Source organism: Triticum aestivum, chromosome 6A (assembly GCF_018294505.1).
Source record: "Triticum aestivum cultivar Chinese Spring chromosome 6A, IWGSC CS RefSeq v2.1, whole genome shotgun sequence".
In the NCBI taxonomy this organism is placed as follows: domain Eukaryota; kingdom Viridiplantae; phylum Streptophyta; class Magnoliopsida; order Poales; family Poaceae; genus Triticum; species Triticum aestivum.
Genome location: NC_057809.1, coordinates 356,239,217 through 356,311,305, shown reverse-complemented (window position 1 = coordinate 356,311,305; position 72,089 = coordinate 356,239,217).

Below are 72,089 nucleotides of genomic sequence, written 5' to 3'. Positions count from 1 at the left end.
AGCATAGTATAATACATAGCGTATAGTATCATATATAGCTCATATTTATTGCCATGCATGACAAAAATTAGCATCGCAGTTAACATGATACGGTATCTACTTATATGTTACTCTAACCCTCTTTATATATATTTAATTCTTTGCCACATCAGCATACTTGCTATTTTCGAGTGCATGGCATCATCGGCTATGATACCACCACTATGGCCAGCCTTATATAGTGGGCAGAATCATATACTATATATATAGTATCATGCATATGATACTAGTGTATGATACTACGTATGTACCTTCATAGTGCATATATAGTATCATAGAGTAGTATATATCATAGATGACCGTATTTATGGCCATGCATGACATAAACTAGTATATCATTTATTATATATATACATATATATGTTACGGTATCTACCTATGTTACTGCTTCTTTGCCACATCATCATATTTTCTATTCACAAGTGCATGATACCGGATATGATACCCCCAGTATGGCCACCCTAATAAGGCTGGTCGTAATATGGGAGTATGAAGCGGTATGATGCGTGCCAACTAGACTTTTTGGATGATGTGGCACACAGATAAATGAGGAAAGAGAGGGTGTGTTATCATATCATGATACCGTATCATATCATGATACCGTATCATATCATGATACCGTATCATATTAAATGTTGTACTACTTTGCGTCATGCATGAAAATTAATAAGACAACCTAAGATACTAATTTATGACACTATGCATGTGCGCATTACGGAGGTATTTCCGATCATATACTAGTACCATGCATATATACTCCTTTCCGGTTTACAGGCTTATCTCAAAATTTTAGTTTTTCCATTTTATAAGGCTCAATCTGGTTGTTCCCCATCACATGTTCAGATTCCAAGGTTTATTAAATCATTGCATGCAAGTATTAAGAGAAAGTTGACCAATGCATGTACTTTATGCATGCATGTATTGCAATTAATACATTGGAAAACATAATTTTTTGAGGCAAACAAAAGCATTAATTGGGTGTTTTTGCAAACTACAAAAAGTATTCCACCACTCACCATCTACCTTGGTTGCTGAGATTTTTGAATTGAGCCCTATAAGGCTGGTTGTAATGGGAAGTATCATATACTAGTATCATGCATATGATATATACTACTGTATGATACTACTTCCGTAATGCATAGTTTCATAAGTTAGCATCTTAGGTTGCCTTATTAATTTTCATGCATCACACAAAGTAGTACAACATTTAATATGACACGGTATCATGATATGATACCACATCCTCTCTTTCCTCATTTAATTGCGTGCCACATCATCCAGAAAGTCTGGTTGGCATGCATGATACCGCTTATGATACTACCATTACAACCAGCCTAAACCGGAAAGGAGGGAGTATGAGACTAGCCACAATGGAGAGTAACATACACTAGCAACATACACATATCCCTAGACAATGTTACTACCTTCATAGTGGGTAGTAACATAAGTGTAGTGTCATGCCAAGCTTCAGTTATTAGGTTATAGATTCATATTGCATTGGGACATGTGATATTACAGTAACTAGCTAAGTTACTTAAACTATATCTCTCCTCATTAACTTATTGCCACATAAGCAAGTTTGCTGAGTTGGAGTCGATGTTACTGCTGAAGTTACTCCCACTACGGCTAGTCTGATACTAGCTAGTCTATGATATACAAGCCACCTCACTAAGAGCATGGTTAATAATACAGCTAAGGGTCGGCTATAAGAAGTTGCCACGTCATATATAGCCGACCTCTTAGCAGGCTTGTACAATAATAAGTTTTAAATACATACTAGTTTATCAATAGTTGGACCACCTTACATCTTCACAAAATGTCTTGGGTCTCATGTTGCCACTGGCTCTATTAACCAAGAGCCCGCTTGTATCCTCTCTCCTCTTCTCTTTCCTCCAACTAATAAGCACATATATATATTATTCTATTCCTTATAGCCTGCTTAGACTACCCACAGTGGGAGTAACATAGGTAGTAACATCACACGTATCTAGATAAAATAGATGATGTGGCAAGCAATAAATGAAGAAAGAGAGGAAAGTGGTAACATAGCTATTTACTAGTAGTATGAGTAACATCACACATCTCAAGGCAAGATGAGTCTATATCCTAATAAATGAAGTGTTGCATGTTACTACACATATGTTACTCCCCACTATAGAGGTAGTAACATAGACTAGTAACATTCTATGTTACTACCCATTGTGGATAGTCTTATGTCACTCTATTGAACTTGCTCTAATGCATAGTTTCATATAGTAGCTAGTATCACATGTAGTACTTTACTTATATTGTCATGCATGACACATAATAGCATAGCATTTCTTATGATACGGTTTCATGATATGATACTTAACCCTCTCTTTCTTCATTTAATTCTATGACAGCTCATCAAAATTGCCTAGTTGGCATGCATGATACTAGCTATGATACTGATACGTCTCCAATGTATCTATAATTTTTGATTATTCCATGCTATTATATTATCTGTTTTGGATGTTAATGGGCTTCATTTTACACTTTTATATTATTTTTGGGACTAACCTACTAACCCAAGGCCCAATGCAAATTGATGTTTTTTGCCTATTTCAGTGTTTCGTAGAAAAGGAATCCAAACGGAATGAAACCTTTGGGAACGTGATTTTTGGAACAAACGTGATCCAGAGGACTTGGAGTGGACGTCAAGAAACAAACGAGGAGTCCACGAGGCAGGGGGCGCGTTTACCCCCTAGGCGCGCCCTCCCCCCTCATGGGCCCCTCGTGGCTCAACCGACCTACTTCTTCCTCCTATATATACACATATACCCTGAAAACATCCAGGAGCACCACGAAACCCTATTTCCACTGCCGCAACCTTCTTTACCCAAGAGATCCCATCTTGGGGCCTTTTCCGGAGCTCCACCGAAGGGGGCATCGATCACGGAGAGCCTCTACATCAACTCCATGGCCTCTCTGATGATGTGTGAGTAGTTTACTTCAGACCTTCGGGTCCATAGTTATTAGCTAGATGGCTTCTTCTCTCTCTTCGGATCTCAATACAAAGTTCTCCTCGATCTTCTTGGAGATATATTCGATGTAACTCTTTTTGCGGTGTGTTTGTTGAGATCCGATGAATTGTGGGTTTATGATCAAGTCTATCTATGAACAATATTTGATTCTTCTCTGAAATCTTTTATGTATGATTGGTTATCTTTGCAAGTCTCTTCGAATTATCAGTTTGGTTTGGCCTACTAGATTGATCTTTCTTGCAATGGGAGAAGTGCTTAGCTTTGGGTTCAATCTTGCGGTGCTCAATCCCAATGACATAAAGGGAAACGACACGTATTGTATTGTTGCCATCGAGGATAAAAAGATGGGGTTTATATCATATTGCTTGAGTTTATCCCTCTACATCATGTCATCTTACCTAATATGTTACTCTGTTCTTATGAACTTAATACTCTAGATGCATGCTGGATAGCGATCGATGTGTGGAGTAATGGTAGTAGATGCAGGCAGGAGTCGGTCTACTTGTCACGGATGTGATGCCTATATACATGATAATGCCTAGATATTCTCATAATTATTTGCTTTTCTATCAATTGCTCGACAGTAATTCGTTCACCCACCGTAATACTTATGCTATCTTGAGAGAAGCCACTAGTGAAACCTATGGCCCCGGGTCTATTCTCCATTATATTCATCCACCGTTAACAAGCTATTTATATTACCTTCTATTTTGCAATCTTTAGTTTTAATCTATATCATAAAAATACCAAAAATATTATCTTATCATCTCTATCAGATCTCACTCTTGTAAGTGACCGTGAAGGGATTGACAACCCCTTTATCGCGTTGGTTGGGAGGTTCTTATTTGTTTATGTAGGTACGAGGGACTTGCGTGTGGCCTCCTACTGGATTGATACCTTGGTTATCAAGAACTGAGGGAAATATTTACGCTACTTTGCTGCATCACCCTTTCCTCTTCAAGGGAAAACCAACACAGTGCTCAATAGGTAGCGAGAAGGATTTTTGGCGCCGTTGCCGGGGAGTCTATGCACAAGTCAAGACATACCAAGTACCCATCACAAACTCTTATCTCTCGCATTACATTATTTGTCATTTGCCTCTCATTTGCCTCTCCCCCACTTCACCCTTGCCATTTTATTCGCACTTCTTCTGTTCGTCTTTTCGTTTGCTTTGATGTCTTACTTGGCTCGTTTGCTCGTTTGGTTGGAATAGTTGTTTATTTATTGCTAAATAGAGAACCTAAGATCTATGGATCCTCATCCGCTTGCTAATCTTTTTAATAGATCCAATTATGATGAACCAATTTCTAGTGAGTTTTGTGCACTAGATTATCTTTATGAAGTTTTGCTTGAAATTCGTGAATCTGAAAATTGCGATGAAGTACTTTATGAAGTGATTCACGATAGATATTTGAATAAAAAGCATGATTGCAATGATGATACTATAAATTCTGTTAATTTCAATTATGCTTATAGTATGCAAAACCCTAAACTTGGGGATGCTAGTTTTTCTATGTCGACTACTTGTTGCAATGATCATGATTGGGGTGATTCTTCTTATTATCTTGAAAATTTATTTAAGCCCCATGATGAATATGAGATTGATAATAGTGCTTGCAATAATATTGAAAGTGGGTTTGGAAGAGTGTTGACTTTAGATTCCACATATTTAGAGAATGTTCAATCTTATGATTTTTTTGATAAAAGTGGGCTTGGAGAGGTCATGACTTTAGTTAATGTTAATCCCACTATTTTGGAAGAGTGTCAACTTTGCATGCATGTAGATCATGTAGATAAAATTTTATGTGAGAGCTACATTGTTGAATTTGATTATGATCCCACATGTAATTATTATGAGAGAGGAAAATATGGTTGTAGAAATCTTCATCTTACTAAATTACCTCTCGTCATGTTGAGACTGCTATTGTCTCTTTCTTCTTCTTTGCATATGCTTATTTTTGCTTGCTATGATAATTTGTTTTCTTATAGAATTCCTATGCATAGGAATTATGTTAGACTTAGATGTGTTTGTCACATGATTTATGATGCTCCTTTTGCACTTCAATTCTTGTCTTTCATGTGAGCATCATTAAAATTATCAATGCCTAGCTAAAAGGCTTTAAAGAAAAGCGCTTGTTGGGAGACAACCCAATTTATTTCCTTTCTGTTTTTGAATGAATAATTCATCTAGCCTCTGTTTAAATGTGTTTTATGCTTTTAATTAGTGTTTGTGCCAAGTAGAACCTTTGGGAAGGCTTGGGGGAAAGTCTTTGCGATCTTGCTGTAAAAAACAGAAACTTTAGCACTCACGATATTTGCTGCGATTTTTTACTGGAGAGTGATATTTAGTTAATTCTTTTTGCAGATGATTAATACATAAATTCCTCACGTACAGAAATTTATGTTAGAATTTGTGGGGTTCCAGAAGTATTCTAAACCTACTGATTACTACAGACTGTTCTGTTTTGACAGATTCTGTTTTTTGTGTGTTGTTTTGATGAACCGATGGTTAGTAATAGAGTTTATGAACCATAGAAAAGTTGGAATACAGTAGGTTTAACACAAATATAAATAAAGAATGAGTTCATTATAGTACCTTGAAGTGGTGGTTTGTTTTCTTTTACTAACGGAGCTCACGAGATTTTCTTTTAAGTTTTGTGTTGTGAAGTTTTCAAGTTTTGGGTAAAGATTTGATGGATTATGGAACAAGGAATGGCATGAGCCTAAGCTTGGGGATGCCCAAGGGACCCCAAGGTAAAACTAAAGGACAACCAAAAGCCTAAGCTTGAGGACGCACCGGAAGGCATCCCCTCTTTCGTCTTCGTCCATCGGTAACTTTACTTGGAGCTATATTTTTATTCACCGCATGATATGTGTTTTACTTGGAGCGTCTTGTATGATTTGAGTCTTTGATTTTTAGTTTACCATAATAATCCTTGCTGTACACACCTTTTGGGAGAGACACACATGAATTGGAATTTATTATAATACTCTATGTGCTTCATTTATATCTTTTGAGCTAGATAATTTTTCTCTAGTGCTTCGCTTATATCTTTTAGAGCACGGTGGTGGTTTATTTTATAGAAATTATTGATCTCTCATGCTTCACTTATATTATTTTAAGCATCCTTTAGAACAGCATGGTAATTTGCTTTGGTTATGAATTTAGTCCTAATATGATAGGCATCCAAGATCGGTATAATAAAAACTATCATAAAAAGTGCATTGAATACTATGAGAAGTTTGTTACTTGATGATTGTCTTGAGAAATACTTGTTCTAAAGTTTGTGATTCCTGTAGCATGCACGTATGGTGAACCGTTATGTGATGAAGTCATAGCATGATTTATTTATTGATTGTCTTACTTATGAGTGGCGGTTAGGGACGAGAGATGGTCTTTTCCTACCAATCTATCCCCCTAGGAGCATGCGTGTAGTACTTTGTTTCGATAACTAATAGATTTTTGCAATAAGTATGTGAGTTCTTTATGACTAATGTTGAGTCCATGTATTATACGCACTCTCACCCTTCCACCATTGATAGCCTCTCTAGTACCGCGAAACTTTCGCCGGTACCATAAACCCACCATATACCTTCCTCAAAACAGCCACCATATCTACCTATTATGGCATTTCCATAGCCATTCCGAGATATATTGCCATGCAACTTTCCACCGTTCCGTTTGCTATGACACGCTTCATCATTGCCATATTTCTTTGCATGATCATGTAGTTGACATCGTATTTGTGGCAAAGCCACCATTCATAATTCTTTCATACATGTCACTAATGAGTCATTGCACATCCCGGTACACCACAGGAGGCATTCACATAGAGTCATATTTTGTTCTAAGAATTGAGTTGTAAGTAAATAAAGTGTGATGATCATCATTATTAGAGCATTGTCCCAAGTGAGGAAAGGATGATGGGGAATATGATTCCCCCACAAGTTGGGATGAGACTCCGGATGAAAAAAAAGGAAAAAAGGCCATAAAAAGAGAGAGGAAGGCCCGAATACTAAAAAATGAGAGAAAAAGAGAGAAGGGACAAGATTACTATCCTTTTTACACGCTTGTGCTTCAAAGTAGCACCATGATCCTCATGATAGAGACTCTCTTATGTTATCACCTTCATATACTAGTGGGAATTTTACATTATAGAACTTGGCTTGTATATTACAATGATGGGCTTCCTCAAATGCCCTAGGTCTTCATGAGCGAGCAAGTTGGATGCACACCCACTTAGTTTCTTTTTGAGCTTTCATACACTTATAGCTCTAGTGCATCTGTTGCTTGGCAATCCCTACTCATTCACATTGATATCTATTGATGGGCATCTCCATAGCCCATTGATATGCCTAGTTGATGTGAGACTATCTTCCCTTTTTGTCTTCTCGACAACCACCATTCTATTCCACATATAGTGCTATGTCCATGGCTCATGCTCATGTATTGCCTGAAGATTGAGAAAGTTTGAGAACATCAAAAGTATGAAACAACTGCTTGGCTTGTCATGGGGGTTGTGCATGATTTAAATACTTTGTGTGGTGAAGATGGAGCATAGCCAGACTATATGATTTTGTAGGGATAACTTTCTTTGGCCATGTTATTTTGCGTAGAAATAATTGCTTAGTTAGTATGCTTGAAGTATTATTATTTTTATGTCAATATTAGACTTTTGTCTTGAATCTTCCGGTTCTTAATATTCATGCCACAATAAAGAGAATTACTATTGGTGTACAAAAGTAGGGGCTCTTCTTTTGACCCCTTTACTTGTGCACGGGCAGTCAGAGTCGCGCGCCACAGCCACACTTAGCAGGGTAGAGGAGGGAAGCCGGAGGGAAGCCAAAACATGAGGCAACCAAGGAAATGCCAAGACCAGAAGCGCAGGAGAGCAAGAGGGCGAGGTGGACTCCCTCGGCAAGATCCTTGCCGACGCAGCCTCCGCAGCCCCGACAAGAGCCTTGCCGTGGCAACTTGCCCGATGCCAGCAGAGTGAGCCACCCTTGAGCCCACCGGCTCCAACCTAACCAACTGCGTTGGAACCAAGGCTCGGGAGGCGCCTCTGTGGTGGCTTGCAAAACTTCGTCATGATCATAAACATATGAGATCAGATGAGGACCAGAAGACGGTGACCCTCGGCGGGATCCTAGCCGAGGAAATCCACAAGACCCCCGGCAAGACCCTTGTCGGGGATGACTACAACGCCATGGCAAGGCCCTTGCCGTGCCCCCCAGCAAGACCCTTGCAAAGAGCATCAGCAGGGCCACTACCAGGCCCGCGCCAGCCAAGACTCCACCATCGTCCCCAAGCAGCTGCTAGCTCAACCAGCTGGGCAGGCAGCTGCATGGTAACGGGCAGCCTCTACACCGACTCACAGGCACCTACGTGGCGGCATGCGACCCTTCATGAAGGCTCCACTACCGTACCAGCCCAGCAGCAAGCCAATGTGGCGTCATGATGCCTCATTAGCTCGGACGCGTGCCGAGGCCAGGCGAAGCGGCGACAGCTGGGACATGCTTCCCTGGCGTCCCCGATAAAGCAAGGGGCACGTCGGCAGCGCATTAAATTTGTTTGTCCAACGGTCCCAGAGGATAGGCTTGTCGACTGTAGACCTTTCCACCTCCTATGTGCCACTGTGGCAACCCCTTTTTCCTATAAAAGGAGGCCCGAGGCGACTAGGAGAGGGATTCGGCTCATGTGGGCAAGTTGCACCCCGTAGCTAGCTCAAGAACACAAGAACACACGCAAATACATCCACCAAAGAAGGACTAGGGTATTACACATCTTCGCAGCCCGAACCTGGGTAAACAATCTGTGTGCTTCCTGTCAGACCCGCTCTTTGCACAAACTCGCGCTCGCCAACCGTACAAGGGATCCCAGTGACCCCATAGATGTCATTCCCACCGACATATCTGGCGCGCCAGGTAGAGGGCGCCGTTGTGAAAATCTGGTCTGATTAGGGCAGTGGCATCGTCGTGGCCGTCGACCCAAGGAAGAAGACGACCGAGCTTGGCGACACCATCTGCAGATGCAGTGGATGCCCGTTCAACGACATAAAAGCTAAGTCATGCGAAACTTTAAGCAGTTTCTTTTTATATATATGGTTATTATCCTCGAAGGTCCTGCCCTGTGTATGAAAACCTGGACGCAAAGGGGCCCTTCCGCAATTGGAAACGCCCTTGTTTTGTTTTGAGTCTGCTCAATAGCTCAAGCGGCCGTGTCGAGAGTGGCGGGGTAGCCTTCCGCAATTGGCAACGCTCTCGATTCTGACTCGAGTCAAGCTCGACAGTTCGAGGGGCCGCGTTGAGAGCGATAAGGTGGTTCGTCGGGCAGCAAGCACACCCGGCAGGCTATTGAGGATCCGTCCCCAAGGTGCCGCCCTGGGTTTATGCACCGACGAGCCTACCCGGTTAACATAGGGAAGACATACAAGGGAAGGTCAGACAGGAAAATAACATGCATTGTATCAAAAGTACTACAGAGTTATATTACATCAATTGTTGCTGTGGTTCTAACTAAAGATATAAATTGTCTTGTCCATGAACCTGTAGTGGCAATGAGAACAGGGTGCCTAATCCCGGCTCTAGCCCTCCACCCTCTGATTCCGCCGATGAGGCTGATGATGGGCTTGATACGCTCCTTGAGTTTCACGAGGTCTGCATCCTATGGCAAGCTCTCCAGCGCGGCGTCGAAGTCGAGGTTGGGGTTCTAGTGCGCCACCTTGGTGAGAACCTTGGTCATGGCACCCCGGCAAAGCCTCTGGGACTCATCGGCCAGGGAGGCCGCCCGGTTGGAGTGGAGCTGCTCGAGGGCCCTGATGACGCCCTCATAGAAGATGATCATCTTGGCATTGGGACTCGCGTTGCACTCTGGGGTATACCTCTCATTTGGCATCCCAATGGTAGCTAGCTGTGTGGTGATCCTGCCGGCGACGCCTTCGAGGCGACCGATCCAGCGGTTCTCGCCTTCCACAAAATTCTTATGGTCTACGGCTTCATTCTTCCGCAGCTGCTTCTCGGTCTCCAGGTCCTTGGCCAGGGCCTCCTCCCGGGCCTTTCCCTCCGACAGCATCCCCTCGAGACCCTCCAGCTTCGGAGAGCTGCCCGACCTTGTTGAGGACTGAGCCATGCGCCTCAACTAGGGCACCGTTGAGCGTGTCCTTCTCCTTGGACAGCTTCAGGACCTGATCCTTCAGCTCGTCTCGCTCCACCTCCAACTCCTTCACCTTGTCGGCGTGAACCAAAGCTTGGGCACCGAGCGCCTCCTTGTGCCTCTGCTCCAGCTCCTGGTTCCGCTGCACGACAAGCTTTTCCACCTCCTCGTCCTTGCCGCGGAGTGTTGCGGCCAGCTTCTCCTCACGCGCGGCAAGATCCTCCTCTTGGGAGTTCAGCGTGGCATGATGCTGGGCTCGATCGACCTCGGCTGTGGCGGCCGGGTTCTTCTCCATCTCCTGGGCCTTCTCGATGTCGGCCCGCTCCATGGTGAGCTCGACTTCGCGCCTGGCCAGCTCGCCCTGGGCGGCCTTGCTACCTCTTGAGCACTGCGTTGGTTTTCCGTTGAAGAGGAAAGGGTGATGCAGCAAAGTAGCGTATGTATTTCGCTCTCTTTTTGAGTACTAAGGTATCAATCCAGTAGGAGGCCACGCACGAGTCCCTCGCACCTACACAGACTAATAAACTCCTCGCAACCAACACAATAAAGTGGTTGTCAATCCCTTCACGGTCACTTACGATAGTGAGATCTGATAGATATGATAATATAATATTTTTGGTATTTTAATGATAAAGATGCAAAGTAAAGAAAGCAAAATAAACATAAAAGGAAATAGCTTGTTGATGGAAGATTAATATGATGGAAAATAGCCCCGGGGGCCATAGGTTTCACTAGTGGCTTCTCTTGAGAGCATAAGTATTACAGTGGGTAAACAAATTATTGTTGAGCAATTGATAGAATTGAGCATAGTTATGAGAATATCTGGGTATGATCATGTATATAGGCACCACGTCCGAGTAGACCGACTCCTGCCTGCATCTACTACTATTACTCCACACATCGACCGCTATCCAGCATGCATCTAGAGTATTAAGTTCAAGAGAACAGAGTAACGCTTTAAGCAAGATGACATGATGTAGAGGGATAAACTCATGCAATATGATGTAAACGCCATCTTGTTATCCTTGATGGCAACAATACAATACATGCCTTGCTACCCATACTGTAACTGGGAAAGGACACCGCAAGATTGAACCCAAATCTAAGCACTTCTCCCATTGCAAGAAAGATCAATCTAGTAGGCCAAACCAAACCAATAATTCGAAGAGACTTGCAAAGATAACCAATCATACATAAAAGAATTCAGAGAAGATTCACATATTGTTCATAGATAAACTTGATCATAAACCCACAATTCATCGGTGTCAACAAACACACCGCAAAAGAATATTACATCGAATAGATCTCCACAAGAGAGGGGCAGACTTAGTATTGAGATCCAAAAAGAGAGAAGAATCCATCTAGCTAATAACTATGGACCCGAAGGTCTGAAGTAAACTACTCACACTTCATCGAAGAAACTATGGTGTTGATGTAGAAGCCCTCCGTGATCGATGCCCCCTCCGGCGGAGCTCCGAAAAAGGCCCCAAGATGGGATCTCGTGGATACAGAAAGTTACGGCGGTGGAATTAGGGTTTTGGCTATGTATCTGGTAGTTTGGGGCTATGTAGGTATATATAGGAGGAAGGATTACGTTGGTGGAGCAACATGGGCCCCACAAGGGTCGAGGGCTTGCCTGGGGGGTAGGCGCGCCCCCCTACCTCGTGCTTTCCTGGTTGATGTCTTGATGTAGGGTCCAAGTCCGCTGTATCACGTTCGTTCTGAAAATCATGTTCCCGAAGGTTTCATTCCGTTTGGACTTTGTTTGATATTCTTTTTCTGCGAAACTCTGAAATAGGCAAAACAGCAATTCCGGGCTAGGCCTCCGGTTAATAGGTTAGTCCCAAAAATAATATAAAAGTGTATAACAAAGCCCAATAATGTTCAAAATAGTATATAATATGGCATGGAACAATCAAAAATTATAGATACGTTGGAGACGTATCAAGCATCCCCAAGCTTAATTCCTGCTCATCCTCGAGTAGGTAAATGATAAAAACAGAATTTTTGATGTGGAATGCTACTTGGCATGATTTCAATGTAATTCTATTAATTGTGGTATGAATATTCAGATCCGAAATATTCAGGACAAAAGTTCAATATAGACATAGAAATAATAATACTTCAAGCATACTAACTAAGCAATTATGTCTCTTCAAAATAACATGGCCAAAGAAAGTTATCCCTACAGAATCATCTAGTCTGGCTATGCTCCATCTTCACCACACAAAGTATTTAAATCATGCACAACCCCAATGACAAGCCAAGCAATTGTTTCATACTTTTGGTGTTCTCAAACTTTTTCAATCTTCACACAATACATGAGCGTGAGCCATGGACATAGCACTATATGTGGAATAGAAGGGTGGTTGTGGAGAAGACAAAAATGGAGAAGATAGTCTCACATCAACTAGGCGTATCAAAGGGCTATGGAGATGCCTATTAATAGATATCAATGTGAGTGAGTAGGGATTGCCATGCAACGGATGCACTAGAGCTATAAGTGTATGAAAGCTCAACAAAAGAAACTACGTGGGTGTGCATCCAACTCGCTTTCTCACGAAGACCTAGGGCATTTTGAGGAAGACCATCATTGGAATATACAAGCCAAGTTCTATAATGAAAACTTCCCACTAGTATATGAAAGTGATATCATAGGAGACTCTCTGTCATGAAGATCATGGTACTACTTTGAAGCACAAGTGTGGTAAAAGGATAGTAGCATTGTCCCTTCTCTCTTTTTCTCTCATTTTCATTTTTTTATTTGAGCCTTTTCTTTTTTATGGCCTCTTCTTTTTCTCTTTTTTTATTTAGTCCGGAGTCTCATCCTGACTTGTGGGGGAATCATAGTCTCCATCATCCTTTCCTCACTTGGGACAATGCTCTAATAATGATGATCATCACACTTTATTTACTTACAACTCAAGAATTACAACTCGATACTTAGAACAAAATATGACTCTATGTGAATGCCTCCGGTGGTGTACCGGGATGTGCAATGATGCATGAGTGACATGTATGAAAACTTATGAACGGTGGCTTTGCCACAAATACGATGTCTACATGATCATGCAAGCAATATGACAATGATGAAGCGTGTCATAATAAACGGAACAGTGGAAAGTTGCATGGCAATATATCTCGGAATGGCTATGGAAATGCCATGATAGGTAGGTATGGTGGCTGTTTTGAGGAAGGTATATGGTGGGTGTATGATACCGGCGAAAGGTGTGCGGTATTAGAGAGGCTAGCAATGGTGGAAGGGTGAGAGTGCGTATAATCCAAGGACTCAACATTAGTCATAAAGAACTCACATACTTATTGCAAAAATCTATTAGTTATCGAAGCAAAGTATTATGTGCATGCTCCTAGGGTGATAGATTGGTAGGAAATGACCATTGCTCGTCCCCGACCGCCACTCATAAGGAAGCCAGTCAATAAATAAATCATGCTCCGACTTCATCACATAACGGTTCACCATACATGCATGCTACGAGAATCACAAACTTCAACAAAAGCATTTCTCAAATTCACAACTACTCAACTAGCACGACTCTAATATCACCATCTCCATATCTCAAAACAATTATCAAGTATGAAACTTCTCATAGTATTCAACACACTCATAAGAATTTTTTTATTAATATTGAATGCCTAACATAATTAAAGAAAATTACCATGCTGTTTTGTAGGACTCTCAAAATAATCTAAGTGAAGCATGAGAGAAAAATAGTTTTTATAAAACAAATCCACCACTATACCCTAAAATATATATGTGAAGCACTAGAGCAAAACTATATAACTCAAAAGATATAAGTGAAGCACATAGATTATTCTAACAATTTCTGAATCATGTGTGTCTCTCTCAAAAGGTGTGTACAACAAGGATGATTGTGTAAAAATGACAAATAGAGAGTTAAATAATACAAGATGCTCCAAGCAAAACACATATCATGTGTTGAATAAAAATATAGCTCCAAGTAAAGTTACCGATGAAAGTAGACGAAAGAGGGGATGCCTTCCGGGGCATCCCCAAGCTTTGGCTTTTAGGTGTCCTTAGATTATCTTGGGGTGCCATGGGCATCCCCACTCTTAGGCTCTTGCCACTCCTTGTTCCATAATCCATCAAATCTTTCACCCAAAACTTGAAAACTTCACAACACAAAACTTAAAGTAGAAAATCTCGTGAGCTCCGTTAGCGAAAGAAAACAAAACACCACTTCAAAGTACTGTAATGAACTCATTATTTATTTATATTGGTGTTAAACCTACTATATTCCAACTTCTCTATGGTTTATAAACTATTTTACTAGACATAGGTTCATCAAAATAAGAAAACAACACACGAAAAACAGAATCTATCAAAAACAGAACAGTCTGTAGTAATATGTATCTAACGCAAGTTATGGAATCCCAAAATTCTAAAATAAATTGCTGGACGTGGGGAATTTATCTATGGATCATCTGCAAAAAGAATTAACTAAATATCACTTTCCAAATAAAAATGGCAGCATTTCTCGTGAGCGCTAAAGTTTCTGTTTTTTACAGCAAGATTAAAAAGACTTTCCCCAAGTCTTCCCAACGGTTCTACTTGGCACAAACACTAATTAAACACAAAAAACACAAGAAAAAAAGAGGCTAGATAAATTATTTATTACTAAACAGGAGCAAAAAGCAAGGAATAAAAATAAAATTGGGTTGCCTCCCAACAAGCGTTATCGTTTAACGCCCCTAGCTAGGCATAAAAGCAAGGATAGATCTAGGTATTGCCATCTTTGGTTTTAGGGAAGAAAAGAGCAAACTTGCTATCTATGGAATTAATCTTTTTATTTTGATAAAGCACATGGCTATTAATGGTAGAAAAAGATTAAGCACCTTATGGAAATTTGTATCTAAGCTAGCCTTCATCTCTTTGATAGATTCGGTTTGGTAAGAGAGAAAAAGAGATTTAGATTCAACCTTCTCATTCATGGGGTGCCCAAATATGGTTTTCATCTTTTCATAAGTATCTATGGCATCCCCTTCAAGAAAACCTTCTTCAAATATAGAATCTAAGACATGCTTGAAATAAGAAGGTAGAGCAACATAAAAGCTCTTTAAGTAAATTTCAATTTAGTATTGGGGCACATAGCTGGCCCTGATCCTTAATAGTCTATCCCAAGCATCTTTTAAGGATTCATCAAGTAAATAACGAAAAATTCTGGAATCATCTTCATCAAAATTATTAAGATTCTCATCGATAACTCCGGTAGGTGTTTCCATAGCATCTTTATTTATGAGTTTAGCTAGAATAGAAGGATTGTCCAAAGTACTAAAACTCGGGAGAGAACCTCCAACCCTTTTTGATTCCGACATGGCGGAAGAAAGGTGACCGGAAAAGAGATGGCGAATAAAACGGCAAGGGTGAATTGGGGGAGAGGAAAACGAGAGGCAAATGGCAAATAATCTAATGCAGGAGATAAGGGTTTGTGATGGGTACTTGGTATGTTGACTTTTGCGTAGACTCCCCGGCAACGGCGCCAGAAATCCTTCTTGCTACCTCTTGAGCACTGCGTTGGTTTTTCCCTTGAAGAGGAAAGGATGATGCAGCAAAGTAGCGTAAGTATTTCCCTCAGTTTTTGAGAACCAAGGTATCAATCCACTAGGAGGCCACGCACAAGTCCCTCGCACCTACACAAACAAATAAACTGCTCGCAACCAACGCAATAAAGGAGTTGTCAATCCCTTCACGGTCACTTATGAGAGTGAGGTCTGATAGATATGATAAGATAATTTTTTTGGCATTTTTATGATAAAGATGCAAAGTAAAGAAAGCAAAATAAACGGAAAAGGAAATAGCTTGTTGATGGAAGATTAATATGATGGAAAATAGACCCGGGGGGCATAGGTTTCACTAGTGGCTTCTCTCGAGAGCATAAGTATTACATTGGGTAAACAAATTACTGTTGAGCAATTGACAGAATTGAGCATAGTTATGATAATATCTAGGTATGATCATGCATATAGGCATCATGTCCGAGACAAGTAGACCGACTCCTGCCTGCAGCTACTATTATTACTCCACACATCGACCGCTATCCAGCATGCATCTAGACTATTAAGTTCAAGAGAACAGAGTAAAGCTTTAAGCAAGATGACGTGATGTAGAGGGATAAACTCATGCAATATGATGTAAACCCCATCTTGTTATCCTCGATGGCAACAATACAATACATGCCTTGCTCCCCTACTGTCACTGGGAAAGGACACCACAAGATTGAACCCAAAGCTAAGCACTTCTCCCATTGCAAGAAAGATCAATCTAGTAGGCCAAACCAAACTGATAATTCGAAGAGACTTACAGAGATAACCAATCATACATAAAAGAATTCAGAGAAGATTCAAATATTGTTCATAGATAAACTTGATCACAAACCCACAATTCATCGTTCTCAACAAACACACCGCAAAAGAAGATTACATCGAATAGATCTCCACAAGAGAGGGGGAGAACTTTTTATTGAGATCGAAAAAGTGAGAAGAAGCCATCTAGCTAATAACTATGGACCCGAAGGTCTGAAGTAAACTACTCACACTTCATCGGAGAGGGTATGGTGTTGATGTAGAAGCCCTCCATGATCAATGCCCCCTCCGGCGGAGCTCCGAAAAAGGCCCCAAGATGGGATCTCATGGATACAGAATGTTACGGCGGTGGAATTAGGGTTTTGGCTCTGTATCTGGTAGTTTGGGGGTACATAGGTATATATAGGAGGAAGGAGTACGTCGGTGGTGTCGTGGTTCTAAGTCTGACAGTAATGTAGGGGGTAAGTATGGAGAGGCAAGATCTTAGCTATGGAGAAGTTGTAAGCACACGAGGTTTACGAGTTCAGGCCCTTCTCAAAGGAAGTAATAGCCCTACGTCTCGGAGCCCGGAGGCGGTCGACTGGATTATGCGTGTATGGTTTACAGGGGTGCGAACCCTTTACACTGAGGAGGGGGGTGGCTTATATAGAGTTCGCCGGACCTCTCCAGCCCTCAGTTATGCAGGGTTTTAAATACATTAAGGTCGGGCATTACTGGTAACGCCCCTAATAAAGTGCTATGATGACCATAAAGACTACTTAATAACCGACCGTTAGCATGCGGAGGGCCTTTAGGTCTCCTGGTCGTCGAGTGGTTGGGTCTTGGTCGAGTGGTTGCTTCTTGGTCGAGTGTCTTCGAGTCTGTCGAGTGGAACACCTCCAAGTCGATTGGAAGGTGGTTTCTTCTAGAGATGTCCTTGGGTAGGGCAGTTTGGACAGGTCCATGACCCTACCCTAGGTACATAGCTTCGTCATTAGCCCCCGAATGGACCGAGGTTTGAGTGGGGAAGGAGTTGAGAATTTTCCCGACTCATTTTTCATGCCATGTGCATATCTGGTTTCGGATCAATGAATCCTGAGTGATGACAGCAACTTCCTTTTCAGTCGCCTTGATCCATTCTTAGCTTTTTGTCGAGTGGTTCCTTTACTTGAAAGGCTCCGAGTGACGGTGCGGAGGAGATCTTCGGTCTGACAAGTTGTTCTGCTGCCCGCAGATTTTGCGGGATCCGAATTTTGGGAAGCACGCGGGACGGGGGAGGCCGCAGTAATCGGATGGGATAGAGCGGAGCCGCCTCGATCCCCGTGCCACCTTTTTCGCCACATATCACGCACGCGATCGTTACGGTATTTGACAGGGCCGCCCGGGCCTACCAGTCAGCCACTCGGAAGCGGCCTCATATAAGGCGTCGGACCGGGGCCTCTTCGAACAGTGTGTCCCCATTATCTCTTCTCCTCTTCACGCTCCCTCGCCGCGCTCGCTCTTGCCCCAGCGCCACCGCTCCGCACGCGTTTCGCCGGCGACGCTGGGGAAGGATAAGACGGCGGCTCTAGAGCGGGCGAAGAAGGCGATAGCGAGGTCGAAGGGGAAGGCGACCAGTCGGGGCGGATCCTCCTCGTGAACCGGCCTGCCGAAGGGCTGGATCCAGGGCGACTGGATCCGCTCAATGATCACCCAAGAAGACCTCGACGACCTAGCGGAAGGAGGGCTGATCCCCTATGAATTGGCGCGGTTCCCGGGGAAGGAATCTGAGCCGCAACCTCGGGAGGGTGAGCGCATTCTCCTTGCCACCCACGTCGACCGTGGATTTTCCTTGCCTCCTCACCCTTTGTTTCGGGGATTTCTGAACTTCTTTGGGGCACAACTCCACCACTTCACTCCCAACACAATCATTTATCTCGCCGCTTTTGTTTCTTTGTGTGAGAATTTCCTGGGTTGTCGGCCTCACTGGGGCCTTTTCAAGCACATTTTCACTTGTCGCTCCCAGACGGTGAAAAAAGCTAATCCGAGTGACGAGAGGACTCAAGTGATTCAGATGTGTGGGGGTCTTGGTGTCTAGATGAGATGGAAAAGCTCCTTTTCGGCCATGATTCTTCCCGACTCAGTTCGCGGATGGCAGTCGACTTGGTTTTACTGCAAAGACCAGTCCACGCCAGGGCAGTCGACCGGCCTCCCTCCCTTCACCATGGACCAAGTGAGGAAACCCTCCCCTTTGAAGGTGCTCCTAGAGGAGAAGGCGCAGGTGAGGGTGCTGGTAGAGCGAGTGGTCCAGCTTATCCGTGACGGGGTCACTGGTATGGATCTCTTGGAGGTCTTCCTTCAGCGGTGCATCCAGCCTCTTCAAGCCCGAGACCATCCGATGTGGATGTATTCGGGTCTTGAAGACTCCACTCGGATTCACCCGGAGGAGGTCGATGACGACACACTGGAGAAGTGGCTGTCGGGCATGACCAGAAACAAGGACAACCCCAGCGGAGCCAGAAGAGTTCCTCCACTTGACAAGTCTCATGTACCAGAGAAGGTCTAATTCTGAGTTTTTGTTTGTAATCTGAATTCACTCGCACAGCTGCCCATACTGAGTCGACTGACTTTGTTCTTCCTGCTTTCTTTCAGGCCATTATTGAAATGTATTCAATGCCCAACGAAGAGCAAGAGCAGGACCCGGAAGGAGAAGCGAGCGGCGGCGACAGTGGCGAATAGGAGTCTGACGGTAGGGGAGACGAAGAAAGCGACGATCCAAGTGATGAAGAAGTCGAGTCGCCTCCTCGCAGGGAGAGGCGGTCCAAACTTGACCAAGAACGACCGAGCGCCCGTGAAAAGGTGATTGCTCAAGCTGGTCAGTCTTCAAAGCGTCCTCGGACCTCTTCGCGAACTCCGACTGAAAAAGCGTCAAAGCATCCCAAAGTCGCAGAGCCGAAGCTTCGGAAGGCGTTGCCGAAGATTAAGATTGACATCCCCATTGCTTCCGCGTGAGTGTCTCCCTTCATATTTACTCGACGCTCTATGCTGTTTGTTTTTCTTGTTTTAACCGGACGAACTTTGGAACTGTCAGCGCTGCTACTTCTGGGACCTCATCTTACAGGGACGATGATGAGGTGATGGAGGATGCGGTCACTTCTAATCTGGGTATGATTTCTGCCATACTGTCTTTATTTTGGTCGATTCAACTGCAATGTGTACCATTGGGTGATGTGATTTTGTCGATTGAACTTTGAACAACCCCTAACATTATTGACCTCCCTGATGATGATGATGATGAAGAGCCTGAGAGGCCTTTGACGAGGAAAAATAGGCAAGCTCCCGCGAGCGAGGTGCCACAATCGACGCCGAGGGCGGAGCCAGTCGTTCAGGATGCCGGCGATGCCAATCGGGGTTCTGTTACCTTCACTATTACATTGTCGAGTGCCTTGCCTTCCTCGTCGACTGCTCAGGCCCGTGTGACCCACCTTCAGTTTTTGCGACCCATCGTGTCCCAGAGGACGAGGTGAATGCTGCCAGGGAAGCCATACGCCAGGCGGGCATTATGATGGAGAAGATGAAGACGGTGCGAGACGCCAGCCAAGCCGCCTATGATGCCAGCTCAGCTCTCCAGAGCAACGTTCAGGTTAGTTGGTCGTCGCTTGTTCTGTTAGGATATGCTATCTGAAGACTCTTTCCGAAAATCTTTGCATCTGTACACCCACTGGGTGCGTCGATTGAATTTTTGAACTAGTGGGGGCACGTTGAGTGCACCCATTGGGTGTAGTCCCCGAGACTACGGTGGACTGCTGGCAGTTGACTGTAGTCTTTGCATTTTTGTCGAGTGTAAACCGAACTGGTATTTTGTCTCTTCCACTCGATCTGGTCGAGTGGGATCAGAACCGGTGGGGGCACGCCAAGTGCACCCACTAGGTGTAGTCCCCGAGACCGCGGTCGACTGCTGGCAGTCGACTGTGGTCTGAGTTCTACCCTTTTCTCTTTTTTTTACTCCCTGCACTCGACTCCGGCGGGTCGGTCAAGTGGGATCAGAACCGGTGGGGGCACGCAAAGTGCACCCACTGGGTGTAGTCCCCGAGACTATGGTGGACTGCGGGCAGTCGACCGTAGTCTTAGTACTTAATGTCTTTGTTGTTTTTCGCTGTAAAATAACTTCTCCCCTTTGATTTCAGAAATCATGTGATCTTGGAGCTCGCTTTGTTGATTTGGAGAAACAGCAGATTCAACTGAACCTTGACTTGGAGCTGGCCAAGACAGGGCTGCAAAAGGTCAAGGACGGCGCCACTGGTAAGACGAGTTTGTCGACTGGTCTGTCTTAGGCTTGAGTACCCTTCCGCTCTTTATGAATCAAGCATCATTTCTTTGTAGAAAAACTGAGAGAAGCTCTGGCGAAGAAGGATCGGGATTTGGCTGCTGCTCAGAAGGAAGCTGAAGACAGAACCGCCCTGGCTGAACAGAAACTGGCTTCGGTCGGCCAGTTGGAAGAAGAGAATACCAAGCTGAAATCTGCTCTGAACGAAGCCAACAAGGAGTGCTCGCGCTGGAAGAAGGAGAACCTCAACCTGGGCGAGAAGATGGAAGGCATCGCTCGCAGGAGGGACGATCTGGAGAGCTACTTGAGGAGCCTTGCCAAGAAGCTATTCATCATGCTTGAAGGTGCACATTTTGTTCTAACTGATTTTTTTGTGTCGACTCAGCGTATGAAAATTGACTTATTCTTGGATCGTGAATGCAGAGTTTTGCCAGAACTTCGAGGAGGAGATTGGGCGGATCGAACCAGGTTTGGATCCAATCAATTCACCCATGAAAGATGAAACTGCCATGAATCTGCTCCGATTAGAATCCCGCATCGACGGTGCCATGGACTACTTGGCTCGACTGAAGGTCGCCATGTCGCGGATCGACCTGGCACTTTGGCCAGAGGCCACGCTCCAAAATGATCTTGAGTCCCTGATGACTAGACTTAACGAAATCCCTGACCTCGTGCAGGAGTGGAAGAAGTCTTCTGCCCGGTGTGGTGCTGATGTGGCTCTGTCTTTGGTTCACATCCATTGCAAGGAGGTGCGACAAGATAAGCTGGCAGCAATCAAGGTCGCCAACACCCAGAAGCATGACTTCCGATCTTTTATGGAGACTTTCATCGCTGCAGCCACTCGAATCATCGACAGCGTCGATTTAGACGAGTTCGTCGAGCCTGCTAGTCCTCCTCCCGTGGAGTGAACAAACTTTTATGCCTCACCTTAAATTTGCCTCGGAATGCCGAGTGGTTTTTATAACCGTTAAACTCTTTCGGGCTGAATGCCTGAGCACTTCGATCCGTGGTCCAAAACCTTTAGGATTTATCTGAATTTGGTTTATCGTTGAATATCTTCATGAATCCCCTGCTAAGTCAACCCGTTCTTTATTCAAGACAACTTTTGTATCTGTAGCGCAGCTCCGAAGGAGAAGGAAGCAGTCGACCCGCGCCTTGTTGCCCTTGCGGGTCGGCGATGGAGTGCGCATTGTATTTGTGGTGAAGCTCCTCAAGAGAAGGTGGTAGTTGACCCACACCTCGTTACTGCAGGGTGGGACGGAGCGCAGATTGTATTTGTGGCGAAGCTCCCCGGGAGAAGGTGGCAGTCGACCCGCACCTCGTTACTGCAGAGTGGGATGGAGCGCACATTGTATTTGTGGCGAAGCTCCCCAGGAGAAGGTGGCAGTCGACCTGCACCTCGTCGTTCTTGAGGACTGAGATGTGTTTCGTACTTAGGCGAGTACTGGACCGCAGCTAAGCCCCCGAGTGGGAGGTTTGCTCTCCACTCGGTAGGATTTTTTCCAACTTAGGCGAGTACTGGACTGCAGCTAAGCCCCCGAGTGAGAGGTTTGCTCTCCACTCGGTAGGATTTTTTCAAACTTAGGCAAGTGCCAGACTACAGCTAAGTCTCCGAGTGAGAAGACTTAGGCGAGTACTGGACCGCAGCTAAGCCCCCGAGTGGGAGGATTGCTCTCCACTTGATAGGATTTTTTCAAACTTAGGCGAGTGCCGGACTGCAGCTAAGTCTCCGAGTGAGAAGACTTAGGCGAGTACTGGACCACAGCTAAGCCCCCAAGTGGGAGGATTGCTCTCCACTCGACAGGATTTTTTCCAACTTAGGCGAGTGCCGGACTGCAACTAAGTCCCCGAGTGAGAAGACTTAGGCGAGTACTGGACTGCAGCTAAGCCCCCGAGTGGGAGGATTGCTCTCCACTCGGTAGGATTTTATTTTTACAAACTTAGGCGAAGCGAATTCGCAGCTAAGCCACCACTGGGGGATTTCTTACGCAAACAAAAATAATAACAATCACTGGGAAAATTATAACGCTCTTGTCTTTGATAAATAAACTATAGGAGTTTTTTCTTATTACATCTCATCAGAGCGAGAATTCAAGTATAAAAGGGGCGGAGTAGCTCCGCATTCCAGGCTCATGGCTCATCAATCTGGCGATCGACATTGTAGAGGTGGTACGCTCCATTGTGGAGGACTCTGGTGACTATGAAGGGGCCTTCCCAAGTAGGAGCGAGTTTGTTTGGTTTTTGCTGATCCACGCGGAGGACTAAGTCTCCTTCTTGGAAGGCTCGACTCTTCACATTTCTGGCATGGAATCGACACAAGTCTTGCTGATAGATGGTTGATTGGATCATGGCCATTTCTCTTTCTTCTTCCAGGAGGTCGACTGCATCCTGCCGGGCTTGTTCTGCTTCTTCTTGAGAGTAGAGCTCGACTCGAGGGGCGTTGTGAAGCATGTCACTCGGCAAGACTGCTTCGGCTTCGTAGACCAGAAAGAATGGGGTTCTTCCGGTCGATCAGTTCGGGGTCGTCCTCAATCCCCAAAGATCTGATGGAAGCCCGTCGACCCATGCACCTGCTGCGTGCTTGAGGTCGCGCATCAATTGAGGTTTCAGTCCTTTGAGAATTAGGTCGTTTGCTCTTTCCGCCTGTCCATTCGACTGAGGGTGAGCGACCGAAGCATAGTCGACTTGTGTGCCCTGAGAGGCGCAAAAGGCCCTGAATTTGTTGGAATCGAAGTTTGACCCATTGTCGGTGATGATGCTGTGCGGAACTCCATATCTGAATATCAACTCTCTGATGAAACTGATAGCAGTGCAAGCATCAAGATTCTTGATAGGCTTAGCTTCAATCCATTTGGCGAAAAACTGATAGCTCTGCAAACGCTGCATCAGCTTCGGGAGTCCACTCGAACTTGCCGGACTTCTTCATCAATCGGTAAAGAGGCAATGCCTTTTCACCGAGACGAGATATGAATCGACTTAAAGCGGCCAAGCAACCAGTAAGCTTCTGGACGTCGTGCACTCGCACAGGACTTTTCATTCAGAGTATAGTACCGACTTTTTCTGGATTGGCGTCGATTCCCCGTTCGGAAATGAGAAAACCGAGTAATTTTCCACCAGGAACTCCGAATGTGCACTTCGATGGATTAAGCTTGATATCATACCTCCTGAGGTTGGCAAAGGTTTCAGCAAGGTCAGCTAGCAGGTCGGAACCCTTCCGTGACTTGACCACAATGTCATCCATGTATGCTTCCACATTCCGACTGATTTGAGTGAGCAAACACTTCTGAATCATCCTCATGAATGTGGCTCCGGCATTCTTGAGGCCGAACGGCATGGTAACATAACAGAAGCACCCGAATGGAGTGATGAAAGCTTTTTTGATCTCGTCAGGTCCATATAGACGGATCTGATGGTACCCGGAATAGGCGTCTAAAAAAGACAGTCGCTCACATCCCGCAGTCGAGTCGACTATCTAATCGATGCGGGGGAGAGGAAAATGATCTTTCGGGCAGGCCCGATTGATATGTTTAAAGTCAATGCACATGCAAAGTGACTTGTCCTTCTTGGGGACCATGACAACGTTGGCGAGCCACTCGGAGTGGTAGATTTCTCGGATGAACTCCGCTGCTAAGAGCCAAGCCACCTCCTCGCCAATGGCCTTTCTCTTCTGGACGGCGGACCGTCGGAGATGTTCCTTGACAGGTTTTACTTTTGAGTCGACTCTTAGGCGGTGCTCAGCCAGCTCCCTGGGAACACCCGGCATGTTAGAAGGGTTCCATGCGAAAATGTCCCAGTTCTCACAGAGGAACTGGATGAGCGCTTCTTCCTATTTGGACTCGAGTGTTGTTGAGATATGAGTTGGAGCAGCGCTGGGATCGGTCGGGTGGATGTGAGCTGTCTTCGTCTCGCCAGACGACTGAAAAGCTGATTCTGTAGCGGGCTTCTTGGCTCGCAACAAATCACTCGGGTCTGCAGTCTTCTGGTATTCCTGCAGCTCCACCACTGCCATCTGAGCATCAGCGATCTTTGAACCTTTCTAAAAACGTTCTTCCGCTTTCTTCCGATTGCTTGTAATAGTGATCACACCTTCGGGGCTAGGCATCTTCAATTTGAGATACACGTAACATGGTCGGGCCATGAAGCATGCATAAGCCGGCCTGCCCAAAATAGCGTGATAGGCACTCTAGAAGTCTACAACTTCAAACGTCAACTTTTCTTTGCGGTAATTCTTGGAATCACCAAAAACCACATCAAGAGCAATCTGGCTGAGTGATTCAGCCTTCTTCCCAGGAATGACTCCATGGAAACTCATGTTGCTAGTACTGAGTGTGGACATCGGAATGCCCATCCCTTTCAACATCTCAGCATATAATATGTTCAAACCACTGCCACCATCCATCAAGACTTTGGTCAGTCGAGTGCCTTCAACAACTGGGTCGACCACCAAAGCTTGCCTCCCAGGGGTGGCGATGTGCGTTGGGTGATCGGACCGGTCGAATGTTATGGCAGTCTGAGACCACTTCAGATAACTGGGTGTCGCCGGAGCAACCATATTCACCTCTCGGTTGATAACTTTCAGTCGACTTTTGCTTTCAACATCAGCAAAAATCATCAGGGTGGAATTGACCTGGGGGTATCCATCGTCACTATCCTCCTTGTCCTCAACTTTGTCCGACTCCTTTTCCTTATCTTTGGGCTGCTTGCCCTGGAACTGCTGGCTCAAGAGTCGACACTGTCGAGTGGTATGTTTCGGGTAAATAAAATTACCCTCTTCATCTTTCTTGGTGTGGACGAGACATGGCAAGTCCAACACATCATTTCCGTCCTAATCTTTAACTTTCTTGGGGTTCCAAGGTCCTTTGGGTTTCTCTTTAAACTTTCCTTGGGTTACGGCCAAGGCTTCCCCGGGTGCAGCTGGCTCGGCTTTCTGCTTCTGTTTCCGATTGGAATTTCCTCCAGTTTCTTGGGCGACTGACTTGAGCTTGCCACTCCTGAGTCGATCCTCATCTTCACCATTAGTGTACTTGGTGGCAATCTCCATCATCCGATTCAGAGACATATCTCCGGTCCGACCGAATTTCAGATTCAGTTCTCTGTACTTGACGCCTTCTTTGAAGGCGCGGACTGCTTGGTGGTCAGGCACATTCTCTACCGTGTGATCCATCTCTGGATGTAATCCCTTAATGTTTCATTCGGCTTCTGCACGCAAGACCGCAGTTCCGTCAGCCCTGCCGGTCGCTTGCATGTTCCTTCAAATCTGGTGACAAACACTCGGGCGAGATCTTCCCAAGTGTAAATGCTGTTGGGTGGTAACTGGTTTAGCGACGCTCTGGTCGAGCCCTCCAACATGGGAGGCAGGTGCTTCATGGCCACTTCATCATTGCCGCCGCCAATCTGGACGGCCACTCGGTAGTCTTCAAGCCAAGTATTGGGCTTGGACTCACCAGTGAACTTGCTGACTCCAGTCGCCAACCTGAAGTTGGGAGGAATCACGGCGGCCCTGATGGCTCTGCTAAAGCACTCTGGCCCCGAACCATGTGCTCTGCTGCTGGTAGGTGCATCTCTGTCGTGACCTTCTCGGTGAGCTCTGTTCCTGTCGACCAAACCTTGAACGAGAATGGATCTTGCATCAGAGCCTGGCTCCCTGGAGTCGACTGGAATCCTTTGCCCAACACTACGAGGGCGCCTGTCATCCTGCTGTCGAGGTGCATACGACCCGCTCCTCGGGGGAGGGGTGGGCACTCGACGTCGATCATTACGATCGAATCGGTGATCATATTGCTCACGGTTCCTGTACTGATTATGCCGGTCCCCACGTCCCTCATGCCTCGCGGGCGATATTGGGCTATGAGCCGACTGGACCGTGTCTGCAGCAACGGATCTGCTGTGAATCCTGTTCCGCGACTGAGAAACAGTGGAATTCTGGTCCCTTGCTGCCCGGAGTAACGCTCTGATCTGCAGCAAGCCTCTGCCAGCCTCTGACTGGGAAGGCTGAATCGACTCTGCTATACGGGATGCAGCTGCTAAATTCTGAATCAGAGTTCGATATATCTGCGGGGGCGGAAAGAGCTGACGTCGACTGGATTCGGGAACCTGTTGTCGCGCACGATCGTCGAGTGCTCGCTGGAGGTTCTCCAGTCGAGCGCGCTTGGCCAAGTTTGCCAGGCGCGCGTCCTCCAAGGCACGAGCCTCGGGGGTTTCTTCGATGATCGGAGTGTGCAGTGCATCCATGTTCCGGCGACGAAGTTCTTCTCTCTGCAGCGACGTGAGAGGCTCGGGGAGATATTCCTCATGGGGACGCGACGGGTCGCCTCCACCCGCGCCTCCATCGGTGCGGGGAAAACTGGGGAACTGGGCGGTCCATCGACCATCAGAACCTCCGCTGCCGGATCACTGCTGTCGCACTCGGATGCGGTCTTTGTAGAGCCAGTCGACAGATCGAACAGGCCGTAGAGGGGTTCATCGGGCTCGATCGCCGTGACTTGAGGGGTGGCCGACTGGCGTGCCACCTCATGTCTCACCCACCGCTGAAGTCTCGACCGACCGGAGCACTTGCGCCGGCGGGAAACAGGGAGGGAGGACAGCACAGGAGCCGACCGATAGTGGGTCGGCGGTTCCCGCAAAAGGATGCCGCGGGCGCACGCGCGAAAGTGCGTCGCCCCGCGGACAGGGAGCGCGTCCACATCGAGCGGAGCCTCCTGAAGACAAGAGGAGTCGTCGGCGATGAACGTGAGCGCGCCGAGATGGATCTCGCGGCCCTCCACCAAAACTCCGCCGGAAACCATGATGATTCGGATCGGAAAAGATCGCAACTCCTCCAACAAATCGCTAAAACACCTGCCCCACGGTGGGCGCCAACTGTCGTGGTTCTAAGTCTAACAGTAATGTAGGGGGGTAAGTATGGAGAGGCAAGATCTTAGCTATGGAGAAGTTGTAAGCACATGAGGTTTACGAGTTCAGGCCCTTCTCAGAGGAAGTAATAGCCCTACATCTCGGAACCCGGAGGCGGTCGACTGGATTATGCGTGTATGGTTTACAGGGGTGCGAACCATTTACACTGAGGAGGGGGTGGCTTATATAGAGTTCGTCGGACCCCTCCGGCCCTCAGTTATGCAGGGTTTTAAATACATTAAGGTCGGGTGTTACTAGTAACGCCCCTAATAAAGTGCTATGATGACCATAAAGACTACTTAATAACCGACCGTTAGCACGCGGAGGGCCTTTAGGTCTCCTGGTCGTCGAGTGGTTGGGTCTTGGTCGAGTGGTTGCTTCTTGGTCAAGTGTCTTCGAGTCTGTCGAGTGGAACACTTCCAAGTCGATTGAAAGGTGATTTCTTCTAGAGATGTCCTTAGGTAGGGCAGTTTGGGCAGGTCCATGACCCTACCCTAGGTACATAGCTTCGTCAGGTGGAGCAACATGGTCCCCACGAGGGTGGAGGGCGCGCCTGGGGGGGGGGGGTAGGCGCGCCCCTACCTCATGCCTTCTTGGTTGATGTCTTGACGTAGGGTCCAAGTCCTCTGGATCACGTTCCCAAAGGTTTCATTCCGTTTGGACTCCGTTTGATATTCTTTTTCTGTGAAACTCTAAAATAGGCAAAAACAGCAATTCTGGGCTGGGCCTCCGGTTAATAGGTTAGTCCCAAAAATAATATAAAAGTGTATAATAAAGCCCAATAATGTTCAAAACAGGATATAATATAGCATGGAACAAACAAAAAATATAGATACGTTGGAGGCGTATCAGGCCTTCACCTCCTCACAGGCTTGGCGGTACCAAGTCTGCACCTCGGCGACGCGTCCCTTGACGTCCGCCTCCGCCTTGTCACCGTTGACATTCTGGACTTGGCCTTGTCCAGGCGGGCGCGATGGAGCGCCTGGAGCTTCCGAAAGCTGCCGCCCATGGCCTGGAGAAGCCGCTCTTCCTGAGAACCGTCACCACCGGCGCTTGGCTCGTCAACGACCTCGAGCCCGGCGGCGGCAAGCACCTCCTCATCGAACACCCCCCTCGATGGGTGCCCTGGAGCTTGACGCCCCTGGGAGGTGGAAGAAAAGGTCGTCGCTCACCCTTAGATACCTACCGAAGCCAGAGGCAGCGGAGGAGGAAGGCTGGTCATCAGCCACCTCCTCCTTGGCAGCGGGCTTCCCAGCCTCCCCGGCAGGCCCCTTGCTGGCCTCCTCGGCAGTAGCCTTGCCGGGCTCCCCGGCAGGCTCCTTGGCAGCGTCCTCAGTCGTGTCGTTGGCAGCCTCCTCGGCGGCGATCTTCTCGGCCTCCGCCTCAACAGCCTTGGCGACGTCCTCAATGACGGTGTCTATGCCCTCCTGGTCCGTCGATGGAGGATCTGAATATCGAGAAGGGGATGAAGCGAAGCCAAGACCAAGATTTAGAAAAAAGAAGAAAGGGCAGGGGTGAGAGGCAAATGATGTACCCGTGCCAGGCTGGGAAGAAGTAGGCCCTTCCTCGCCAACATTTGGCGCCAAGGTGGAGCCGCCGGCGCCCAAGTTCTCCTCCTCCTCCTCCGTGTGCATCGGCTCGATGCTTGGCGTCCTTGCCGGGGACGCCCCTCGGGGTGGCGTGGTTGATGGAGGCGGCGTGTTAGGGGTAGCCCTCAGTGGCTCCTCCTACTGCTGTCCCCCTCCTACAATCACGACAAGGTCAGTACCATGAATCGTACCCACGACACACATTGAAGAGGGGCGGGTGATGAGCTTACGCTGGGGCCTGTTCCGGGGGCTGCTGTCTGGGCTGCTCACCACCACCAATGGTGCCTTAGAGGTGCCCGCGGGGGCTGGCCGCCCGCCAAAGACCTGGACCTATTCACCCTCTGGGCCAGTGTCTCCGTATCCCTGCCAAGATGAAGACAAGTCAAGAAAAGAGATACGGCCCGGAGGGACGGAGATGACAAGAGTTGAAGCACTTACTCATCCTCTGTTTCTTCTTCCGCTGTCTTTCTCTTCCTCCTCGGGCTGAGAGACCCAAGGTCGAGGAAGACCTCTGTGTCATCACCTGCAGGAGGAGGGGAAGCAAGTGGAGGAGGGGAAGCAGGTGGAGTTGGGGAACGCTTAGACGAAGAAGAGGCGGATGCTTTCTTCTTCGCCATCGTGGCCTTCACCAATTTCTTTGCCGCTGTGGCTCTCGTCTGGCGTGTGGACGTCTCCTAGACTTGTCGGGGTGGCATGGCCCTGCCGGGCTAAACCGGCTCGCGAGAGCTGGCCCGTCGCAGGACTCACCCTTTCCCCGTGGCTGGGGGCTCGACAGCTTCAGCCTCGTCCTCGGACGGCTCGTCGTCGTCGTCTCCAATAAGAGGAGCCACGGTGCCGGCGCTGCTGGCCTCCCCAGCGGACTCCGCCCATTGGGTGAGCTCCTTCTCCTCTACAGCTGCCGCGGCTTTGTCCTCCATGCTGCTGGCCTCCCTGGTGAGCTCCGCCTCCGCCGCCCTGGCGGCGATGTAGTCCAGCTCCTCCTGGGTGGTGTCCTAGACGAGCTGCGGCTCCTCGAGGATGTACTTCTCCTCCAACGTGTCAAAAAACTCTTGCACTTGATCCTCCGGCGGCTCGGCTCAATTCAGGATGAGGTCGTGCATGTTGAACTCTAGCATCATGGTGATGATGTCGCTTCGGCGCGAGTTATTGCTCAACGGGACTACCCCCGTCGGGAACCCAAACATGGGCCCCTTGGCAACCTTGCCGGCCTTCGCAGCCTTGCCAGACCTCTCTGCCTTGCCATCATGGTCCACATCGAACTGGAAGAGCCGCTGGAAGAAGTGAGTGTCCGTCCACACAGTGAAGTTGTGGTCGAGGCCGGGGAGGAGTTGCATGATGTCCGCGGCGTTCGTGAAGAGCCAGGCCGGCCTCCCCTTGTTATGAAGCGGAGCAATTCGGCGGCGGATGAAATCCGCCCCGATCATCTCAAGGGTGAGCTCAGCCTCGGTGAGGCGAAGAATCTTGGTGGTGGCGACCGTGAGCTTCACGTCGTCGGCATGGAAGCTACTCCAATTGTTTCCGTGAACCGGCGGCTCCTGGCGAACCCGGCAGAACTCTTGTGGATCCTCCTCTTCAATCCAGCACCACCGGCCCCGCCACTCCTCCCACCTCTCCTTCTGAGCGCCCTCCGGGTATATCCCATTGGACCTCGGGATCCAGGTGACACAACCGGAGATGGCGCCTTCCTGCTGGATCCGAGGGAAGAAGTAGTGGCGGAAGAGCGCCGTGTTGGGATGCACTCCGGCGAAGCCCTCGCAGAGATGGGCGAAAAGAGCCATGCACGCCACGGCACTTGGGTGAAATCTAGGAGGTGGAAGCCGAAGGTATGCATGATGTCATTGAAGAAATCAGAGTAGGGGGCAGAGGCCGCAGGAGAAGTAATCGACAAAGAACGGATACCGGTTCGGGGCGGCCTAGCAACAGTTGGCGGGGATGACGTGTGTGGCAGGATGCTCCGTCGTCTCTCCCCCTGTCTTGACCACCCACAGCGGCCTGAAGTTGTCTCGAAGGTGGGCTGTGTAGACCGTTGAGAGAAAGTAGGCGAGCTCCGTCCGCCGCGCCGCCAACTCATTCTCCGGCGGCTCCGCCCCTCCGGCGTTCTTGGCCGCTCCCTTGCCCTTGCCAGTCTTGGGTGCCATGGCGGCTACGAGCAATGGAAGTGAAAGGGCAGTGAAAGTGCAGTGGCAGTGAGCAGTGGCTTGAGGAGGAAGAAGGAAGGAACGACGGCTCTGAGATTGGAGAAGACACAGGAGGTAAATGAGCAGCGTGCCCGTGGCTATTTACTTTTTGCGGGGAAGGCGCGAGCTGCCTCTTTACCACGATGTGACGCATGCATGCGGAAACCGCCCCATGCATGACCCCCATGTCACGCACGACCCCCCATGTCGCGCATTCAATGCAAGTCGTGGGGAAGCGCAGTGGATGAGGAGTTACTGCGGTAAAATCCGCCCCACCTGCCCGCGCACCGTTTAGGGCCTAGCCCAACAATGCGGCGTGCTTATGTGTGGCCCAGGCCCGGGGGCTCCTATCGGTGTACAAAAGTAGGGGCTCTTCTTTTGACCCCTTTACTTGTGCACTAGCAGTTAGAGCTGCGTGCCACGGCCACACTTAGCAAGGCAAAGGAGGGAAGCCAAAACATGAGGCAAACAAGGCAACGCCAAGACCAGAAGCACAGAAGAGCAAGAGGGCGAGGTGGACTCCCTCAGCAAGATCCTTGCCGAGGCAGCCTCCGCAGCCCCGGCAAGAGCCTTGTCGGGGCAACTTGCCTGGTGCCAGCGGAGTGAGCCACCCTTGAGCCCACCGGCTCCAACCTAACCAACTGCGTTGGAACCAAGGCTCGGGAGGTGCCTCTATGGTGGCATGCAAATCTTCATCAAGATCATTAGCATATGAGATCAGATGAGGACCAGAAGATGGTTACCCTCGGCAGGATCCTAGCCGAGGAAATCCACAAGACCCCCGGCAAGACCCTTGCCGAGGATGACTACAACGCCATGGCAAGGCCCTTGCCGGCCCCCCGCAAGACCCTTGCCAAGAGCATCAACAGGGCCACTACCAGGCCCGCGCCAGCCAAAACTCCACCACCGTCCCCAAGCAGCTGCTAGCTTAACCTGCTGGGCAGGCACCTGTGTGGCGACGGGCGGCCTCTACACCGACTCAGCCGGCACCTGCGTGGAGGCATGCGACCCTTCATGAAGGCTCCACTATCGCACCAGCCCAGCAGCCAGCCAACGTGGTGTCACGATGCCTCATCAGCTCGGGCACGTGTCGAGGCCAGGCGAAGCGGCGACAACTGGGACGTGCTTCCCAGGCATCCCCGATAAAGCAAGGGGGCACGTCGGCAGCGCATTAAATGCGTTTGTCCAACGGTCCTAGAGGATAGGCTTGTCTACTGTAGACCTTTCCACCTCCTGTGTGCCACTGTGGCAACCCCTTTTTCCTATAAAATAAAAGGAGGCCCGAGGAGACCAAGAGAGGGATTCAACTCTTTTGGGCAAGTTGCACCCCATAGCTAGCTCAAGAACACAAGAACACACTCAAATACATCCACCAAAGCAGGACTAGGTATTACGCATCTTCGTGGCCCGAACCTGGGTAAACGATCTGTGTGCTTCCTATCAAACCCGCTCTTTGCACAACCTCGCGCTCTCCAACCGTACAAGGGATCCCAGTGACCCCATAGGTGTCGTTCCCACCGACAATTACATTGAGAATTATGTTAGGTAGCATTCCACATCAAAAATTCTGTTTTTATCATTTACCTACTAGAGGACGAGCAGGAATTAAGCTTGTGGATGCTTGATACATATCCAACGTATCTATAATTTTTTATTGTTCCATGCTATTATGTTATCTGTTTTGGATGTTAATGGGCTTTATTATATATTGTTATATTATTTTTGGGACTAACCTACTAACCCAAGGTCTAGTGCAAATTGCTGTTTTTTGCCTATTTCAGTGTTTCACAGAAAAGGAATATAAAACGGAATCCAAACTGAATGAAACCTTCGGGAACATGATTTTTGGAACAAACATGATCCATAGGACTTGGAGGGCACCCTCCCCCCTCATGGGCCCCTCGTGGCTCAACCGACCTACTTCTTCCACCTATATATACTCATATACCCTGAAAACATACATGAGCACCACGAAACCCTATTTCCACCGCCGCGACCTTATGTATCTAAGAGGTCCCATCTTGGGGCCTTTTCCAGAGGTCGCCGGATGGGGCATCGATCATGGAGGGCCTCTACATCAATGCCATGGCCTCTCTGATCATATATGAGTAGTTTACTTCAGACCTTCGGGTCCATAGTTATTAGCTAGATGGTTTCTTCTCTCTCTTTGGATCTCAATACAAAGTTCTCCTCGATCTTCTTGGAGATCTATTCGATGTAACTCTTTTTGTGGTGTGTTTGTCGAGATCCGATGAATTGTGGGTTTATGATCAAGTCTATCTATGAAGAATATTTGATTCTTCTCTGAAATCTTTTATGTATGATTGGTTATCTTTGCAAGTCTCTTCGAATTATCAGTTTAGTTTGGCCTACTAGATTGATCTTTCTTGCAATTGGAGAAGTGCTTAGGTCTGGGTTCAATCTTGCGCTACTCGATCCCAGTGACAGAAAGGGAAACGACACGTATTGTATTGTTGCCATCGAGGATAAAAAGATGGGGTTTATATCATATTGCTTGAATTTATCCCTCTACATCATGTCATCTTACCTCGAGCGTTACTCTGTACTTATGAACTTAACACTCTAGATGCATGGCGGATAGCGGTCGATGTGTAGAGTAATAGTAGTAGATTTAGGTAGGAGTCTGTCAGGACCCCGACTCAATGTCACATCGATCTAGCCTGTAACACCTCATATCACTTTGCGGCCTCACGCACGGTATTCCCACGGGTGTTGCCTTACCTTTTCCCGGGACCGTTTGCGCCTTTTGGCTCACGTATATGATGATGTCGCTAGCATCCATATGATAAGGAGCCCGGGCTGACATGACTAGTCGTAAACCCAAAGTGGCACAGACTTACAGGGACAGGCATCCATGACCCAGCATCGAACGTGTCGGTCATCAGCAAGTGGGTCCGGGCTGTAGCACTAGGCTAGCAGGACTCCGGTAAACCGGGCTGTAGCAGGCTAACAGGGCTCCGGTACTCAATGCGTGACATTTCCCCGAAGGGACAGACACAGGAACGAAGAAGGACACATGCCGGCCAGCCTAAGTGTTCCGGAGCAGTAGCAAGCTACCATGGCTCAATGGAAACACTAGGAGACATTTCCCGGTAAGAGAGGCTACTAAAGATAAACAACTAGATAGTCAGATCCCACACATACCAAGCATTTCAATCATACACACAATATGCTCGATATGTGCAAATACAACAAGGCATCACAACATGACTCTACGACACAAGTACTTTATTTAAAGGCTCAGAGAGCCATACATAACATACATACAAGTACGGGTCACACGACCCACATTCAAGTCATACAGTCATACAAACCAGTAGCGGAAGTAACTTGTCTGAGTACGGACAACTAGTAAAATAAAAGAGGCTTGGAAAGCCTAGCTATACTACGTGGACCTTCACAAGCTCAGGATTACCACCTGGGCCTTATTCTACTCGTCGATGTCAACGTCTACGAAGAACCCATCAGAAGGGGTTGCAGCGCCTTCTGTAAAATGTAAATTATAGCAACATGAGTACAAAGGTACCCAGCAAGACTTACGTCAGATCCTACATACATGCACATTATCAAGAAGGGTTGGTGGAGTTATGGTAGCAAGCCAGCTTTGACTCTTGGCTAAGCTATCCTACGAGACTCCAACTTGAAATGGTTTTGCGCACACGAGTCCACTACTCACCACTTCAATACACCACCGAGGATCCACCTCCGTCATCCTACGGAAGAGCCATCCTCGGCACTCACGCTTATCTTGAGATTTTTAGTAGTATCCATTCACTTGTCTATGAACTGTATAAGCAACCAAGTAGTACTTTACCGCGGACGCGGCTATTCGAATAGATCATGTTAACCCTGCAGGGGTGTACTTCTTCATACATGTTTCCACCACTTAGCGTCTGCACACGACATGTGCTCGGCAGACTTCAAGCGAAAGCCGACGTGGGTGTAGACCACGACCTACCTAAACACCTAAGTCTCTAGTCCAGGTTTATCGCCTATCCAGGTTCCATCCGCAGGGAGTCCGGCTGAGGTTTCCCATACGGCCCCGAACGATGTGTACAGGGTTCCCGAGATACCTAACGGGTATTCGATACACCGTGCCACGTACCTACCGCATCACAGCCCACCCCGCGGGTCAGCGCTGTCCACGGCCTCCAGTAAGCTACAAACACCAGAAACTACTTGCAACTCCTGGACAGAGGACTAGGGTGAATAAGAAGTCGAGCGGGGTCATATTTCAGGGCCCAATGCATGGTAGTAGTTGAATCTTAAATCACGCATACAGATCTCAGTTCTTAAGGTCGGCTTCAATGAAACAACCCACCATGTACTCCTACATGGCCTCTCATCTATACCTTTACCAAATCGTGTTCACCACATCACTCTCTTTACCGACATGATCATTTCACTCTAGCCCATCACCCAGATGAATCAGACCTGACACGACTCTAAGCATAGCAGGCATAGCAAGGTAGGAACAACTCATACATATGGCTCAAACAATTCCTACACATGCTAGTGGGTTTCATCTAATTACTGTGGCAATGACATGTCATGCAGAGGAAATGGGTTCAACTACCGTAGCACACAGCAGTTTGAAACGCGTTGTCTTAATGCAGTAAAAGAGAGCAAGAGCGAGAACATGGGATTGTATCGATATGATCAAATGGTTGGTTGCTTGCCTGATGGATCGATGCACGGATACGGTTCTTCACTAGGGTAATCACGGTACTCCTCGGAGGCAGAACCGGCCGCAAAGAACACCGATACACAACCATCACCAAACAATGTGCGACAATATGATGCATGCATGAAACATGGCAATATGAGTGTGTTGGGCTAATGCAACTAAAACCAGATGGGTTTGAATCAATTTGAACCAAAGATTCAAATTTCAAACTCATAAATGGCCCTTTAAAGTGTTTTATCTTGTTCTGCACTAAACCTCAAGTTAGTTTGTTTAAACATGCATGAAACTAGTACAGATGGATAGATTGGATTTTTCTGATCATTTTTCATATATAATTTGTTTGATTTGGAGCTACGGTTGAATTTATATGAATTTTTGAAGTTTGCAACAATTTCTGGAATTTATAAATCATTTTAGATTTATTTTAATTTCAGAAAAGGTTTACTGCATCAGCATGAGCTCATGCTGACCTCAGCAAGTCAACAAACCCGGTCCAGGTCAAACCTGACGCGTGGGTCCAGGGTGTCAGTGGATAATTAACTAATTTAATTTTGTTTAAACTAATCTGGATAATTAGCAGAAGGGGCCCCACCTGTCATTGACTCAACAGAGTCAACCAGGGCCCACCTGTGGTCAAAGTCAAAATGGCTGCACCGGCGTTTAACCGCCGGCGAGCCCGACGCGGCGGCGGAAGTGGTTTTGGCCATTCCGGCCACCAAATGGGTCTCGGAGGGCATCGGGGTGGAGCTGAGGACGAGCCGCGGCTCTTGGTGGAGTCAGTTGGGGTCGGGGTGGCCGGAGTTGGCGTCGGCGACGACCTAGGCGGTCACCGGAGTTCGGGTGAAGGCGAACTCGGGGCTAGGGTGTGCGGTGAGGTGCGGGGAGTGCACGGTTGGACTCAACGCAGCGCGGTGAGTGCGTTGGACACCGTGAGGTGGCCGGAGGATGGCCGGGAGCACGTCGGCGACGTGATCCGCGGCGGTGCGTGCGGGTGATCTTCGTGCGGTGGCTACACGGCTCGGGGGCGAGAGAGGAAGGGTAGGAGGGGTAGGTAGGCCCACAGAGCACCCGTAGAGGCCACTGGCGGGGTCGGGGACGAGCTGATGCGGCGACGGCGTTGAAGGGGATCTCCGGCGACGGCGAACTCGGGCGAGGTTGGTGCGGTGGACTCGGGCCTCACGAGCACGCGGGGCTCGGTTAGCTCGACGAAGTGGATGGCGGCGGAGCTCCTGGACACCACGAGACGGAGCACGGGTGGCGGGGAGCGCGGTTACGACGATGGAGCGGCGGCGGTGGCGTCGGCCATGGCTGGGGAGCGCGAGGGGGAGGAGCTGGAGAGGAGAGGGGGCGTCTGGGGGGTTCGGGGGAGAGAGAGGGGTCGATCCACATTGTTATCCGGGTGAGTGGAGTGGCGAGGCGGCGAGTAGGTGCGTGGCACCCATGCGGTGCTCGCCGTCGAGCACCTTGCCTGCCTGCCTGGCCGGTCATCATAGAATAAGCCGCATCTTGCACAACCATCTCAATAGTAACACCGAGCCCATAGGAACACTGAAGAGCCTCGGTAGAACCAGGATAAGAGGGAAATATCCGGACGGTGCAAAGATAATGGCTTTGGTTAAAATCTCGAAACTGCTCTTCGACCGTGTATTCGGGATACCAACGGTAACCCGTCTCGATCATCACTCGGACTAACATGGCCGTATGACCGGTCACACCAATGCATCGGGTCAGGTGAACCACTTGATTTTGGTCGCGAGTGGCCATCTGAAAGCACAACCATAATGCAAAGGCATTAGAATTTCTAGCAAAATTTCGACAGCATAACGGTTGTAAATGCTCAAGAAGGGTTTGAGACATTTATCAAAAAATTGCATAGACACTCAACAATATCATATCAAGGTTCTGGGTCCAACTTATCAGCATAACAAGGTAGTAGAACTGAACTAGGCTTGTAGTCATCAAACCTATAAGGTACTACTAATTCGTAACACGTGAACCTGATAGAGAGAGAAGATCCTAATCCTTAATCCCCGGTAGAAGAATGGACTGACTCAGATCAGAATGCCATGAGGTAAAGAAGTAAAAAGAGCCTTACGTACCATCCCACAATCAATTCCCCTACATATAAATAAAGCATTTCTAGACTCAACATCGACCAGTTTGGCTTGGAGAACCTACAGGCAGTCCGGCTCTGATACCAACGCTGTCAGGACCCCGACTCAATGTCACATCGATCTAGCCTGTAACACCTCATATCACTTTGCGGCCTCACGCACGGTATTCCCACGGGTGTCGCCTTACCTTTGCCCGGGACCATTTGCGCCTTTTGGCTCACGTATATGATGATGTCGCTAGCATCCATATGATAAGGAGCTCGGGCTGACATGACTAGTCGTAAACCCAAAGTGGCACAGACTTACAGGGACAGGCATCCATGACCCAGCATGGAACGTGTCGGTCATCAGCAAGTGGGTCCGGGCTGTAGCACCGGGCTAGCAGGACTCCGGTAAACCGGGCTGTAGCGGGCTAACAGGGCTCCGGTACTCAATGCGTGACATTTCCCCGAAGGGACAGACACAGGAACGAAGAAGGACACATGCCGGCCAGCCTAAGTGTTCCGGAGCAGTAGCAAGCTACCATGGCTCAATGGAAACACTAGGAGACATTTCCCGGTAAGAGAGGCTACTAAAGATAAACAACTAGATAGTCAAATCCCACACATACCAAGCATTTCAATCATACACACAATATGCTCGATATGTGCAAATACAACAAGGCATCACAACATGACTCTACGACACAAGTACTTTATTTAAAGGCTCAGAGAGCCATACATAACATACATACAAGTACGGGTCACACGACCCACATTCAAGTCATACAGTCATACAAACCAGCAGCGGAAGTAACTTGTCTGAGTACGGACAACTAGTAAAATAAAAGAGGCTTGGAAAGCCTAGCTATACTACGTGGACCTTCACAAGCTCAGGATTACCACCTGGGCCTTAGTCTACTCGTCGATGTCAAAGTCTACGAAGAACCCATCAGAAGGGGTTGCAGCGCCTTCTGTAAAATGTAAATTATAGCAACATGAGTACAAAGGTACCCAACAAGACTTATGTCAGATCCTACATACATGCACATTATCAAGAAGGGTTGGTGGAGTTATTGCAGCAAGCCAGCTTTGACTCTTGGCTAAGCTATCCTACGAGACTCCAACTTGAAATGGTTTTGCGCACACGAGTCCACTACTCACCACTTCAATACACCACCGAGGATCCACCTCCATCATCCCATGGAAGAGCCATCCTTGGCACTCACGCTTATCTTGAGATTTTTAGTAGTATCCATTCACTTGTCTATGAACTGTATAAGCAACCAAGTAGTCCTTTACCGCGGACGCGGCTATTCGAATAGATCATGTTAACCCTGTAGGGGTGTACTTCTTCATACATGTTTCCACCACTTAGCGTCTGCACACGACATGTGCTCGGCAGACTTCAAGCGAAAGCCGACGTGGGTGTAGACCACGACCTACCTAAACACCTAAGTCTCTAGTCCAGGTTTATCGCCTATCCAGGTTCCATCCGCAGGGAGTCCAGCCGAGGTTTCCCATACGGCCCCGAACGATGTGTACAGGGTTCCCGAGATACCTAACGGGTATTCGATACACCGTGCCACGTACCTACCGCATCACAGCCCACCCCGCGGGTCAGCGCTGTCCACGGCCTCCAGTAAGCTACAAACACCAGAAACTACTTGCAACTCCTGGACAGAGGACTAGGGTGAATAAGAAGTCGAGCGGGGTCATATTTCAGGGCCCAATGCATGGTAGTAGCTGAATCTTAAATCACGCATGCAGATCTCAGTTCTTAAGGTCGGCTTCAATGAAACAACCCACCATGTACTCCTACATGGCCTCTCATCGATACCTTTACCAAATCGTGTTCACCACATCACTCTCATTACCGACATGATCATTTCACTCTAGCCCATCACCCAGATGAACCAGACCTGACACGACTCTAAGCATAGCAGGCATAGCAAGGTAGGAACAACTCATACATATGGCTCAAACAATTCCTACACATGCTAGTGGGTTTCATCTAATTACTGTGGCAATGACAGGTCATGCAGAGGAAATGGGTTCAACTACCGTAGCACACAGCAGTTTGAAACGCGTTGTCTTAATGCAGTAAAAGAGAGCAAGAGCGAGAACATGGGATTGTATCGATATGATCAAATGGTTGGTTGCTTGCCTGATGGATCGATGCACGGATACGGTTCTTCGCTAGGGTAATCACGGTACTCCTCGGTGGCAGAACCTGCCGCAAAGAACACCGATACACAACCATCACCAAACAATGTGCGACAATATGATGCATGCATGAAACATGGCAATATGAGTGTGTTGGGCTAATGCAACTAAAACCAGGTGGGTTTGAATCAATTTGAACCAAAGATTCAAATTTCAAACTCATAAATGGCCCTTTAAAGTGTTTTATCTTGTTCTGCACTAAACCTCAAGTTAGTTTGTTTAAACATGCATGAAACTAGTACATATGGATAGATTGGATTTTTCTGATCATTTTTCATATATAATTTGTTTGATTTGGAGCTACGGTTGAATTTATATGAATTTTTGAAGTTTGCAACAATTTCTGGAATTTATAAATCATTTTAGATTTATTTTAATTTCAGAAAAGGTTTACTGCATCAGCATGAGCTCATGCTGACCTCAGCAAGTCAACAGACCCGGTCCAGGTCAAACCTGACGCGTGGGTCCAGGGTGTCAGTGGATAATTAACTAATTTAATTTAGTTTAAACTAATCTGGATAATTAGCAGAAGGGGCCCACCTGTCATTGACTCAACAGAGTCAACCAGGGCCCACCCGTGGTCAAAGTCAAAATGGCTGCACCGGCGTTTAACCGCCGGCGAGCCCGACGCGGCGGCGGAAGTGGTTTTGGCCATTCCGGCCACCAAATGGGTCGCGGAGGGCATCGGGGTGGAGCTGAGGACCAGCCGCGGCTCTTGGTGGAGTCAGTTGGGGTCGGGGTGGCCGGAGTTGGCGCCGGCGACGACCTAGGCGGTCACCGGAGTTCGGGTGAAGGCGAACTCGGGGCTAGGATGTGCGGTGAGGTGCGGGGAGTGCACGGTTGGACTCAACACAGTGTGGTGAGTACGTTGGACACCGTGAGGTGGCCGGAGGATGGCCGGGAGCACGTCGGCGACGAGATCCACGGCGGTGCGTGCGGGTGATCTTTGTGCGGTGGCTACACGGCTCGGGGGCGAGAGAGGAAGGGTAGGAGGGGTAGCTAGGCTCACAGAGCACCCGTAGAGGCCACCGGCGGGGTCGGGGACGAGCTGATGCGGCGACGGCGTTGAAGGGGATCTCCGGCGACGGCGAACTCGGGCGAGGTCGGTGCGGTGGACTCGGGCCTCACGAGCACACGGGGCTCGGTTAGCTCGACGAAGTGGACGGCGGCGGAGCTCCTGGACACCACGAGATGGAGCACGGGCGGCGGGGAGCGCGGCTACGACGATGGAGCGGCGGCGGTGGCGTCGGCCATGGCTGAGGAGCGCGAGGGGGAGGAGCTGGAGAGGAGAGGGGGCGTCTGGGGGGTTCGGGGGAGAGAGAGGGGTCGATCCACGTCGTTAGCCGGCTGAGTGGAGCGGCGAGGCGGCGAGCAGGTGCTTGGCACCCATGCGGTGCTCGCCGTCGAGCACCTTGCCTGCCTGCCTGGCCGGCAAGCAGCTCGCTGGCGCGGCGCTGGGTTGGGCCGGCAGATGGGCCGGGTTGCAGGCGCCAGGTAAGTCCTTCCTTTCTGTTTTTTTTTCTTTTTCTATTTTTCTGCAACTTTGTTGAATTATTAAAAATACCTAGGCAACTCCTAAAATCACCAAACTGCTCCTGGTCCATAGCTGGATTATTTCCAACATGAAACATTTTAGTTTGGAGATATTTGAGCATTTGAAATATTTTATAAATTTAAAATGCCCAAATTCAAATAATTATGAATTAACTCAAAGACCTTAGGATGACCTAGAAAACTGTGCATCACTTTTGGCAGAGGTTCTGAACCAAGACAAAAATGATGGACATTTTAGAAGGGCATTTCAGGTTCATTGAAAAAGTTTTTAGTAAACCCTAGTTGGTTTCAGAGGGGGCTGGGGGTTCTGACATCCCCATTTCAAGTTTCTGGTGAAAGGATAGACATGATGCAACACTCTAATGCATGAACTAGCTAGGGTGTGACAGAGTCGGTCTACTTGTCACAGACGTGATGCCTATATACATTATCATGCCTAGATATTCTCATAATTATTCGCTTTTCTATCGATTGCTCGACAGTAATTCGTTCATCCACCGTAATACTTATGCTATCTTGAGAGAAGCCACTAGTGAAACCTATGGACCCCGGGTCTATTCTCCATTATATCCATCTTTCGTTAACAAGCTATTTCTATTAACTTTTATTTTGCAATCTTTACTTTTAATCTTTATCATAAAAATACCAAAAATATTATCTTATCATCTCTATCAGATCTCACTCTCGTAAGTGACCGTGAAGGGATCGACAACCCCTTTATCGCATTTGTTGCGAGGTTCTTATTTGTTTGTGTAGGTACGAGGGACTTGCGTGTGGCCTCCTAATGGATTGATACATTGGTTCACAAAAACTAAGGGAAATACTGACGCTACTTTGCTGCATCACCCTTTCCTCTTCAAGGGAAAGCCAACCCAGTGCTGAAGAGGTAGCAGATACCTCCTTACTATCAGCCTAGCAAAGAAGGTGTACAGATCATTTGTGCGTCGCTTTCTGAGTTTTCATCCATTATTAGAGAAGCGGGGAGAAGTTTCAAACATTTAGGCTGCGAGGTGCGGCTAGTGGCGTAGGCCTAGTTCGTATTTTAGTTACAGGAAATTCATATGGAGTTCGGACATAATCAAAATTGATGTGTGCCCGTGGCGTGCTCTCACGACCCCATGGAAAAATTGGTAAAGTTTGGCAGAAGGTTTGATGGCCGCTCCTTAAAAAACGGAGCATCTCACATGAAGGTTCATGGTTTTCCAAAAGGATACTTGTCAATTCAAACTCCCGTGGCTGGTGACTTCATCGTTTGGCCTCATAAAAATTTCCACGGTACTCAATCACCATTATACCACATGTTTGATTTTCTGGCGCATTTCAGGTATCGTTAGCTATATTTAAGACATTTTTTGAGATTATCATTCATTTTGTGCATAAAATATAAAATTACAACCGGAACTGCATGTAATGTCGAAAGGGATGAGGATCATCGTTTGATCTGGGGCATCCAATGGTGCAGATGTACGATCCGTGGGGTGGTACTGGCCAATCAGAAAGCACAACTCAGATCGTGGGCGGGGTGGCGGGGTTTGGTCGGCACACGACTTTCATCAACGAACCATGTGCTATTCGCAAACTAGATTGCATATTTTTGTTCACACATACTGTAGTGAGAACAATTGAGTGTGCTACCTGTATGATATAATAATAATAATAATAATAATAATAATAATAATAACAAAAAATAGTTCATATTCAAGTTGTAGGTCAACATATCAAGGTCAACATATTTACGGTTCTTACATCGAAAGAAAACCGGGCATAACTCACAAATTTAGTACTCGCGATAGTTCTAAATTAAACGAATTAAGTTGTAGGGTAGGCATAAAGACTAGTCTTACGACTAAATTCCCATGTACATGGGGGAATTGGGATCATTAAGTTGACCCTAAATGAACTTGGGGTTTTTGATGATTTTACGCTGCTCTGTTACATGGGTGCGTGATCCCTTGGCTGGCAACTCATCAAATTCATCATACTCGTCCTCATCGGCAACATCGTCGACACCCAGTACCCTTCTCTTCCCGTGCATCGCTAAATGGCAGTTCTTATGCAAGGGGTCTTCCACAAAGAAAATCTGGGTAGTATCACTGGCAAGAAATGAATGGGTCCGCGTGATATGCCATTGTTGTCCTGTTAACACAGGTCTTCCTGTACTCATCAATCCTTACCTGACCAAGAGGGGTCCATGCGCACCTGAATAATGCCACCTTAACTTTCACATAGTCAAGCTCCCAAATCTCTTTGATGGTTCCATAGTATACCCTTTTATCAGCTTCATTTACAGTCATGCATTCTATTCGAACAGAGTTGTTCTGATATGAGGTCTTCTGATCATGTTCCTCACTGTAGAACCTATATCCATTTATGTCATATGCTTGGTACGTCAACACCATAGGTGATGGATTTTGTGCCAATCATGTAGCAATGTCATCGATGGATCCTTGTGCCAAACGATTCTTCAGGCATTCGGCATAGTTCTTAGTGTGCTCCTTCATCTCCACATCTGATGAAGGCACCATTGGTAAGAAGCTTTGGCATATCTCCACCAGGTGTTCTTCGGCATAAGCGATGAGAACTGGGCTGTTAAGCAGTACTGTCAAATGGGCTTTCTCTGTCAATTCTCTGGGTACAGCCATTTGCATGCTAGCAAGGACCGGCTTACCTTTCAGCCTTCCCTCCTGGCGAGAAAGGGGCAAACCTATAGGTCTTTGTTTCATGTATTCGGTGCAAAACTCAACCACCTCCTCCGCAGTATAACCTTGTATGATGCTTGCCTCTGGATGGTTTCGGTTCCGACAAAAGCACTTCAGTATTCCCATGAACCACTCGAAGGGATACATGTTGCGAAGAAACACATGACCACAATTCTTTATCTCGTCTACAAGGTGCACAATGAGATGGACCATGACATCAAAGAATGATGGTGGGAAAAACATCTCTAGGTTGGACAATATTCTTGCAATATCATCCTACATATGATCCAACTCTTTAGGATTTAGAACTTTCTGCCATAGTTGGTTGAAGAAATCACAGAGGTCAATGAGTGTGTTTCTTATATCTTTTCCCATCAGATTCCTAATGGCCACTTGGAGGATTTGTGTCAACATTACATGGCAATCATGTGAATTCATGTGTCCCAACTTCATCATACCTGAGCTCACATCCATGAGACTTCTGATGTTTGCGCAGTAGGAAGAGGGTGTCTTAACTGACAACAAATAGGTGAAGAACTGTGTTGCTTCTTTTGTACTGAAGTTGTAACTCTGGCGAGCTTTGATGAATTTGTCATAATCTTCGGCTTCACTATTTTGTTTTGATTGATCAGCAAGCATATCAAAGTCGTGAACCGTCACCATCCTTTCTTTTACCTTTAATCTTGAGCAGAGTACTAAGGATGCCTTCACATACGTTCTTCTCTATGCGCATGACATCGACGCAGTGACGTACACGTAGAATCTCCTAGTAAGGTAATTTCCAGTACACTGGTTTCTTCTTAAACACATGACCCTTGGGTGTTTGTTTCACCGTCAAAGGTAGTTCTTGCCAAGCACAACATTAATTTTTTTAGCCATGTTGTGGACCACCTCCACATCATAGGTCTTGGGCCTGCACCTACCTTTGTTGTACTAGCAAATTCAGCTTTCATCTTTCGGTATGGGTGAGTTTTCCATAAGAACCTATGATGATGCAAATACACTGCTTTGTGCGAGTTGGGAATTCCTCATAAACCTATCCACAATTCTTTCATCATGATGCCACCGCAACCACTTTGCCTCTCTAGGGTTTGCAAATAAATGCCTCAACCTTGGAATTAAAGGCAAGTACCAAACAACCTTGAACGGGATTCCTGCCTTGATATCGTCATCCAATTTGTACTTGTCCTTTGCTCTCCTGCGCTTGTATCGTGCATGCTTGCATGTGGGACATGCACGCAAATCTTTGCACTCACCACGATAAAATATATAATCATACACACAAGCGTGTATCTTCTGTACTTCAAGTTCCAATGGGTAAACAATTTTCTTCGCTTCGTTCGTGCTTTTGGGGAGCACATTATATTTTGGAAGAATTTCTTTGAAAAGACCTAACATCTCTGTGAAGCCCTTGTTTGATAGACCGTTTGCTGCTTTAAATCTGAGAAGCACCAGGGCGGCACTCAACCTGGAATATTTCTTTTTGCAACCTGGATACAATTCTTTCTTGGAGTCTGCATCAATGGTGGGAACATCCTTGTACCCAATCTTATCCTTTTTTGGGCCTTCGAAATCTGCAGTCATAGCAGCAAAATCTAGCATATAAAGATCGTCGTCATCTTCATCGATGTCTTGGTTTCCCAGTCGGCATTTCGGCTTTCCGGTGTTCCATTGGTAGCTTGACTCCTCTGCCCCAATGTTAGATTCAACATCCATGAGACACTGATCGGGGTTTGGCATCTCGCTGCCCTGGGTATCTTCATCCATGACATCCTCTTCACCGTGTCTGGTCCAACGTGTATATCCATCCACGAATCCCCTAGAGACGAAGTGCATCTGGACATCTGCAACTTCCTGTGACTCTGTATTGGCACAATCAGTACCTGGACACATGATGTAATTCGCATCATCAATTCTCCTCTTTATACTTTTAGCCAAATTCATGAACTCTATCACGCCACTGATAAAATCTATGGTTTTCCGATTCTTCATCCAGCGAGATCGTTCCATCTGCAGCACATGAATGGTAATTAAAAACAAAACAACAACATTAATACATAGATTAACTGCTGCCCAAAGATGCGTGCATAAATCACAAGGTTTTATTTTCATAATTACTGAGGGCGCTCCATGTTGTTATCTAGACGTGCAATGACAAAACTTAATGGCCAATCAATTAACACGTAGAGTACTAGTACAATGCTACCCTTAGGAATTGAATACCTTAATTAAGCCACTCATGAAAAGAATACCTTAATTAATTATCCGTGCGGCGACCTCCACCCAGTAGACAGACAAGCGCGATGCGGCGGCACGCCGAGACAGCAGGGTCAAGGAGCAAAGCTTAGTGCAGCTGCCGCTTGAAGTTCGACCTCCACTATCCCACCATCGACCGTGTGGATGTGCTCGAATCACGCCGCCGCTGACCTTGATGGTTGAGCTCCTCCTATCTCCCGCCGCAGACTGAGGATTGACCTCCTATGACGCCGCCACAGCCAATCGATCGAGGATTGAAGTCTTCTCCGGTAAATGCTGCCTAGGCCGCTGCCACCATCTCTATATGCAGAGCGGTTGTTTTTTCATGGATATCAATTAACCGTAACTCAATTATATGGACAGGGTAGTACATCACAGACGGTTATGTAACAGCAACCGTGTCTAACCTATGTTGTCTTATCACTCGGTTTGGTGCGGAAAATCATGTGTGATGTTGTAATACCTAACACAAATGGCATGTATAAACAGTGTGTCGTATAAAACATATAGTGCCATAAGTAGTTCCTGACCGTTAGCTTATCTCCAAAGTTTCCCCATTTCCCCCAAATCCCTACATAGCCTCCAAATTCCCTCGCGTGGCGCTGACATTGGGGGAATGCGGATGAGTGGTGCTGATGGTTTTGGTGCAGCTGCTCCTGCTCGTATCGCCGCCACGACAGCGGTCTCCGCCGAGCACTTGCCTAAGGTCATCAGAAGGCAAGTGTACTATGGATCCGAATCGTCATGTTAGGTTCCAATATATCCCGATCTTTTTTAGCATGTCCAAAGTATAGCTCCTTGTTGAATCCGTCCTGAATGACCCCCCCCCCCAGGAAAGCGATCTGCCACCGGATCCGAAGCATAACTCCAGACTCCCGAACACGAGTTTGACTCCGAGTTTTGCGCCACCGAGAAGTACCAAAAGTTGAGTTGTGTGCACGGCCACTCTCCCGCTCAACGTGTATGCACGGAGGGATTCGACATTGGCAGGCGGTTACATAGTTGCCCCTTAGAGGTTAGTGCTAATTAAGTTCATCATTTTACTTCAGTTAATGCCACCGCTCATCCTGATTACTATTTAACATTGGCAGGGATATGAAGCTTGTGCCTTTGTTAACTTGCTGGATGAAGAATGGCATGGCAGGGGTCGGAGTGTTATCACTAAGCTCACAGAAGATAACATAAAGCTGAAGAAGAAACTGGCTGATCTGGAAAGTACAATTAGTACGATGAAGCAAGAAAGAATCAATCACATGCAATAGATGAAAGCAAGAGACAAGAAGGAACTAGCATGTGTAGTTGTGGTTGTCACATTAGCCATGTTCTATGCATTGTTTGCAATGACGATTAGGTGTTTTGTTTGATAGTATTGCTAAAGCACATCTAGATGTGCTCTAAGTAATGCACATCTAGGTCCTATGCCATTGATGTTACGCGAAGATTCATGCAGATATTTTTCTTTGTCTTTTTTCGTTTCCTTTCTAGTTTGATTATTATTGGCTTTATCAATAAGAAGAGCTCAATGTATTGCTTGCTAACTGTCCTACTCCGTTTGTACCAGTACCAGTGCATAATCCCAAAACTCGTTCCTTGTTTTTGTCCTGAAAAAGGAAACCAGCCAATAGGAGTCCTGCGCAACCCCAGGAATTTGGAGCGACTGGGTACAAATAATTGTGGTTGATTATATCAGCGGTTAGATAATACGTCAACCCCCGCTTCAATTGGCAGTTCCTCTTCTCTGCATACCCTGCTCAAGTGTCCACCATCTTCATCGTCCCCGGCAGGCCGCGCTACACACTAGCACACACTCTATAACCATGTCGAGCGACAGCGAGGACGACAGTTCGGCCAGCAGTCTGGCGCCCGGTGATAGGTCAACATCGGAATCATCCCGCTCGTCTTCCATGAGTCTAGCGTCGAGCCCAGACCTCGATTATATCCGGTTCATGGAAGGGACGCCGCCTCCAGATTTTGTAGATGACAACCAAACGGACGAGGAGCCATCGGAGAACGGAGAAGAGGACAACGATGATGACGAGGAGGAATGGTCGAATGAGCAGGAGGACGACGACGACAACAATGACGATGACGACGGTGGCGGCGATGAAAAGCCAACGGTCAGTGGCAAGAAGCGTCCTCGCCAAGACGATGTCGCGGGGCCATCCAAGAACAACAACAAGAAGAAGAAGGACTAAATTAAGCAGACTGTATATATCTTTGTTTATCCTGTCAATCTCATCGCAGACGGTTAGTAATATGTATTCAACAAAGATCTTCTACATTATCGCCCACAGGATGGTTTGTTGAACTGTGTGCCCTAATGAGCACAATTCACAAAAAAAGACCGTATGGGCTATCTATAATGATCACACACAATTCTGATTACCGATATGTTTGCCGGGTATCACACACATCTTGTTACGCCGAATCGTTTGTGTTCACCTCCATCATCGTGAATGGTTCATCAAAGTGAACTGTATGTCGTATATCACACACACCTTGATCTGGCTGCCCTTTTCTGTTGTTATATCTCAATGCAAATAGTTCGTACAGATCAAGCGTATGCGCCTCATCGCACACGCCCGTTTTGCATATTTTTTGACAGTTTTTTACATCACCGTTTGCGATTAATGCATCGCACACAGTTTCGTCAAAGGGTCTCTGATCGTAGTGTCGCGTTAGCAGCATCCTGCAGAAGTGAATGCATGTTAATTTGGAAGTATATTAAGTGCATGCGGATATTAAGTAGGATATTATTTGCGTGTTATTATGTGATTAGCACTATTTTTGGCATGGAATTAACTGCATGCTAAACGTGTTGAGTGATCGACATTGAAGAAGTCTAGGTCATTGGATGAGAACGAATACATGTGGCTTGATGATGTTTTATATTTAATTTGATACGGATCTAGCAGAACATTCAATCGATCAAATCATAGATTTCATTCAGTCTGACTCTGACTTTACATTTATAGATGACCAATCTAAAATAAATGGGAATCATAAATGTTCGGATTTTAAGCATGGCAATCCGAACATTTTTCATGGCTGATTTAGATTACACGGCGGTGGCGGGGCGTCTTGCGGTGGGAAGCGGCTCCTCTGCCGTGCTTTGTGTGCCGTCGGGCCACTGACCGACGGCGACGGCGATGGCGATGGCGGCGTCTTGCACCATTGTTGGCGTACTCCTGAACATTGGCCCTAGCTTCAAGGAAGGCCACAATGTTCTGGACTTCGGTCTCCAGGAGCGAGTCAACTGGTAGGAGGAGGCGACTGGCGTTGGTGCAAGGAAGCGGTCGACAGCGGCCATCGGTGCCGCTGAGGGGGGCACTGGCAGCTGCGCGGGGGACATGCGCTGGCAACAGCGTGGTAGAGACATTCGTGTGCACGGGCACCGGCACCAGCGTGTGCATCAGTTCACGCGCAAGCGCATGCGCTGGAAGGTGCATGGGCAACAGCATAGGTGCGCATGTTAGTGCACGCGTAGGCGCAGGTGCTGGCAGGTGCACGGGCACATGAAAGTCGGCGGCGACCTCGTGGAACCCCGTGGCATCAAGCTCGGCGACAATGTGCAACTCCCAGCCCATCAATTATATGGGGATGGGCGCTGCCATAGTCAGGGCGATGGGAGCAGGAACGGGACCGGGGACAGGCACGGAATCTTACCGCAAGGCTGGTTCAAGCTCGTCCCAAAGCGCATTATGTTCTTGAGACTCCGGTTGGGTATCTTCCTCAGGAAACTGGAAGACTAAGGGTAGACCATTGTGATGCGGCATGATAATCGGAGAGGAAGACACCAGTAGACGACAGGAGAATCGGAGAGGAAGAGAGAATATTGTAGCGATACCGGGTAGTGCGGGGTTGATTTTAAACTACGGCGCCAGCGCCATTAAAAGTGGGGGCAGTTGGGACGAAGGTTGGCGGCGGAGGCTGGTCAAAGGGCTCGCCTCCCGGTGAGCCTACGGTGTGGTTTGCTCGTATGCCTCCCAATCAGCCAGCGCATCGGTCTGCTCACACGCCTCCCGTCGACTCACACGCTTGCTCGGACGTCACCTGCCGATGAGAGAAGCGGGACTCGTGGCGGCACGTAAACGCCCATGGTTTCAATTGTGAAAGCATTCGCCTTAACATGGCAGGTCTTTGTTCCAAAATACCTTGGCTTCTCATTTGTGCAACTTCTCATAAGAAGTTTGTCTCAAATTGGAGAAAAAAAATACATGGGAATATTTGTGCCATATCGCGAGACCATGCTTAGTTTCATTAATTTCCGGTCACTTTTGGATTTTTTTGAAATTTAAAATCTAGGATTCGAAACAGTATCATAACCTGCATCATGCAATAAATTTTCAAGTGATACATATTTCCTATTTTATTTCTTAAGAAAGGATTTGGTCAAACATTTTGCTTAGTTAGACTTCAGACAAGCTATATATGCAGAGTAAAAGGATAATCCCTTCGTACCAGTGCATTGCCTGATATATTAACTCAAGTAGTAGGCACGAACAAGCGGGCTCAATTCTGTGCTCATCTTGGTGTAGTACTCCTATTAATACTAGGCAATGGAGTTGACGGGTGACCATGGGTAGCGCCGACCGAGCGAATTGAACTGTGCTCGGCACGGTAGGTAACGTTGTCTAGTTACTAACGCATCCATCCATTGTTCATCGGTAGTCCTTATGGACCGGGGACATGAGGGGAATTTCTTGGGGTTGGAATTCTGGCCGCCAGATATTTCGACTAGAAACACGGAGGCTCGACTAGTTAGGGTTGGCTAATGTGCGTACCACGCACGCCACCAGAAGGACACAAGCCCAGTTATTTTTGAGGATCAACACGAGCCAGGGTCTAACTGATACGCCGTTGGGTCCTACCATTTGAGAATACGAAAGCAAAGTTTAAATTGCCGAATGAATCTATGTGTATTTCAATGCCCGTATTTTCCTTGCAAACAGTAATCTCAACGTGGTAATTGATTTATGACGAGTTCTTGAATTAGAGTGAGTTTGTGATATGATCTCAACGTGGATTTCACATCTCATGGTATCCCTAGTATGTTTTTCATTGCAAATTCAAATTTAAAAGATGAACAGTATGGTGGTGAGAAAACTTTGTATGTATCAAGGATATGACCACACACGCACACATGAATACAACAACAATCCAGTAAGTATAGTGCATCTATTTTTCGAAACCATGCATGTATGACATAAATTCAGAAATACTCCTTCTGTTCCTAAATATTTGTATTTTAGAGATTTCAACAAGTGACTACATACAGAGCAAAATGAGTGAATCTACACTCTAAAATATGTCTATATACATCAATATGTGGCAGTCCATTTGAAATCTCTCAAAGACTAATGTTTAGGAACGATTCCCTCAAGAAGGCTCTTGGTTCCAAGAGGGAACATGTCACCTCCATGTGCGAAACGACATACGTACACTACCTTCTCCCGCCTTAATTTTTGTACACTGGTAAATTAGACCAAATAGAAGTATCGTGCTAAATTTTGGAATTATTCCGTGGTCGTTTGGCCTTTTTTATACATTAATTGAGTTTCTGCGCACTTAATGTGCATAATTCAAATTTGAACTACAAGCACATGCTCTAGTGCACCGAAGTTGTTTGAAAACTCACATGAGTGTCCTTGGGTGAATTTCTAGGTCCCATACAAGAGATGGGAGTGAAATTCAAACATCTGGGCATCGTGGCTCGGCCAGAAAGATTGAGAAACTTGGTTTTTTAATTCCTGTAAATCCAAAACACGCCTGAAAATCATGAAACTTGGCATGGTATCATAACATGGCACCAACATGTTGTGGTAATTTTTTTTGGCCGAATTGGGACAAGCTTTGGTGTATGCTTCTTCCAACCCGAAGCTTCCCTCAAGAAAGCTCGTAGTTCCAAGATGGAACGTGTCACCTCCGTGTGCGAAATGACATACATACACTGCCTTCTCCCACCTTAATTTTTTTATGCTGGCATATTAGACCAAATAGAAGTACCGTGCTAAATTTTGGAATTATTCCGGGTTGTCTGGCCTTTTTAATACATTAATTGAGTTTCTGTGCATTTAATGTGCATAATTCAAATTTGAACTACAAGCACATGCTCCAGTGCACCAAAGTTGTTTGAAAAATCACATGCGTGTCCTTGGGTGAATTTCTAGGTCCCATGCAAGAGATGGGAGTGAAATTCAAACATCTGGGCGTCGTGGCTTGGCCAGAAAGATTGAGAAACTTGGTTCTTTAATTCTTGTAAATCCCAAACACACCTGAAAAACTTGAAACTTGGCATGGTGTCAAGACATGGCACCAACATGCTGCGGTAATTTTTTTTGGCCAAATTGGGACAAGCTTTGGTGTAAGCTTCTTGCAAATTGGAGCTTCCCTCAAGAAGGCTCATGGTTCCTAGAGGGAACATGTCACCTTCGTCTGCGAAACAACATACGTTCACTGCCTTCTCCCGCCTAAAATTTTTTACACTGGCAGATTAGACCAAATAGAAGTACCGTGCTAAATTTTGGAATTATTCCGGGTTTGTTTGGCATTTTTATACATTAAATTGAGTTTCTGCGCATTTAATGTGCATAATTCAAATTTGAACTACAAGCATAGGCTCCAGTGCACCAAAGTTGTTTGAAAAATCACATGTGTGTCCTTGGGTGAATGTCTAGGTCCCATGCAAGAGATGGGAGTGAAATTCAAACATCTGGGCATCATGGCTCGGCCAGAAAGATTGAGAAATTTGGTTTTTTAATTCCTATAAATCCAAAACACACCTGAAAATCATGAAACTTGGCATGGTGTCATGACATGGCACCAACATGTTGCGGGATTTTTTTGGCCGAATTGGGACAAACTTTGGTGTAAGCTTCTTGCAAACCAGAGCTTCCCTCAAGAAGGCTCGCGGTTCCGAGAGGGAACGTGTGACCTCCCTATGCGAAACGACATACGTACACTGCCTTCTCCCGCCATAATTTTTTACAATGGCAGATTAGTCCAAATAGAAGTACCGTGCTAAATTTTGGAATTATTCCGGGTTCATTTGGCCCTTTTTATACATTAATTGAGTTTCTGCGCATTTAATGTGCATAATTCAAATTTGAACTACAAGAACATGCTCTAGGGCACCAATGTTGTTTGAAAAATCACATGTGTGTCCTTGGGTGAATTTCTAGGTCCCATGCAAGAGATGGGAGTGAAATTCAAACATCTGGGCTTCGTGGCTCGGCCAGAAAGATTGAGAAACTTGGTTTTTTAATTCCTGTAAATCGAAAACACGCCTGAAAATCATTGAACTTGGCATGGTGTCATGACATGGCACCAACATGTTGTGGTAGTTTTTCTGTCCGATTTGTGAATGCGCACACATTAACAATCAACTAAGTCATTTTCAAACAAGTGTTGTCACGTTACAAATCGGAAACACAAGTATTATTGAAACCATGGGCATTCTACTTACAAATTACGTGCGGCGACACCCCCTTTTTTTATTGTCTAGGAGGTGCCGTGCGGGGTAGCTGTTTGAGTACGGGAGGCGTGCGATTAGACCCCTGTGCATGCTCACCGGGAGGAGAGCCCTTTGACCGCTACCAGCCGCGCACCTCCCTCCCAACGTCTCCATTAATGGCCCCCGAGAACCTATTCTACGGCGTGGTTATATGTCTCACTGGACTGGGATTTAAGAGAGAAAAGTGAAAATCTGAAAAGAAAGTTTTGCACCGATCTTGATGTAAGATCCGAAGGACCTATATAGCCTCGACTGCGACATATAGAAAGCATGATGAATATAAGGACGATGATAGTGGATAATAATTGTCTTACATATTTAGAAACATAATTTAAAAAAGCCACATGCGGTAATGCCCGAAATACACAAGGACAGAAGAAGAAGGAAGCCAGCAATCTGGCTCGCTGATCTCTACTTTCTTGATGTGTTGCTGCAGGCCACGGGAACTAGTCTCCGTGGCGAGCGGTGATGAGCTCTTTGTTGTCCTCTAGATGCTGCATGAGATCATCCACATATTCCTCCACAAGCCTTCTACGCTCGATACGCAGCATGGCTTTCTCATCCATAAGTTTCTCGACGATGATGCCGGTTCTGTTCAACAAGGCAGTGGTCTGCTCCTGTTGCTCCGCACTCCCGGCAATCTTCGCCCTTAGCAGGTCGCGCTCGGCCCGGAGCTCTGCATTGCTCTCATTTAGTTGCCGGATCACATCAGTAGATTGTTCAAATGAGGCTTTCAGGTCATCTTGCATCCTCGCCCACCTAGAGATATGACCCATCTGCCTAAGGACGAGGGCACGCATGCGCCTGTAAGAGTCCTCGCCTGCCTATGAGACATTTTCCAAGGCCGCCGCGGCACGGGAGGACATCTTTGCTGCATTTGTGGCGTGGCGGGACATCTCTTATGCATTCGCGGCGCGACCAGACTAGTCTGCTGCATCGACGATGCGACGGGACCTCTGTGCTGCACGGCGGGACCTCTCATGTGCTACGGCCGTGCGGCGGGACATGTTGGCTACTTTTGCGGTGAGGTGGGACATCTCTCGTGCTTCCGTTTCTAGGCTCGCCTCTCCCTGTTGGCAATCTCTCGGCCCAGAACTCACGCTGTCCATGGCGGACACAAGGGAACAATGATGAATGACTTTTTTGTTTTTAACTTTTGTGGATGAGGAGTTGAGGAGGAATGTGCAGTCATCTGTGAGTAGTAGTATTTATAGCCGAGTAGTAATACGCTCCTAAGTGGGAAACTGTTTAGGTTTTGATCGGTGTGAACAGGTTTGCAATTTGGAATGTGACGGACGCATTCTCAAAATTTACTGATGGTTATAAGTGTGGCACTATTCCCGGAAGGTGTAACGTGGGCACGTACGCCTTCTCGGCCGCGTACATGGCGTTTGCACCATAGGGTGCACCGCAGTAGGCAATGTCAGCACATGTCTTGTTCCAACAACCATGCGCGCTCGTTATTACCATGATGCACGCTTCTTTTAATTAGAATGTGTGTGCTCGTCTAGCACACACATGTTGATCTATCTAACTCTTTCAGTTTGTTGTGGCTAATCGCAAACAGTTCATCCATGTGAAGTGTATGCCGTCAATCGTAGACACTTTGATCTGGTTGGCCTGTTTTTGTTCTGTTGCCTAATCGCAAACAGTTAATCCTTCTGAAGCGTATGCCCTCAATCACACACACCTTGATCTGGCTGACTGTTTCTTTTGTGCTTCCTAATCACAAAAAGTTCATCCGAGTGAACCGTATGCTCTATATCGCACACGCCTTCATCACGCTGCCCGTTTCTTTTGTTCCGCCTCATCGTAAATAGTTCATTGGACTAAACCGTATGCCCTGGATCACACACGCAACTAAAATCTGAATCGTGTTTGATGGCTCCGCCATCTTAAACATTTTGCACCTTTTTTGACGGTTCTTTTACACCACCGTTTGCGATTATTGCATCACACACAGTTTCATCGAAGGGTCTCTGATCGTAGTGTCGCGTTAGCACCATCCTGCAGTAGTGTCTTTTTGCGCCCTAAGAGCACCAATATAGATGTCATTGAGAGACTTTTAGTTCTCGAGGAAGGTAGTCTTGGAGATGTTGTTGTTCAATCCCATCATGAAGTGGAACTTCATCCAAATGGTGTCGTCCACGCCAGCTCGTCGCAAGGCTTTCTTCATCTCCTTGAAGCACTTATTGAGGGGCTTTGATCCTTGGGTGGTGTTCTCCAATTGGCGTAGAAGATGTTCCATGTAGGTGGAAGGGAAAAACTCTCACGTCATAGCCTTCTTCGTCTTGGACCAACTCATGTCGAAGGTCTTCGAAGGTGTGTGAAGCCACCATGTCGACGTGTAGTCGTGGAAGTTTCTTGTGGCACACTTCACTTGTTCTTCTGAGGGTACTTGATGCATCTTGAGGTAGGCGTCCTTCTTGCACTACCACTCGAGATACTCCTCGGGGTCTTGAGTACCATATATAGGAAACTCGTGGTCGTTGAAGTCGCAGACTTAACCTTGGAATGCTTCTCTTGAGCGTAATCTTGAGGTGCTTGTTGGCGAAGTCGCATATCAAAAGCCGAAGATGCCTTGACGTTGCTAGGTGAAGATGCCAAGGTAGATGGTGAAGTCATAGAGTAGTGGTTGGTGTTGAGCTCTTGACCTTCACGTTCTTGTCAGTGATGGTGTCGATGCCGATGTGACCTTGCTGGAGATGGTAGCTCGGAATCATGTGCACTTGAGTGTCTTGTCGAAGATGAGGAAGACATCTTACCCATGTTGATGAGGGCTTTGAGCTCCTCCACTTGAGCATCCATCTTGGTGTCGATGAAGTTTTGTGTGGCATCAAACTCATCGTTGTTGTTGTTGTTGTAGATCGAAGTAGATGTGCTTTGCCTGTCCATCACAAGACTTAGAGGAGAGTAGGAAATGAGATAAACAATACAAAGCTACCTTTTCCCAGAGTTGAGGATGTATCCCGTGTCACTCAATGTGAAATGAGAGAATAGTGGAATTGGTACCAGATTTGTTCACTCATACCTACAAATTAAAGCTTATCGAGTGGCTTGGTTAGGACAAGTGGCACAAAATTCAAGCAAGTGTTAGTCAACAATATCGAAAATGTTGAGGAAGATTCACAAAATTGCAATGTAAAGCAAATAGATCAATAGCTATAGTGGCACTAGAAACACACACAAATATATATGTGTGATGCGCGCAACCAAGGAACAAGCACAAAATCTGTTACCACGCAAAAAACCTCTCGTTGCATGGATACCTGAGAGGCAATAGCTCGATTGCTCAAATGGGATAGATACGCTTGTGCACCAACCTAAGGGAGTAACCGTGCCGTCTTCACTCCCAAGTATGCTACGTATGGATGCTCCAATACGATATACTATGCGAAATGGCTCAATGCTATTTCTAGTGCTTACAAGCTTTTCCGTATCTCCTCTTTTGCTTAAAAGCATTTTCCTCTTGATGAGGGCATCACTAACAAAGTTACACCCACAACCCCAACTGTTACATATACTAGACCAATTACTAGAGCTCACACACGCCAATTAAATTATCAGATACTTTGGTTTCTTGGTAACGATTCTAGTGTTCATGAGAATATGATGCTGTCTAAATTGGCTACATTTATTTTTCTTACAAATGAAGGCCCTAGTTTGGACAAGGATGAACATTGGAGCAAGAACAAGCATGGAGATGATAAGAGGAACAAGAATGGAGTTTGAAGTGATGATTTCAGGACTTCGAAGCCACCATAATGAGTGCATGGAGGCTTGGATGAAATATACAAGATGCCACTTCATAAATTTCGTACAGAGGCTATTATAGGTGCTACGTCACCTTATTATTGGGCCAGGCACATGTAATTTTGAAATACTTGACCATATGTTGTTTTTAGAGTCCATATGTGTGGGGGAAAAGAGTTAGAGTTGGTTTCGGAGCCCTCCTCCAAGGGGTCATGAAATTCCCCTCTTCTTCCTGCATATATATAGACCTTAGGGCATCATTTAGACTTTGGGTTTTGTTTCGATTAAAGTATGCCATAGCTACAACTTCGGGTACTTCATTTATGTTCAACGACCAGACCAAGACGTCATAGAAGCCCAACTTGATCAATAAAGCTTTCCTCTTATATTTGCAATATCCAAATTGCAATCTCAGTTTCTTTCTTGTACTTTGTTTGCTTGCCTCTTATATTCGCAATAACCTCTTAGAGTTGGTTTAGAAATTGCTAAGGCATGATGTCCTTGCACGTTCATAGTCGGATTGTCCAAATCTACTCCTACGAAAATGATAATCACCATCTCATCGAAAGACGGGGCACATTTGCCTCTATCAAGTGGTATCAGATTTCCAGGTTGCCCGGTGACATTTTACCATTTTTTCATAGTCTAGATTGCATCTGTTCTTCATACCTATAGTCCACGTAAAAGCCAAAAAAACTAGGGTTAGTTCATCATTTTAACCAATCTAAGCCTTTGCATAATCTTTTCTATGTTTTGCTTTGTTGAATTTGCAGCTGCATTGTCGTGTCTCATTGCTGATCTTAGCGTCTAGTCCTTTAGAGTTTCAAGTTCTGTTGATAGGTTATCACGTCGCCGCTGCACCATCATTATCGATGCTACCATATACCACCACCGTATCATTATCATTGCCGCTTCCATATACCACCATCGCACCAACTTCATCGTTGCTGCCATATACCACCACCACATATCTGTCGCCAATCCTAGTCCATATATGCCACCACATATCCGCCGCCATCATGTCAGTCCGAGTCCACCTGCAACATATATCTGCCACCAGTCCGAGTTGCCACTAGATACATATCTGCCACTGGTCCGAGTTTCACCAATTCCATCTCCGCCACCAATCCTAATCCGAGTCCAGTATTTACTTCTCTGTTCTTGATTTCCATAGCACACCCTACTACATTTTGTAATAGAGTAGGACTCCCCTACTTCCGTGCCGCCTGAACAAGAAAAATAGTTCCAATTTTAAAAAAACTAAGTGGAAAATTCTGGCTAGGCAATTTCCAGACCATTTGTAGACTTTGTCAAAAAAAATTTGGGGAGCAAAAAGGAGAGAAAAAAGTGCAAAAAGTGAAAAAGGAAAAAAGAGACTCGGAGTGTGCTCCTCCCTTGTTTACATGTAGTGCCATGATTTTATTAGTGTTCTAGGCTTGCGTCTCTAGCAAGGTCTAGCCTAGGACCAACACAGTACCGTCGTTGAGCGTTAATCCAATTTTGCATCTCTGAATTGATTATTGCTGACCTTTTTCCTACCATATTCTATGCCATCCTAGCTCCACATACATCTACATCGTGCGTTTGACTCTCCCTGGTAATCGCTATATCCAAGCTTTGAGAGTTTTGACTACAACGGTTGCTAATCACCACCTGTTGCAGGGTAGAACAGGTAAGAATTTGAGATTTGCTTGACGGATTTGTGACACCCACCACCATCCCTTTCTTGTAGTCTGTAGGATCATATTCTTATGTGTTTCTATTTCCTCTAACCATGGCAGGATCATAAGCCGATGAGACTGACTGGGAGAACATGACGAAGAAGGAGCTTCATGATAAATTTCAGCAAATGTTGGGTTAATAGATGGAAGACAAGATGACCAGTTTTGGCAAGACATTAGAGAGGATAGATGTCATTGAGAAGACTATTGACACCAAGTTGGATGCCAAGTTCGCTGAAGTGCTTGCGGGTCTACCTCCATCTGCTGCCTCTGTTGCACTGCTGCAACAATAGCAACAACAACAACAACAACAACAACAACAACAACAACAACAACAACAACAGCAACAACAACAACAATAACCAACTCCATGTCGTGATCTAGCACTCCACCTATAGCAACGGATGTTCCTTTAGTGGAAGGCCAAAACTTGGGTCCCGCTGTGGCTGCTCCTGGTGTTGAAGATGAGGGCGATTACTAGGGCGATTACGAGGATGAGGTTGATCAAAATCTGAATTATGTGCAACCACCAGCACCACCACCCGGTCGTCCACATGCAAATAATCGCAACGGTAGGGCTGCACCACCACCTCAGGTACGAGACCATGACTATCTTCCTAAACTAAAATTGAATATTTCGCCATTTGAGGGTCAATACATTCCAGATGTTTATCTTCCACTACAAGAAAAAAGTCACTTCCGTGATGCTACTGTTTGTCACATAGGTCACGTTTTCTATCATGCATGTACATCCATGCCGATTCTATGACAAAATCAAGATAGTCATACCTGTGTTGTCCTAGAAGTGTTCCATGACAATACCAAAATTATCATCACGGAAGTGTCCTCTTCCATGATGATAAATGGCTATAGGATCGAAAGTAGATCTAGAGGGGGTGATTAGAATACTTGACCAAATAAAAATCTAGCCTTTTCCAATTTTAAGTCTTGGCAGATTTTAGCAACTTAGCACAAGTCAAGAAATCAACCTACACATGCAATTCTAAGAGTGTAGCAGCGTAAAGTAAAACATTGCATATGAATGTAAAGGGAAGGGATTGGAGAAGACAAACGCAATGTAGACACAGCGATTTTTAGCATGGTTCCAATAGGTGGTGCTATCGTATGTCCACGTTGATGGAGACTTCAACCCACAAAGGGTAACGTTGATGGAGACTTCAACCCATGAAGGGTCCACGAAGAAGCAACCTTGTCTATCCCACCATGGCCATCGCCCATGATGGACTTGCCTCACTCGGGTAGATCTTCCTGAAGTAGGCAATCTCCTTGCCCTTACAAACTTCTTGGTTCAACTCCACAATCTTGTCGGAGGCTCCCAAGTGACACCTAACCAATCTAGGAGACATCACTCTCCAAAACGTAATAGATGCTGTGTTGATGATTAACTCCTTGCTTTTGTGCTTCAAATGATACTCTCGCCAACACTCAACTCTCTCTCACACATTTGGCTATGGTGGAAATATGATTTGAGTGGAAAGCAACCTGGGGAAGGCTACAGATCAAGATTCTTGTGGTTGGACCGAAATGTCTTAGTCGCAAAACATGAGTAGGTGGTTCTCTCTCAGAAAATGAGTAGTGGAAGTGTAGGCACATTCTGATGGCTCTCTCACATATGGAGAAGGGGGTGGAGGGGCATATATAGCCTCCACACAAAATCCAACCGTTACACACATTCGACCCAACTCATTCAGGCCAAATAGAGGAACTCGGTGAGACCGATTTAGTTCAAAATGTGAACATTGGAATCTTGGTGGGACCGACATGATCAACTCAGTGGGACTGATGTGCTAGGGCTAGGGAAAACCTCATCTGGGTGATACCGATTGCATGAACTCGGTGAGACCGATTTTAGCAAAGAGCAAATAGAGAGTTGGTCAGGCAAACTCGGTGGGACCGATTACACATTTCGGTGAGCGAAATAGTTACAACAGGCAACAGGGAGTTTGCAAGGCCATCTCAGTGAGACCGAGATCCGTATCGGTGAGACCGAATTGTTAGGGTTTCTGGCAGTGGCTAGGTTAAATAAGCTTGGTAGCGTCGGATAGATCAAATCGGTGGGGCTGAGTCTGACTTTGAGTTTCGGACAGATGTGGAAAGGAGAAAGTGGTTGAGGGTTTAGGAGCAATATCACTAAGCACTTTTGCAGGTAGACCATTGACACGTCTCCAATGTATCTATAATTTTTGATTGTTCCATGCTCTTATATTATCATTCTTTGATGTTTTACAATCATTTTATAGCAACTTTATATCATTTTTTGGGACTAACCTATTGACATAGTGACTAGTGCTAGTTGTTGTTTTTTGCTTGCTTTTTTACTTCACAGAAAATCAATACCAGACGGAGTCCAAACACATCGAAGCTTTTTGGAGAATTTTTCTAGACCAGAAGACGCAAGATGAGCCGAAGAAGTACTAGAGGGGTGCCATGAGGGGGGCACAACCCACCTGGGCATGCCTGTGGGCCCAGGCGCGCCCTGTGCCCACCTCAGCGGCCTCCCGCACCGCCTCTATGCTATATAAATACCGCAATATTCCAGAAACCCTAGGGGACTCAATGAAAAATCAATTCCAGCCGCCACAAGTTCCAGAACCACCAGATCCAATCTAGACACCATCACGGAGGGGTTCATCATCCTTGTTGGTGCCTCTCTGATGATGCGTGAGTAGTTCATTCTAGACCTACGGGTCCATAGTTAGTAGCTAGATGGCTTCCTCTCTCTCTCTCTCTTTTGATTCTCAATACAATGGTCTCTCGGAGGTCTATTTTATGTAACTCTTTTTGTGGTGTGTTTGTTGGGATCCAATGAACTTTGAGTTTATGATCAAACCTATGTTTTTATCCATGAAAGTTATTTGAGTTTCTTTGATCTCTTATATGCATGATTACTTATAGCCTCGTATTTCTTTCTTTGAATCTTTGGTTTGGTTAGGCCAACTATATCAATTTTTCTTGACATGGGTAGAGGTAATTTGTGATGGGTTCAATCTTACGGTGCTTGATCCCAGTGATAGAAGGGGAACCGACACACATTTATTGTTGCTATTAAGGAAAACAAGATGGGGTCTATTTCTACATAAATAGATCTTGTGTACATCATTTCATCGTTATTATAGCATTACTCCATTTCTCCATGAACTTAATACACTAGAAGCATGCTGGATAGTGGTTGATGTGTGGAGTAATAGTAGTAGATGCATGTAGGAGTCGGTCTACTAATCTTGGACGTGATTGTCAGCGTCCTGGGAACGGGGTTCCCCAGACTTGCCTGCCTGCGGCCCACAGCGTGACCAAGCCAGCAGGCTGTACAACACATCATCACCAACAAAGCATCCAAGACCCTCACGAGGGTCCAAGCCTCACGAGGCGGACGACGCAAGGCCTCCTCTGGAGTAGCCTAGCTAGGCAGGCTCACGAGGAGTGGTGATATCAAGGCGGGGCAAACCTCACGAGACCCTCGTGACGTGAGCCATGACGCATGACACCAGGCGGGCGCCAGGCGGGCGCTAGCACACGCAGCGTCCTTGTTTCCTCTTTGGTGCAAAGGAGGCCAACGCAGGCGAAGAGTACTGAGGCATCAGGCAAAGGTTGCTATGTTGGTGCAACGAGACCAAGACCAGGAGGACGGCAAGACGGAGGTCATCGTGGAGCTCAGGACGGCGTCACCACCAGAGATTTTCGCAGGCGAAGACCACTTTTGTCAGGATAGCTTGTACTAGTTGTCCCCCCTTCAAATTGGCCCGCCATTGTTGCCTCCCTTCCCCCTTGATATTTGGGAAGAGGACCGGGGCCTATATAAGTAGAGCTAGCCACCATAGCAGGAGAGGGGGATCATCCCATCTCACCTTGGCCTGATCCAACCCGATCAAGAGCCTACACACAAGAACACCTCAACCTCAGGAGGCTGTTCTTCCCTTGTACTGTTCATCATCAGACCTAGAGGCAATCCACCACCACATACAGTAGTAGGGTATTACACCACAACGATGGCCCGAACCAGTATAAACCTTGTGTCTCTCTGTGTTGCGAGTTTGTCGAGTTCGTTCGCGAGATCTTAGTGGGCTAGGGCGTAGATTGGTAGGAAGGAAAGACTTCGCGCGCACCCCAGTGTTCAAACCTTAAGGGTTTGCCGGAACCCCACATCCGACAGTGATGCCTATATAATGATCGTTTCCTGGATATCATCATGATTATTTGAAGTTCTATCAATTGCCCAACAGAAATTTGTTTAGCCGTTGTATGCTATTTTTCTCGAGAGAAGCCAATAGTGAAATCTACGCCCCGCGGATCTCTTCTTTATCATATTTTCCTTCAAGATCTATTTTTATTCGCTTTTACTTTCAGATCTATATTTCCACGAACTCAAAAATACCTTGCTGCACTTAATTTTATTTTGCATTTATTCGGGGAAGGGTGACTTCTCTTTATAACTTATCCTCCCAATATTAGGGAGCTATTATAAAATATTCCATTGATGTGGAATACCTTTGACACACTTGCAAATAAATCCCAATGCCTTTGTTATCTCAATTCTTGGTTTCTGACTTGTCCTCATATTCTTTTATTGTTTTATCGGGGCTCTTCCTAAATGTTCAACATTTTTGGAAACTTCGGATTCCTACTCCTTGTTCAAACTAGCTAAATTTAATTCAAATGCCACAAGTACGGGCCGCCACAGCAACGGCGCTACACTCACGGCGAGAGCAAGCGAACATGCGGGCAGCGCTCACCGTGGCAAGGGAGCTGCTGCAGTGCAGGCTGATGGCCCCGGAAGCCTATGTGCCCCGCATGATGGACCAAGGGTACGCACCAAAGGACGACCCTAGCTCGTTCATTCGAGAAGATTGGGGAGAGGGGGCGCTAGGATTTGAAGCCTTCCAAGAACCAACGGAGATCCACAATGATCGCGCCGACAACGGCAACTACAGGGTACCGCTAATCTCCCAGGAACAGGCTTATGCTAACGATGGGCTACAGATGAATCAGGTTGCAGTGTCGATCGACGACCCTGGCACGGTGGCACCCGTTCCGACAAGGGAGACACGCTGGGGGCCACCGGGAGGAAGCCAGGAGCAAGGCCCCTCCCCAAGGCACGCGAAACCAGGGGACACCCGGAGGTAGGCCCTCTGCCGGGGTGGCTTCGACAACCCTTCCCCTGGCAGAGGACCCGTGGTTGCCGAGGAACCATTGGCGTCCCCTTTCCCTCCTTTGTGTCGTCCTGGTGACCGGTCGGCTCAAACGAGGTCAAGGGTGGCGCAAGGCGGGGCCCTCGAATGGTGATATGAAGCAAGGCCAGTAACTGTGAAGAAGGCCCGGTGCCTGTGAAGCTCGCTGCCCGTCACACTCTCACGTAATAATGAGTTGGGGCTATACATGCCCCGGAGTCTCAGGAGCGCCGGCCTCAGGCCCTGGGGCTCCCTCCCACGCCTAGTGGCAGCACTTAGCTCCGCGCTGGTGAGAAGACTTGAAGAGCCGAAGACTAGACTAGGTGCCGGACGCGGCCTTTTTCTTTGGATCTCTCTTTCTGTGGCTTTGCTTCCTGGATCTGTACTTAAGTTGAAGCTGTGTTTTTATCGATGTGCGCGGGGGGTGCCTTTTCTCGTTCGAGCCGTTTCTTGCCTTCTGGATCTCGTTTGGTTTGGGACTCATGTCCACCGCCTTTGCCTCGCCAAGCTCCTCGCGAGCCAGACCACGCAAAGCGCACGCTCATCACGCACGCGCTAGCACTGCGCCAGGTGCTCACCTCTTATGGGCCCCCCCCCTCAAACGGAACGATAAGCTCCGTAGGATTCTCAGGAACTCATCGCCTCGCGCCCCATCCCTAAGCTGGCGCTGGCTAAGGTAAACCATGTCGGGGAGCTCACCCCCGGCTTCATGAGCTCACGAGGACACATAGCCACATCGCATAGGAAAGTAAAAAACTGCAATTTGCTTACACGAGGGGCTCCCCCTCTCAAAATGCTCTTACAAAGTCTTCCAAGGGCCACGCCCAAGTTTTGCGTGCAGGATGAAACAATAGGCGAACATGGGATCAACCAGAGATATCACTCGCTACATCACCCGTGGATGCGTCACTCGCTTCGTCGTCATCTTCATCGGAATCACTGCCGCCGTCGGCGACACCCCCATCACCGTCGTTAACCACATCACCTTCATCTACGACGAACACCACCGCGTCATCCTCCGAGGTGAGGACCCTGACCAACGCGTCGACATGGTCCTCTACCCAATGTGTCAGGTCTCCCCGGACGGCCATGGGTACGGGGGCAATGGCAGCGTCAAAGTCGAAGTTGGGGTCGGCATTCAGAAGGTGGCTGAAGACACGGGAGAAGGCGTGCTGAAGCAGGCCACTACCCCTCTCCTCCACAAGCTGTCGAGCTCTGGCAGATTGAGCCTCCAGGCACGTCACCACCTCGGTGAAGAAGATCAGGTGGCTGGCGTAGTCGTTCGAGTGAGGGGCCGGGGCGTTCTCGTCGCAGATGTAGCCCAGGCCGGTGTTGGCCTTGTTTCGAAGGTCTTGAAGCATAGGACCATGCTCGCGCTCCAGTGTTTGGTGTTGGAGCACTTCCTCCCTGTTTTGCCGTGCGACGGCCTCGGCATCGTCAACTCGTTTCCACAGGGAAAGCAGCTTGGCGCGGGCGGAGGCCAAGACCACCTGCATCGTAACCAGGGCGGCGGCTGTGGCCTCCGCACGCCTCTCGGCCTCGTCCAACCTGGGCCTGAGGGCGGCGGCCCTGCCCGCACCCTCCTAACCGGCGAGCTTCAGCTTCAAGTCGTACCTGCCCTCCAGATCTGCGCGAACCACCACCACCCGGCGGTTGATCTCCTCTTCGACTCCGGATTCGTGAGCCCCAACGGCTTCTTCTCCTTGAGCGACTTGACACTCGATCATCTCCAGTCGCTCGAGCTTGAGGCTGCGCTCCACGGCTTCTAGGGCCAGCGTCTCCTGGCGCCGCCGGACCTCCTCTTCCTCCGCAGGCGTCCCCCTCAGCGATGCAAGAGCGGCCTCGCGCGCCTCCACCTGCTGCTCAAGGGACGCACTCCAGGCCTAAAGCCCCCACGCGCGCTCCTCCGCAGCCTCGCGGCGGCGATCGACCTCGCGAGCTTTGGAAGCTTCTTCCAAAGCTCGCAAGCGGGCCTCATTGGCAACCTTGAGGGACGCCTTGGCCTTCGTGTTCTCGAGGTCGCGCTGATAGCGACCAAGGTTGATGGCCACTCACAGCTTGCGCCTCTCCTCCACCAACCGAAGACCTTCAGCCTCAAGACGCGAGTCGACACCAGCAACTTCTTCATCGAGGCGGCTCATCGCTCCCATCGCCACCTAGAAGAGCTCATGACGGACTACAATGCGCCCACGCTCGAGCTCCAACACTCAACCCGCCTCGTCCTCCACCTCGGGGGCTGTGGGTGGAGCATCAAGTGGCGCGCCACCACCCGGTTTGGGGCTGGGGGCTGGCGCCGTGCCTAATGTTAGCCTGTCCTCGCGAGGAGCACAAACTGATCGAGGCTCGCTGCTTAAGGAGGAATTGAAGACCAAGGTCAGCCAGCGACTGCTCATGAGCAGAGGAGGAGTCTTGGGCACGCCCGCCAAGCTCCACGCCCGACAGTGGGCGAGGGGCGGCCAAACCACGGACTCAGCACGTCCCGAAGGCAGGGACGCCCCTCCGACCGACCCTGCTCCAGGGGCGGCAAGCACGTCAGGAATGCTCAATGTCGACGGGGGAGTCGATGAAGGAGGAGGCCGCTTCTCGGAAGACGCAACAGCTTCAGCAGAAGGAGCCCTGGAGGACAGGCGTCAGGATAAGAAGACCACACGCAAAAAGCCATGGCGACGAGATACTTACGCGTCAATAGCGATGTACTTCCGTCGCTTCAACGGCCCGAATATCTTGCTGCCACCGGGAGATCCCTTCCTCTTGCCGAGCTCCTCGAAGTCCACACAAAGACGACCGAAGCGCTAGACATGACGGCCGGTGCACGGCAGAGCCAAAGAAGACTCAAGAGGGATGACCTCAGGGGAGCCCGACTGAGGCGAACAGCCCGGCTCCTCCCCACTACAACCTCCCGAGGCTCCTGGAGCCTTAGTCTCAGGAGCCGCATGCTGCATCTCCTCGGCAACCAATGCCTCAGGAGGGGGGTTGCAGGCCCCCGAGGACGACGCCTCCGGATCACCACCTGGCATGTGCTCCTCAGCACCTCAGCCGCCGGCCTCCGTCGCAGCTCGCTCCCCCGCAACGTCACCTGGGCCGAGCCCGGCCCCGGCGGCGAAGATGGGGACCACGATGATGGGGTTCTCGCGGGCCCCACCAAACCAACTGGGCGCAGCCCCCACTCATCAAAGGGAGGCATGTTCACGGCAAATGTGGCTTTGTTCTCGCAGTGGTACAACATGCAGCTGTTCCTGGGCAACTTGTATGGCAGAGGGACACCTGATAGGACCGTGAGCACTGTCTACCACGCAGCGAGAGGAAGCCCCTCCTCCTGAAACCTCATGTTGTCCTGTCTGCTGAGCAAGTCCCACATCGGACGAGAGTGGCGCTGGAGAGGAGCAACTCAACGCTTGACGAACTCCGTCACCACCATGGGCGGAGTCACATCAAGGTCCTTCAACCACCTCAGCCTGGCCCAGACGAGGGCAAGGCAGGGGCTCATGAGCTTCTGATGACCCCAGCCGGAGTTTGGAATAGCAGGCTCCACTAGAGCTTGGAGCAGAGGGTTGAGCACGCCTGCGTCAACAAACACCCATCGCGTACGGAACTCGCTCGTGGATGAACAGAGCTCGAAGTCGATCCCCGCGCTTACCGTCATAGCCACGGCCTGGAAACCCACGCACCCTGAGTTCTGCCGGGGACCGGTGAGATGCAACGAGAAGAAGTGGTAGAGGAGTGCCACGGAGGGGGCGATGCCCACCATGGACTCGCACACAAAGGAGAAGACGGTGAGAAGGGTCATAGCGTGAGGATCGAGATGGAGCATGTGGATCTGATAGTGCTCGAGCACCGTGTTGAAGAAGGCGGAGAAGGGACGAAGCAGGCCAGCCCAGAGGGCATCAATGAAGATCGAAACCTCGGTAACTGCCCGAGCCATGCTGCTGCAAGATGCGGGCCAAGCCGGCGTCTCTCCACACTCATTGAAAATGGAGGCAAGCATCGGGCGCACCTTGTCCATGGCCTCGTCGTTGAGCACCCGAGGCTGGCCCAGCGCCGGCTCAAAGGATGGTGGCGCAGTCGGCGAGGACAGAGGTTTCTTCCCCTTCTTTGCTTGTTTCGGCGCCATGGCGGTGAAGCGGGCGGAGCACAGGTCGGACTGAGAAGGTGGAGTAGGGCGTCGAGGCAGCAGGGAGATTCAAAGAGCCGGGCGTGGTGAAAGAAGAATAACTGTGTAAGAGGCGGGGCCGCATAGCCAGGCGGATCCAAGGGCAGCGTGGGGAAGCGGAGACGCCCACGTCCAATCATCCACCACTTGTCAATCGAGGCCGCAGGCTTTGGGGGCCCGCGACGCTCCGTACTTGGTCCTTGGCTTCGCCGCAAAGCCAAGCCCGAGCACACCTTGGGCCCGGGGGCTATTGTCGGCGTCCTAGGAACGGGGGTCCCCAGACTTGCCTGCCTGCAGTCCATGGCGTGACCATGCCAGTAGGCCGTACGACCCATCATCACGAACAAAGCATCCAAGACCCTCGCGAGGGTCCAAGCCTCGCGAGGTGGACGACGAAAGGCCTCCTCTAGAGTAGCCTAGCTAGGCAGGCTCACGAGGAGCGGAGATATCAAGGCGGGGCAAACCTCACGAGACCCTCGTGACGTGAGCCATGATGCATGACACCAGGAGGGCGCCAGCGCACGCAACATCCTTGTTTCCTCTTTGGTGCAAAAGAGGCCAGCGCAGGTGAAGAGTACCGAGGCATCAGGCAAAGGTTGCTATGTTGGTGCAACGAGACCAAGACCAGGAGGACGGCAAGACGGATGTCATCGTGGAGCCCAGGACGGCGTCACCACCAGAGCTTTTCACAGGCGAAGACAACTTTTGCCAGGATAGCTTGTACTAGTTATCCCCCTTCAAATTGGCCCGCCATTGTTGGCTCCCTTCCCGCTCGATATTTGGGAAGAGGACCAGGGCCTATATAAGTAGAGCTAGCCACCGTAGCAGGAGAGGGGGATCATCTCATCTCACCTCAGCCTGATCCAACCCGATCGAGAGCCGACACACAAGAACACCTCAACCTCAGGAGGCTGTTCTTCCCTTGTATTGTTCATCATTAGCCCTTGAGGCAATCCACCACACACACTGGAGTAGGGTATTACACCACAACGGTGGCCCGAACCAGTGTAAACCTTGTGTCTCTCTGTGTTGCAAGTTCGTTGAGTTCGTCCGCGAGATCTTAGTGAGCTAGGGCGTAGATTGGTAGGAAGGAACGACTTCGTGCGCACCCCAGTGTTCGAACCTTAAGGGTTTGCCGGAACCCCACATCTGATAGTGATGCCTATATAATGATCGTTTCCCGGATATCGTCATGATTATTTGAAGTTCTATCAATTTCCCAATAGTAATTTGTTTACCCGTCGTATGCTATTTTTCTCGAGAGAAGCCATTAGTGAAATCTACGCCCCGCGGATCTCTTGTTTATCATATTTGCCTTCAAGATCTATTTTTATTCACTTTTACTTTCAGATCTATATTTCCAAGAACTCAAAAATACCTTGTTGCACTTTATTTTATTTTGCATTTATTCGGGGAAGGGTGACTTCTCTTTATAACTTATCCTCCCAATATTAGGGAGCTATTATAAAATATTCCATTGATGTGGAATACCTTTGACATACTTGCAAATAAATCCCAATGCCTTTGTTATGTCGATTCTTGTTCTCTGACTTGTCCTCATATTCTTTTGTCGTTTTATCGAGGCTCTTCCTAAATGTGCTACATTTTTGGAAACTTCGGATTCCTACTCCCTTTTCAAACCAGCTGAATTTAATTCAAATGCATTTGAATTTAAATCTTGCAATCATGGCCATTACTATTTTCTCGGAACAAACACATTTTCATGAGTCCGGGAAAATAATCCCCATGCCCAAGTCCTTTCTCTAACTTTTTCTTTCTTTCTTTTTCTTTCTTTCCTTTTTTCTATCATGCGAGAGAGAGAGAGAGAGAGAGTAGAGGCCCCCAGCACAGCCTAGCAGCCCGAGCTTTTGGCCCAAGGCCCATCTGGACCTCTAACCCTAGCCGCCAGGAGCCTGATCCCCCTGTCTCGATCTCACCCTCTCCCTCCATGCAGCGCTGCCACACCCGTCGCCCGACCCCCTTCTCTCGATCTCTCCCCCTGCCGCCGCCTCCTCCTCCACCCCCTCCTCTCGCTCGTCTTCCTCTCCTCCTGCCTGATCCCCTCGATGCCAACCCCACCGCCAAACGTCGCCTTCCCCTCCGGTCCACAGTCCCGTGCCACTTCCTTGCCGCGAATCTCACCACCGGAGCACATAGCCCCTTCCTCACGCGCCAGCCACCGACGCAGCCTGCTGCCGGCCTCATCAAGACCAGCGCCGCCAGCTCCTCCACCTCGCCCTGTGCTCGGCCCTTGCCGGAGAAGCGGACTAGGGTGGAGCCTCGTCGGCCTCCTCACCGTCATCGTGCCCCTCCCAATAGCAGCAGCATCCACCTCGTACCTCGTGCAGCCTCCTTGGCTTCCATGTGGACCTCGTCGCCAAGACCGCAAGGCACAGCCCTGGCCTCCTATACGAACGGTGACAACCCCGAACATCTACGCAGGGTGTACGACTACGACTGTGTACAACTACCAATGCCGAAGGCCATCGAGTGAACGACTACCCACGCCGTGCATTTGACCAAGTTCGATGACGACCTCCGAAAAACTCGGATTCACCAAGTTCCACTATTGTCGCCTTCGGAAACCTCAGATGCATCAAGTACCTCTCTAAAACGAACATGTACCACGACTCCCACGACTTCTGTGAATGACTACTTCCCTCTACGAACTCGACTCGCTACGAAAATGCACACTTCGAAGGTATAACCGCCGAGACGACCGCCCATGAACGAATGCATGTGTGATGTAT